The sequence below is a fragment of the Manis javanica genome, chromosome 15, assembly GCF_040802235.1.
Source record: "Manis javanica isolate MJ-LG chromosome 15, MJ_LKY, whole genome shotgun sequence".
Classification (NCBI taxonomy): Eukaryota; Metazoa; Chordata; class Mammalia; order Pholidota; family Manidae; genus Manis; species Manis javanica.
Window position 1 is genome coordinate 76913889 of NC_133170.1, and position 72089 is coordinate 76985977.

Consider the following 72089-nt stretch of genomic DNA (forward strand, 5'->3'; position numbering starts at 1 on the left):
TGCCTATCAGCGTAGTAAGATGCTGCAGAGTCATTACTTCTCTTCTAATGAGTCTTTGACACATGAAAACCTGGACTAGACAGTTGCTAAGCCTCAGTTCAGTCCTAAATCAGGCCATGATTCTGATGTCGCCTGTCAATCTGGAGAGTTGTGTTCCAGTACCTGGACTGCTCATGACAGGGGTAAGGAGGACTCTGAGAGCTTTCACCTGTTGAGAATTGGAGCCAAATTAGGGGCCTCAGCCACTGAGCACAGCAAGTTTGTGTTTGTGTGTGGGCTTCTATCAGGGGGAGAAGATATCTGTTCATTAATTGATTCCACAAATATTTATTGAGTCCGCCTGTGCACTAAACCCTCCGCTGCCCCCTGCCCTTCTGGAACTCACAGTCTAGGAGGCAGACAGTGGGAAGATGATCACAGATAACTCTGACTACAAAGTATGGCAATTGCTTTGAAGGGTCACTAAAAGTTTTGGTGAGAGCCTATAAGAAGGGACCTGCTTTTTCCTTACTGCCATGTCCCAAACAGCCAATTAATGGTGGACACAAAAATTGAGACCTCTGCCCACTGCAACCACCTTTGTCCAAGCTCCCACCATCTCACACCTGAAGCCCTGTGTGCCTCTTTGTTTGCATTCTTGCACATCCACTGAAATGGGGATCCCAGGAGGGGAGGCAGGGTGAGCAGGATCCTACGCTATGGGTAACGGTGTCAAATCAGACAGCACAGTGCATGTGCTGGAAGAACCCTCGGGCTTTCAGGAAGGCAGTAGGAGGAGGGCTGCTGCAGGGGTGCTCCAGGCACACCAGGCAGAGTGGTGGGAAAGGCATTCACCTTCTCAAGGTGGGAACTTTGAAGGGCAATGCTCGCTGGGATGTGTAACTAGCATTGGAAGAAAAACAATAGCATCGTTCATTTGGCACCATGCCTGGCATTGCACAAAGTAAAACACGATGGAGCCAGCGCACTTGTGGCTGTGAGCCTTCTGGGTCTCAGCCCACACCAGTATTTGAAACAGTCTAAATAAATCATGCAAGCCAATCCAAACCCACAAAGTAGGCAAATTAGGGGTGATTACATCCATTCGGGTTTCAGAAGTACTTTTGATTTACAAAGGGCCGTCTTTAAATAGCGTCCTTGGAGTGTTTACAGATCTGTAACTGCTTGTGGGAAGGGCTGATGTTAGTCAGGGAAACCTACAAGGGTTGTAGAATCCCCGGCCAGTTGAAAGCCATTCTAAGGAGGGGGGTGACTTGATTTAAAGCTGTATGTATGGGAAATCTATCCATGGTGATGCTGGGAGCAGGGTGGGAGCTGGGTTGTCATCTGAGAAAGTGCACGGGAAAGATGTCATACGCACGTGGTCCATTATATAAACACCCAGTAAATGCCCGCCGTCGGCATCATTCTGTAAGTTCCAGCACCATCTCTCCAACATCATCTAGATGTCCTACAACTCAATTCAGTTCTGACCCTAAAACCCCAGGTTAGTGCAGACCCCTTAGGTGAAGGCACTCAGTGATACAAGACTGTCCTAATTCAGAGACCAGCTTCAAGTTCCTAGATGTCCCCCTAGCCACTCCTGCTTCTGCTACAAATTGGGAGTTTCCCATGATTCTGTTTCAGGTTCAGCAATTCACTAGAACAACTCATGGAACTCACTAAGGGCAGTCACAGACTTGCATTTACAGTTTTATTCTAAAGGATGTAACTCAAGAACAGCCAAATAGCCAAATGGAGAAGATGGGGGACAGAAACTCCATGTTCTCTCCCCAGAATCAGGGTTTGTCACCTTCCTAGTAAAGCAACGTGTTCTCCAACCTGGAGGCTCCCCCAGGCCTTGATGTCCAAGAGTTTTAATGGAGGTTTCATTCTGTAGGCATGATTAATTAAGTCATTAATTTAATTTAAACCATGTGACTGAGCTCCATCTCCAGCCCCTGTCCCTGCTCCAGAGGTGGGGTGTGGGGCTCAAAGGGCCAACCTTCAAAGCACCCTGTTGGTTCCTGTGGCAAAGGGAGACCCCAGCCTGCTCGGTATGAATAACAAAAAACACTCTCACTCAGGAAATTCCAAGGGTTTTGGAAGGAATGAGGCAGGAACCTGGAACAAAGCAGATATATTCTTTATTATATCACATGCCCTCTGCCATGCTGTGTTCTGCAATCCAGGCTTAAGGAAGGTCTTGAGAAGTTAGACTGTCCATCCCTTGGCTTCCATGTGACCTGTATTTGAATCATTGAGGAAAGTTGATTACCATTTTCAGAAAGAAAGACAACAAAACATCACAGGTCAGAAGAGCCTCTGTGAGCCCAGTCCACTGTGGCCACGTATCTCCAGGCTCTCCCAATGCGCAGGGTGACACAGCAGTAGGCACACCTTTCATGGCTGCTGGCCTCCTCTCTCGCCTAGCTCTTCCCATTTGCTTTTACTAAACTTCTCGAGTCTCCTCCGTAGCCAGATGGTGGACTGGCCACCCGACAGTTAACTCTTTGGAAAGATCCAAGATGAGGGGGGAGGTTCCCAGGTTCCACGGCATTAGGATGCTCTGCTCCATTGTACGTGATTTTGACTGTTCTAAGGTACTTCACACCCATAAAGGTCTGTGTCTGGAAGGGTTTTCAGATTTATTACTTCTGTTGAAGGTGTCTTCCTGTACTTGAATGCACTTCATTTTCTTCCCCTGCAATTACTCTGAGGTTACACAGTCAGCAGCGCATATAATCCCAGGCACTACAACCCACAGACTTTTGACATTATCAAAGGACTTACTGGTTAGGGTTTCACAAAGCTGACAGTGCCTTTCTTACCAGGCATGTTTTTCCTTGAAGAACATCTCATCTTGTCTTTTTCATTCATTCGTTCTCTTCTCCCTTTCCCTGTACTACTCTCTCCACATTGTCTAAATGGTGAGCTCTTCCTCAGCCTTCAGGGTCCAGCTTAAATACCACCTCCTCTGAGAAACCTTCCTTGATTGCCCCCAAATCTCTCTTCCATGCTCTTATCCATGCTTCCATATATAGCCTAGACATTGATCTGTGCATCTATCACAATCTGTGGTGATGATTTAATTGCATGTCTGACCAATTCTACTGGAGTGAAAATCCATTGAGCGTAAGGGCTATATCTAGTTCCTTTCTATTCCAGAGTGCCTATAATGACAGTTGACACTGAGCAGTCACTCAAGAAACATTTGGGTGAATATATAGATGAATCCTGACCTATGGAAAGCATTCCTATTCTATCTGTAGATGACTTTTGATTTCTCACTTGACAACCACTTCTCCCTCCCTTCTTGCTAACAAAACCCCAATTTGGACTAGGAACTGGGTACTCATGAGCCTCATGGCTGCTTTCCCAACTGCAGAGTGATGAATAGTGATCATTTCATTACAGGCATGGGACTTTCACCGCTCTGGCCAGGGACTGGTTCAGGTCTATGAATGTGCGCATCCTTGGCCAGTGAGATGTAAGGCAAGTGTGAGGGTTAAGGGGATTCTGGGAAAAGGTGTCCTTTCTTGGTAAAAGAAAGGACCACGAGACATGCCTCTTCCTGCCTTTGGATGAAATTCTGGGAGTCCAAAACATCTTAAGCAGGAGTAGCTATCCTGAGGCAGTGCAAAGGGCAGTATAAAAGGATGGAAATGACCTGGGGCTGTGAAGACACTGCTGGGGCTGTGGGCTAACCAGCCTTGACCCCCCAGTACAGGGGTTTGTGCTCTGAATTTGGTCTCTCCCTAGAGCGGGGAGGTCTAAGTGCTTGCAGGAGGGCGCTGGCAAAGGGATCGTTGAGAATTTCCCAAGACCACTTATGTTACAAGATCCAGCTGTGTATATGAATGGGTTCTCTGTAGAGACATCACACAATTTCCCTCATAAGTAAATTCTAATGGGATAGCATTCCCTACCCTGGTGAGTGCATTGAAACTAGTATTCACTGGAGAGGGTGGGAAGGATTACCAGTGTCCTAAAGTCCATTAGACTTTCTGGTACAAGTGGATTATGCTTCTCAGTTGCTTTGCATGTGACTAATTCTAACCAGTGAAGTGTAAGCTGAAATGATGCATACCTCTTTTGTCCTAAGGCATATATTTAGGTGTGCCACCTCTGTGGTCTCTCTTTACCTGCTGCCTCAACCTTCAGACCTGTGTGTCCTACATGGCATAGTTACAAGATGGCATCAGTATTTTAGTTTGGAAAAAAAAAGTTCTTGTGCTAAGCTACTGATTTTAGGGGTTATTTTGTTACCCTATAGCCTGTCATGACTAATACACAGAGTAACACATTTGGAAAATGTAAACAAGCACAAAGACAGAAAAAACTCTCCTACACTGCCATCTGCACTTTTGGACCCCGAATGGCCATGGTCCTCTGAAGGATGATCTTGGAGAAGGCTCCACCTCTTGACCCAGTATGTCAGTGAACTCTCAGTAATGTGCTGGGCTCGCCTGCCTCAGTGACTCTCACCTGATGTCAAGCAGAGAGGTCGTCAGAGTCTCCAGAATGGGCAGACGAGGGGAGCAGTTGGGAGAACAGTGCATGGGAGAGCCTTCAATCCACAGAACCATCTTCTTGAAAGCTGTCACTCTCAGGAGAACTGCGAATCTATAGCTGTCTGTGAGGGGCTGTGTTATTTTCTGCTTCGTGTCTCCAAAAGTTTCCATATTTTCCATATTCTTTCCCAGTAAAGACAATTTCCATTTTTCAACTGGGCTGGTGGTATCTTTCCATCAATGACATAATGTATTATGACTCAAAGATAATCTTGCTTTTGACTTTTGTCCCAAGGATTCCATGTATTTTTCATAGCTTGAGTTTCTACAATTAAATATCAAACCACAGAATTTGTCCCACATTTATAAAAATGGGTTTATATTGCCCACGCTATCACAAAAAAGTCCACCTTTTCATTTACTATGTTATGAACATCCTCCCATGACGTTATACATTCTGCTACACGACCCATTTTAATGGCTGCCTACAATCCCAACATCCGGATATATCCTCACTTACTGGGCAGATCCCTTGCTGCTGGACGTTTAGTGTATTTCCAATTTTTCAGCAGTGGTAAAAGAAATTCTTGTAGCTTACTCTGCTTATATCCATTATGATTACTTTAGAATAAATTCCGAAAAGTGGATTCTCCAAAATGTGTGCAAAAAAATTAAGGCTTCTGATCCGTATTCATAACTTGCCTTTACTAGAAAGTCTGGAAAGACGGTATCAGCCTGCGTAGGCATCAGAATGTCCTTCTCTCATTCCCCCGTATCACATTCTTAAAGCCAACAGGCAGAACCTGAATAGGCAGTAGTCTAGTGCTCACCCTGTGAATCTCCTTCATGCAGGCTTAGTGTGTTGTGATCAATGATCTGTAGCTGCTGTTGGCTGTTTTCTTTCCTTTTATTTTATCGAACATATACTCAAATAACCTCTACGAGACGGAGAAACAGGGCTCGTGAATATAGTTTCCATGACTTGAATTCCTCCATTAGTTGCATCATCTGACTCTCATGGGGCTTTTTCTTTATGTGCTTTATAATTTTTAACTGTGAGCTCATCTTAGTGGGAATTTTTTCTGTGGGGTTCCCAGGGGCCAAGACTGGAGAGGCTCATGGCACAGCTTTGGTATTCCAATTTCTTCCAGTGAATCTTTTACGGCCTGTCATCTGGGGTGGCCCACGCGTCTGCAAGCCATGTGCTTAAACCAATGGGTAGGGCTTTCTAGTGCCCCTTTCATGGATGGGAACCTCTTATGGTTCCCTGCTTTGGAATTCACTAGCTGCCATCCTGTGGATGCACTCTGTTCTCCAGGCACTAATATTACGACTTTCTAGGTATTTGCAATTCTGATACCACATAGACCATTCAGCTCATTTACTTTGCTTGTGCTTTCTGAAACTTGGGATTCTCTTTCTTTATGTTTATTTTTGATCCAAGCTATGTCTTTGAAGCCTTTGATGTTAGATTTTCTCCTGCATTTCTGTTTGGAGTGTTGAGAGGGGTCTGATGTCAGCTCAGCGGCTGTATTGGCTGGATGTCTCTGAGCTCTTCCCGTACCTGTAGGGCTGATCTGACACTCTTTGATGGTAGCCAGAGGCAGGAGAGCAGTAAAGCAACAATCACTGCCATTGTTAACAGGTCCTCACGGGGGACATGGAGGCTTCGTGGATTCGTGTGCACGCGGCTTACTTGCAAGAGTCACAGCTGTGTTAGTAGGGAAAGAAAAGAACCATGCTCCATGCCGAGGAATCCTCAAGCTCCTGGTTCCGTGCATTTTACAATAAATATAAAAGAAAACGGCAACTATAAATAAAAGCAACAACTAATACAGCAACCCACTGTTGAATGCCAGGCACTGCTATAAACACATTGCTTAGATTAACCCATTTAATCATCAGCAAATACCCAGGAGATGGAAATTTTTGTCACCACCCATTTTACAAATGAAGAGACTGGTCCAGAGAGGTTCAGCAACATCCCCGAGGTCACATAGCCATGAAATGGCAGAGATGGGACCGGAACCCTGGCAGTCCAACTCTAGGTCTTAGAGTCCTGACTGCTATGACATAAGTATGACCTTTCCTTGTCTTCTGCATAATGTCCTCCCAAACTCCACTCTAAAACTTTTCTTTTGAGACATCCTTTGGTGCTGTCTTTTCTTTATCATCAAGCCTTTTTGTTTAATTCTACTGATCCAGCACATTCTATTTCTAGCAGTAAGAGGTAACTGAAACAAGCACACCAACGCTACCTCTCTTCCCCCTCCTCCCGTCACTCTCTCTCCTCACAGAACTACTGATGAGGCACACTTACCATCCTTTTAAGTCAATGCATTCTTCCCTCTGTGATACATTAATTCCCTCTCCTGAGCAGGCCCACCATCAGCCTCTGTAGCAGCTGGGTGAAAACCCCAGCAGGGTCAATTTTGGGGCAGAGTTTCCAGGTGTGCTGGGTCCTGGCTGCCCTTACCACCCATGTACAGTAAAGTGCAGACACCTTGTTTCTCAACGATGTCTGTAGAGTAGAACTGCACAGAGAGGTTTATAAACACATGGACTCCTTGGTCACATCCCTAGCGATTTTCGTTTCATTGCTATGCATGTGGCCTGGGCATTGGGAGTTTGAAAAGCTCTGTAGGTGATTCAAATGTGCAGCCAGGGTTAAGACGCTTCATTAAGATGAAGCAGGTTATCCCCCGGACTTCTGTCATGACTGCCTTCTAGTTTGGATTTTGCCCTGCTTGCCTAACCCTTATTGCCTTGGAGCTTGAGAGTGAATGGAAACGTCTGAAGGACTTGTTAAAATACAGATTTCTGTGACCCCTCCATCCCCACTGTTTCTGGTTCAGAAAGTCTAGGGTGGAGCCTGAGCACCTGCATTCCTAACGAATTCCAGGCCATGCTGTGCTGTTGATGCAGGGACCATCCTTTGAGACCAGTGTCCTAGACCTGTTCTTGCTTTTTTAACGCTCCCCCACCAGGTACTGCTCGTGGCCATGGCTCAGAATGCCATGCCTCCCTGTTCTTGTTGTCCCAACTTGTCCTTCAAGGTCTGGCTCAGGTCCTCCTTCCCCTGGCCCCCAGGACCAGCCAGCTGTGTGGCATCTCTTCCCTCCCCCGCACCGCTGGGGAGTGCTTCTCTGCGACACTCACTGGGGTTGTTATGGGTCAGAGACTTTGCAGCTGGAAAGGTGCTCAGAGCCCAATAGTTTGAAACTTTAAACTGAAGAATGCTTTTTCATCCAAATGAAATCTTATTCCAAGGGGCAGTATTTAAAACACACAGAGGGGGTGGGGCTGGGAGACCAGGAACATCACTATGTATACTTTCTTTCCCTGGGTGGCCTTGGGGCACCCTGGGGAGGCATATGGGACCTGGGGGGCATAGTTTGGAAACCACGCATTGTCTAAGCTTTCACTTTATAGGTGAGGAAACTGAGACTCAGAGATGGTAAGTGATGCGCCCATTCATCTAGGTGACATTGTGGATCACCAACTCTGTGCCAGGCATAGTGCCAGGTCCTGGGGATGGTGGACGCGGGGACAAGCCCCCATCCTCGTGAGCTTATATTCTAGCTGGGAGACAGACAATGAGGAAGCTAACACACAGACAAAATGGACACAGACTGTGATAAGAGCTAAGAGGGATCCCAACTTATGCTAGAATCCCATGAACTTTGAAAGGGTCTTGATGAAGGGAACTTTGTTCTCCATCCTGAAGACTGAGAGAAGCCAGCTTTGGGAGAAGCTGTGGCGCAGAGGGGATTCCTGTTGAGCCTTGTTTGTGGGCCATGGTGAAAGTCTGGATTCTAGCCTCAGTGGGATGGAAAACCAGTGGAGACGTTTAAGTAGGTTTAAATGACAAGACCTAAGCTTGTTCTTCCAATTGTTCGTCTTTTTGAAGACATGGATGGGTATTTATCTTTGTATTTTTCATAGTATCCGATGCAGAGTAAGTAGTGAAACTGTGTGTGTTAATGGCTGATTGGCTGAACTCAACAAGGATTTATTTATTAGCTGCCTTCTGTGTAGCTTCTCATTTCTAGATCGGTATCCATTAACCTATTTTGGGTTTAGAACCCCTGCAGGTGTCTGATCAGAGCTATAGAGTTCTCAGAAAATGTTCCCATGCATACATGCACATCGTGTTTCACATAAGAATTCTTGAAAACCCTGAAGGCCATCTCAGCACTTTGCACCAGGACCTCCTGCTCTAGAAGCCAGTGCTGTTCCCATGACAACCCCTCATCTGGCTCTCCTAGATTTAGAGTCAGATTACCTTAATATTCTTGAGCCCCAGCTTTCCTGCCTATGAAATGGGTTAATGCATATGTCACGGGGGACTTGAGGATGCAATGAGACAATGTGGAAAAGTGCCAGCATACAGGGGCTTGGTAGGTATTAATTACCTTCCCCCCATTCTTGGCAAGAAAGACAGTAGCTCCTCATGAGGCAGACCCATACAGTTGTTAAGAACCTGGTTCTGGTGGTGGATAAATGGGAGTTGAATCTTAGTTCTGTCTCTTACTCAGTGTTCTCATCTATAGGATGGGAATAAATATGTAAAACATTTAGTATAGTGCCTGGCACCTGGCAAGAACATTGATAATTAGTTTCTGATAATCTTGATAATGATCATGATACTAATACTACCTGCTCTGTGCCATCCCTTGCTTGCTCCTGTAAGGAATAGCAGGGCTTACAGGATGAATTGAAAGCACAGATCTGATTCTGAGAAGGTTAGAATTTGGGGAGCACTGACTGTTAATCTCCGGAAAGCCCTTCCAGGGTGTTGCTCCATGAGGGTCACCTTGGCTAAAGACAATCTGCTGCCTGTGAAATCCATGACCCTTGGACAGCTCTGCCAACTTTCTGAACCCAAGCAAATCAGAGTATGGACAAAATTCCTCAGGCATTCAAGATGAAACTGTGCTTTCCTCTGGGACCGCATGGTAACATGCAAAAGCTGCAACCCCAAGAGAGAACATAAAGACCAATGAAATGAGGCCAATGCATAATGCAAGAGCCCCTTGCTCCCCAACTTAATTCTATTTTGTTAAGTAATGATGGAATAAAAATTCAGGATGGTGCAAGATGAGATTTGCAGCTTTATTTGATCGAATGCCTATTGCTGTTGCTTCAAACCAAATGGGTTGCTTCATAAACAGATAAATAAATCAGACATCAATGGGAAATGACAAGTCACGGGCAAGGATGAAACGAGACAGGAAATCATTCCCAGCCATCATGTTCATTTGGGGTGTCACACCTAGGCTGCAGCTGGAGCCCCCAAACGGCTCTTGGAAGATTCTTCTGGAGTGGAGCTTCAACCCCTGGATTTAAGGCAAACAACCTCTTATTAGGGGCCACCATCTGCCTAAGCCAAGGTCATTCCAGGGAATTGCGAAAGGCCTGCAATTGACTGTCTCCCATTAATGCTCCATTTGTGGGATTAACTGGGCTGTGTGGGTAATAATTTATGGGGAATCATTAACCTAATGATATTGGTTCTCTATAAACTGCTTAGTCTGTCTCAGGGAAAATGGATTTCATAAATCTAGGTGGAAAATTCTGGGTGACTCATGGAAGGCCCATCAGCAGGGAGGGGATGGGTCACCATAGTAAAGCTCTGCACTCTTCTTGGCTTGGCTGAAGGGTCTTGAAGGTCACCCCTTCATTTTCTCCTATCTGTCAGCCCAGACAGTCACTCTAATTGAAGGAGGAAGGGCCCAGAGTTGAAAAGCACAGGCAGATAAAAGATGTGCTGATTCTCCCTGTGTTGAGTTTAGATCCCACAAGTGATCGGTTCTAATGATTCTGGGGAGGGGGAGAAGGCAGGATTCCCAGTGCAGAGAATTCCTGGGTTGCAAAAATCCTATCTCTCCTCATCTAGAAAAGAATCGACACCCTGTAAACAAGTCAACTTCTGCATCCGCTGTGTGCCCGGCCGGGAGGTTCACTGCTTTGGACAGGGATGCCAGAGAAGCTTTTGAGAAGGTGACTTAAGAAACTGAGTAATGAGATGGGGCCAGCAGGCAAGAGCTGGAAGAAAAAGCTTTGGGGAGCAGAGAAAAGAGTGAGGCAAGTGCAAAGGCCCTGATGTCAGAGCAAGCTTGGACTGCTTGGAGAACAGAGGATTTATCACCACAATCACAGGTACATTTATTCCCATTTGAGAAATGAGAAAACCGAGGCCCAGGGAGACTGGGCAGGTAATTCCCATCCATCCTAGAAGACGGATTCTCAGGAAATGTTGATGGATGCCAGTCTGTACATGTAGCCTCTAGGCCAGGGGTCAGCCAGCTACAGTTTGTGGGTCAAATCAGGCTTTCACCCATTTCTGTAAGTGAAATTTTATCAGAACACAGCCATTCATTGACCTGTTCTCATGGCTGCTTCGTGCTACACTGGCAGAGTCGAACAGTCCTAACAGAATCCTTATGGCTGATTCTTTACAAATGACGTTTGCACAAACCTGCCAATGTAGCTAGGCAATGATGCCTCTCTTCTCTGTCTCTCTTTTTGCCCATATTCCTATCAGGAATATGCATCATCTGGCCGATTGTATGCATTGAAGAAGGAGAAAGATAAGGAAAAAAACTGAAAATTTCTTTCATAATGAACAAACAGGGTTATGTGAGGGAAAGAACATTCCTTTCAGTGAGCAGAAGGTATTGATATCCACGGAGAAGCATTAGATTCTTTGGCTTCTGGGATCATCTCTGTCACAGACAATATAGGGACGGCCACTTTAGATCATACCAGATGAGAAACAGTGCTTGGGTTGAGACAGTCAGAGGTTGTTTCCATCAACAGCAGCCAGGCCTGTGTGTCCTCGCAATGTGCCAGATGCACCAGCATCTTGACGTTTCCCCAGTTATTGTCAGGGGTCGGGACCCATTGCAGAACCTGCCCTCCTCATCTACATCTTGAACCTGGGTGATAGCTAAGCTGTGATGCTTTTCCCCAAATGCATGGATTCAGACTGGATGAGAGATATCTTTCCCATGGTGAAGCCTTGTTCAAACGAGCTTCTCCCTCCTGTCTTCTGAGGGGCCACAGCATCATGCAGGGAAGGGGAAATCATAGAATTCAGAGTAAACCCACCTGGGTTTAAATCCTAAGTGTGCCATGGAGTAGTCGTCTGATTTGAGCAGTTTACTTAATGCGGCCGGGTCTCAGTTTCTTCATCTGCAATGCAGAGAAAATACTAGCATCTGTCTCATTGGATGTTTCTAAGATTAAGATGAGAAATATAAAATAGAGCCACTTGGTAGTTTACATTCCTATATTCAATTTTGGAATTGGAAGTAGGACTCTATTTCCCAGTCTCCCCGGACGTAGCCATCTAAGTTATGGTCAATGAGATGCAAAGGCCCTGGTGCCTAAACCTTCTAGTAAGCACCTTTTTTTCCCTTCTTCCTGGAAGGTAGAAGGTGGGCATGGTAACTGCAACTGCAGCACCCATTTTTTCTGTTTGTTTGTTAGGAGAGCAAGGTAGAGGCTTTTACTTAGAGAGAAAGCGAGAGGACAGAGCTCCTGGCTCAGGCCAGGAGGGGACAAGAGAGCCCCCGCAGCACCCATTTTGAACCATGAGGAGGAAGCCTTGGGTTGATGCAGCAGCAGAGCAACAAGCTGGGAGAAACCTGGGCCCCTGTACTCCTTAACTGCAGTTTTTGATTCTGTGAGAGAGAAATAAACTACCACCATGTTTAAGCCATCTTTAAATGCTGAGTTTTCTCCTGCAGAGTAGAATGAATCCGGATGTATACTTGTGTGGCCTGGAGCAAATTCTTCTGCACCTCTCTGAGCCTCACTGACTTCCTCAACAAGATAGGTTTAAAAATCCCAACCCCTTGGACACTTTGTGAGGATTCTAAGAATCAACACGTTGGTTTTCTGTTGCCTCAGGAACAGTTTGGGATGATGCCTTTGAAATACAATTCTTGGGGTCCCGTCTGAATCACCAGTTCTGATGATGGGGCCAAACTATATGCATCTTTGTTGAGTCCCCAGGTGACAGGACACCTGGTCAGGTTGAGAAGTGTGAAGCTACGACGTTCATCCTTTCTTCCCCGCTTTCAAAGTCAGAGGTGTGGTCTGCACAAATCTGCCACGGGGCCCACCTGCTTGGAGGGGGCCTTCCAAGACCTCCAGCCTGGTCCGACCGCCCTTCCGCAAATGCTCCTCAGCCCTCACTGTCCTCAGAAGGAGGAATGAGGGGCTGGGCCCTCGGTAGCCACCAGCAGCTCAGTAGCATCTGAACCACTTGCTCTGTATTTCTTTTTAAAATGCAGTGGCATCTGTGGATTACAGCTTGCTGACTTATGTGCTCATGATGGATCTTTTGATCTAATTAAGGGAAGGCAGAGACTTTCCCCTGGCGCTTTCAGCTGCAGAGAGCCTCTGATATTTAAGTATAACATACTGGCTGAGAGCACTTGTTTCAGGGCCAGGAAACTTGGGCCCTATTGCTGGCTGTGTGTCCCTGAACAAATCTCCTAACCTCTCTGAAGAGTCAGTTTCCACCTGTATGAGCCAGGCTTTGGGCCAAGCCCTTTGCATGCACAGAAATATCCCCCAACAGCCCCATGCGGCAGGTGGCTTCATTATCCTCATTTTACAGATGGGGAAACCAAGGTTCAGAGAGGCTAACTAAATTGCCCAGAGCACACAGTGAATACATGGTGTGATTTGATAGAATAACATATGGCTGATGGACTGTTCAGAGGATGAAATAGTTGGGTGTCTCTTGAGAGATTAGGATGGCTGTTACCCAGTACATGCGCCGCTTAGTGTCATAACAATTAGCTACTATCCTGATTGTCATTATGTGTACCAGGAATCCCAGAACCATCTTCTCGTCTGAGCTTGGGATTCTGAAGAGTAGGGTTTGAAAGTCACTGCTGTTACTTTATGGAAGAGGAAGCTAAGGCTCAGTTGGGGGCGGTGCCACCTATCCCAAGTTATTCACTCATTTGTGAAGAACTGTTCGGCACTGACTCCGGGATTCTTACATAGTCCCCTTTGATAATTTGAGAAATGCAGTGGACCTTTCCCGAGAGAAATGTACACGGAGTACAGAGAGTGGGCTTTACAGATCCCTGAATCTATTTGTGATTGCTCACGTCACAGGGGACCGGGACTGGACCCTTCAGCCATGCGGCCTCTTCCAGGCTGTTGGGCCACATAATACAACCTTGCCAAAGAGAATGTGAGGTTGGGGAGATGGTAAGGGCAGAGGGAGTGGTCAAGGGGGGATCCGAGACGTGAGGGGCAGAGCAGCGTGGAGAGACGCCCAGACAGTGTCAGGGAAGAAAGAATTTCTTTCTACCTTTCTAGGTTTTTGCCTGAGACATCCCTTTTTATTAAAAGAGAGATTAATAGGAGAAAAACAGAAGTTTAGTAATGTTTAAACATTCTGTATTCATGGGAAAGACCCAGGAAAACCAAGTAACTCCCGAAATGGCTCAAGCTACCTCCTTAGATGGCATCTCCAGCTAAAGACCCAAGACGCTGCGGGGAGGGGCAATTATGGGGGGTGACCGGGAAAAGGACAGTGAACAGGGGAAGCTTGTTATGCAGACTTAAGTCTTTGCTCCTCACTGATGCAGAGTCTCTACAGATTTAAAGTCATCCTTCTCTTCCTGGTACAGATAGGGAGACAGTCTTGCAAATGGAGCTTTCCTTTGTAAATGTACATTTCTCCAGCCTAAAATAATACTCAACACCAAAGGGGCATATTTAGGGTAGTATAATCCGCCCTTTTCCAGAGCAAAAGAGCTGCTCCCTGGGGAGACGCTGGGCTGGCAGGGAGGAGCTGGAATCACTTAGGAAATGCCTGTTGTCCCTGCCCCCGGGGCAGCCTTCAGAACTGCTCTTCCGCACCCACGCCCGTTTCCTGCAGATGCCAAACCAAATCGTCGCAGAAGAGTGCTTGCAGCCTGGAAGGAAGGAAGGGAATGCCATTTCCAGTATCCGCCCACCCATGGCTGAGGTTTCAAAAGCAGCCTCAGCTTCACTACCATCCCCTTCTTGGGTGAATTTAGAGGGCCCAGTGGGTGAGCCGGCTCCTCAGTGGGACAGACACCAGCCTGATACTTGGGGAACTGCAGGAGCTCCTGGGTAGCCTTGGATGGACACATGGAGTGACGGGTTCAGGGCACAGTGATCCATGATCCCAGGAAGTGGGATCTGAACTAAAACCCAGAGGAGTGAATAAGAGCATGGGCCAAGAACAGGAATCTGGTCTGAACTCTTCCGCCCAACCTGCAGAGCACAGGGGCGGTGGGAGAAGAGGATCGAGTTACAAGAGACAGGAAAGAGCATGAGAAAAGGAAATAAGGTCAGGGAGATGGTTAAGAACTTGACCTATGGAGTCTCTCCCTCTTTCCAGCCATCCATCTGTTGGGGAGGAAAAATTTTCCTCTACCCATCATGGATTCTTCTGGCTGGTCTAGGAATTAAATTCACATGAGACAGATTAACAGGAGAAAATAAAGTTTAATTTCATATGTATGGGACCCCCTCCACACATGACAAGTTCAAAATCAGAGGGAAGAAATGAGGTATACAGGCCACTCCAAGCTAAGGAATGGATGGGAGCCTGGACCTTCAGGGGGAGAAGGGCAGTTCGCAGGATAGCAGTGGGAAGAGCAGGCGGCTGGTAACTAGATGTCTGCCTCCCATACAGATGCGGGACGCAGATAAAATTTATCTCTGGCAGTAATAACTCTTATTCCGGGAAAGACCCCAAATCAGACTTTTCTAGGTAGTTAAGTGATGGCCAAAATTTCTTTTGAGCCTGGAGGATTTCAACTGCCTTTAGTTCAAAATAGTCCACATGCCAAAATGGCCCATTTAGGGGAACCTTGTTCTGAACTTCTTCCCATTCATCCGTCTGTCCGTCCATCCATCCATCCATCCATCCATCCATCTCTCTCTCTATATACATATATTCCACAAATACTTGTGGACCATCTGTCATGTGCCAGGTGTGTGCTAGGTACTGGGGATGTGGAAGATAACATGACTCAGTAGGACCCTGCCCTCAAAGAGCCGATAGTCTAGAGTGAAGAGCCTCAATAATGAAGTAGATAATTTAAAAATCAGGTAGTAATAAGGTCGTTAATGAGAATGAATAGGCTGATTTGATGGGGAAGCTGCTTGGTTTTTTAAATTAATTTTTAATGCATAATACAAATACATGGTTCAGACTTTTAAGTACACATTTAAATTTTATTTTCATCAAGATAATTCATGAACATACTTCAAAAATCCAAATAGGTCAGGAGGTGTGGGCGCAAAGGTGCTTGGATTACTAGACCTTGTTTCAGATTGCCAAAGCAATTTTACATGTTAGATCCTTACAGCAACACTGTGACACAGGAATTAACAGCCCTGTTTTACAGATGAGGAAACAGAGGCTCCGAGAGGTTAAATAGATTTCATAAAGTCACATTCTTAGGAAATATTGGGGCTGAGTCTCTTGGGTCTTGCCTTTTTTGTGGGTCACATGGACAAACTGTGGACCCGTGACTAATCATAAGGAAATCATTTTGGTTGGTCCAGAGACTTAGTTACAAGGATGTTCATTACAGTGTTGTTTATAATATCAACAAATGGAAAAGAACCTAAATTTCTACCAATAGAGAACTGGTAAATAGATAAATATACATGTATACACATCTCAAAAGCACTATGAATCTTTATTGAAGCCTCACAAAAAACATCAAAGGGGCCTCATCTGCATTCCTCAGCTCTTCTCAAGGGGCCACCCCTTTGGTCTCACCTCTGAATGGTCTATGGGCCGTTGAGAATTTATTGCCCCTTCCCCCAACACCTCTTGTAATCAGTCCTGCCTCTTCCAATCGAGCCCCTATAACCGGAAAAAAGCTCAAGTTTTCAAAGGAGCCAGAATGAGGAAACAAGGCCCCAGAGTAGGGAACAGTGGGGACTGTGGCAAAATGGAGAGTCCACGCCTGTATAAGAGCAGCAGCTGCTGCTCAGCTCACACTGATGCTGTCACAGGAGAAAAGGTGGACTTGCTTTCACCAGATCTTTCATTTTCTAAGAGAATCCAGAAATGGAGATTTTGGATTACAATGTACTGTTTAGACAAATGACATGTGCTGAGAGAGTTGGCCCTCAGTGTACAGCTCATAGTGATACTGCCCCACAGACAAAATGGGGAAAATGGAGCCAATCAGGGGCCTCTGCATGAAGTCAGCAGCTGAGAAGAGGCCTTGTCAAAGTTGCTGAGTCTCTGAAATCCCAGGCGCTCTGTGGTGTGATTTTTTTCCTGCCGCAGAGAACCCCCTTCTGCGGGGCTCCTGGATGCTGACAGCCCAAGATGTGGAATTTACTTTGAAATGCTAATCGCAGGAGAAAGTGATATTGATGTTGCTGACTAATTAAGGGCTGGCCTGGTTTAAACTTCGGAGGGCTCCTGCCTGTCTCCGGTCTTGGAGGGAGCCCTGGAGGACGCCATTTCTGTTAAATCAGAGAGGTGAATCAAATGGCCTGGTGGATAGGGGAGGCTCAGGGTGGAATCGCAGTGGCGTGGAGACCCCTGAGTTCTTCACAACTCATTTACGGAGGCGTCAGGGACATGCGTCTCAGAACATTAGCCCTGCAGCCATCTCCCTTCCAGTGTCGCTAATCACTGCGAGAGGATGGCGTAATGGGTCCGGCGCCAGGGCCTGGCTTTATTGGAACTGAAAGCGGCACAAGGCATCTGATTAGAGTGGTCAGCTGTGATTTACGGGAGGCCTCGTTTGCAGATGCTCTCTGCGGGGTCTGAGTAGCACTTGGAGACTCTCCAGAATTAGTAGCTGCCAAGACAGCTGGCATTCATAGCCTCTGAAGGCCAGCGCCCTGGTGGGCAGGAAAAGAGGGGCTCAGGGCCACCTCTGCACTGCCCTGTGCAGGACGTACCAGTCTCTGGATTCCTAATGACAGCTGACACTTGCTGCAGGCTGGGCAGATGGTGCCCTCACTGTTTTCATTTTACAGATGGGGAAACTGAGGCCCAGAGAGGTTCCCACAGCAAGTGAAGGGCAGAGTGGGGATTCAGACCTAGGCAGTCTGACTCCAGGGTTCAGAGGCTTAGCCCCTCAATTTTATAACCCCTTGGTCTCTGTCCAATGCTTGGCACATAAAAAATGCTGGATGTGTTCATTCATTCACCACCTTGTATTAATGCTTCCATATGTTGTCGTATTGGTGTCTGTAAGACCCCGACCAAGAAGCATCATTCCCCTTTGCAGACGGTTGCTTGGAGGCTGGCCGACCTGTTGCTGCTCACAGGGCTGTAGGCAGTGTGGGTAGGATTTGCAGTTCAATCTTCTGACCCTGATTCTCCTATTTGTACTACTCTAGAGCTTTGCATTAACTTCCTTGGAGGCCAGGAAGCTGAGTTTTCATTCTTGGGGGTGCCTCGAGTACAGCTGAGCATGCTCATTCATCCAGCGGATGTGTCAATGAATGCCCTTCGTGGCTGTGCTGGGAGACAGGCATAGAGCTGTGGGCCAGGTAGACACGGTCCTGCCCTTTGGAGCCCAGGTCCTGGTGGGATCCCAGACCAGGGACTAGGCAATGACCACATCAAGGGACGGAGGTGGGAGGGGGCTCTGCGACCCTGAAGAAGGGGCTTTTCAAGGAGGGCTTATGCCTCTCGTGCCCGGTGTCAAGGCTAGTGAGAGGGACGACTCAGGCGGTGGAACCTGGGTGGAGGGGTGGGTGAAGGGCAGAGAGATCCCCTGGCATTCTGGAGTGCTCACTGATGCAGCCTTTGGGTCTGGACAGGCTCGAGCTGGGATCCTATCTGCTTGATTTAAACGCCCTGTGTCCTGGGGAAAGCTCTCTCACCTCTCTGGGTCGGTTTTCTCCTCCGTGAATGGGCTTCATGACTCCTCCCTCCCAGGACCAAATGAGGGAAGGGGTAAGATACACCACGGCCGGAGCCTGGTGTGTGGGAAGACCCGCAGAGCCACAGCTCTCGCTCCCGTTGTCACACCGTTGCTGTTGCTGTAACTGGGTCCTCAACAGGCCCCACTGTTGGACCTCAGCCCCTCCTGTTTCCTCCTGAGCACTCCCTGAGCACAGAGACACTGCTCTGTGCCTGCTGTGGCCTTGGGCCCAGTGGGGGCCAGGCAGAGTAAGGTGAGGGTGCAGGTCTTGACAAGACTTCTAGGGTCAGGCCTTACGCTTTCTGGGCCCAGCACAAAGTAGGCCTGAGCTGAAGGTGTGTTACTTAAAAGAATATATGAAACAAATGAAATATATGTTTTTAAAAACTTGCAAGGAAGCTCTCTGACCCTGTGGTAAAGCGGTAGTTCAGACTCTAGAACACACTGGATGTCATCAGCCCCCAGTGATCTCTGCCCTCCAATATTTACCCGCTTTTGTCCCCCCGTTCAATCCGGGCTGGCCCTGGAACTCGCTTTAACATAAGGCAGAGGGGATGTGCCATTTTCAGACCTAAGTCTTAAACAAAAGGGAGTTACTGAATTCTGGGTCTTCCCTGGGGCTTGATGGTTCTTGTTTAAGGCAGGACAGATTAGCAGATATTAGGTGTTAAATGAAGATCTATTATCCCCAAGGAGAGACTTTCTCCTTGACTTAATCAGAAGGATGAGTGGGAATCAAAAAGGGAATGATTCTCCCTATTGGGTAAGACCCAGAAAAGAATGGCTTTCTCTCACTGTGATTCACTGGCCCGGCCCTGACCTGAGCACTGCCCTTTGAGAAACCCATGGTTTCCTGGCCATTTTGTCTGGCCGTGGAGTGACGCATGCCTTCAGTAGTGGCTCCCCTGTACGTCCCAGACTCCCAGGGCCCTGAGACGGACCGAGTGTGTCCCCCGTCTGACCTCTCCATCTGAAACACCATGCCTTCTGCAGGACTCATGATCAGGTGGCAGAGAACAGTATTTACGGCTTAGCGCCAGGTGGAGCTGCAATGTCCTGTAGCGGAACAGAGAGGTGAGTGAAAAGTCCGTGAGGCTCAGGCTGACGTCAGGCAAGGGCTGTGGAGTTGTAGTTTTGCTCTTATCCCAGAAAAGATATTTTAATTTTGGGAAAATCACCCCAGTTTCCTGTTAATGCACCCCCTGGCTCCTGCAGGCAGGAAGAGAGTTCATTGCACTAGAGTGGGGTGTCCTTGGGACCCTTTCAAACCAGCGACGTAACTCACCAACCACAGCCATTTGCCAAGGACGTGGACCTTTTGGTTTGTGTGGCCCCCTCCTTCCTCATCCCCAATTCCTGACCATTTTCTCTTGAAATTGCATGCAGGATATCAATAATGGTGCTGATTATTTCCCTGTCTTCCTGCTGCTTGCACCAGAGGCTCTTTAAGATCTCAGCGGCTGGAAAGATGTTCAGTCCAAATGGAAATCTAATCACAAGGCATTGAAAGATTGGCTTCTCGGTGCCACTGGGGCCAATGTGCTGGGGGTCTGGCTGGGGCAAAAGTGCTTTTCTTTCTCAAAATTCCCTGACACCCTCTCCCCTTGGTCATGCTTTGGATTGATTTGTAACTTATTTTCCTGTAAAAATTATTTCATGCAAACACTGACTTTAATTTAATTGACAGGTAGGATTGGGGTTGAGCCTGGACTGTAACCCCTGCCATCACTCAGAGAATCCCCAAGGGGAGAGTTCCCCCCGAGGGAAAAGGTGGCCTGGCAGGATAACACTATTCTGAGAGCATAGCCTGGCTTGCAGTAGGAGTGTGGGGATTCTGAGTGGGAAGATGATGGCACTGTGACTGTTGCTCAAACCCATCCCCAGCCTAGGCCAGCTGCCTGGGTACGTGTGTCACAGGGAGAAACAAAGGATCAGCTTCTCAAAGCATGACACCCAAGAGCAGCATGAGACCCCGCTGACATGATGGCCCACAAGGGGAAGAAGGCCGTCTGTGCCCCACTCTTCATCCTGGACTGATGGGCGACATCAGCACCGGGGATGTTCAGCTCATTAGGATGGGCTCCTAGTGGGGCATGGGGAGGGAGGAGGGTGCCCATGGAAGGCTGGAAATAGTGTCCAGCTTCTGCTGTGCCCAATGGAGCCGTCTAGGGGAGGTGCCATGCTTGGAGGGAAACGCTGGAGCCCATGAATATCTCCCGCAGTCACCCTGGATTGCTGGGAGGGCCCGCGTGAAGGACCAACACCTGGATATTTGAACTAAGCTCAGGGGAGAAGAAAAAACAATGATGAAGAAGCTTTTGATAAAAAGCCTATGTGCTCGCAGATCGGGAAACAGGGCGGGTCGCTCAAAGTCCCAGGGCCACAGCGGCGGCCAGAGAGAAGCACACAAAAGGCCCTGTGAATGGCCAAGAAGACAACTTACCTGCAGGGAGTAGCCAATTAAGGGGGATTTTGTAAGCCAGCAGGCTGAGGCCCAGCGAGTCCTCAGTGCCTCTCCTGGAGGTTGTCCCAGACCACAAGCTAGAGAGAAAGAGCCCAGCTCAAAGGGGTCAGTGGTGGCGAGGCTCCCGGCGGGAAAGGCTCTTGAGTCCACATCAGGGGTGGCGACTGTCACCTGGTCCTCAGGGGATACACCTGTGGGTGAGCAGCCAGGAGAGAGCATCAGTTCCCCAGAAAGGAAGACTCCTTAGTAAGAAAAGGGGATTCCCATTCAGATATGGGGCGCTACAGGTATAGAATTCAGAGGAGCAACTCAGCTTATAGCTGGAGGTGACAGACCAAAGTTCGCAAATGCAAATGAAATCACACACCGATAATTTGGGTGCCTTGACCTGGTCTCTGCTAGGCACACGGGTTCTGTCCTATCAATGGCCAGATGATCACAGGTATTCAAAAGGAGGAAATCCCATGAGGAAGATACAGGGTCACTGTGCAGCGAATATTCACCCCCTCGCTCATCTGCAAGGAAGATGGTGGGTCCCACCCCTTGACTTGCACTTGGCCACGTCACTTTCTTCAGCCAGCAGGGCGTTGGAGAACACGATGCGAGCAGGTACTCGAAATGCGTTTGTGCCATCACGTTTGTTGTTTCATGCTCTGTCTTTAGCATGACTTGAACATACCTCTCAAGTCAGACTGCTTGTCCAAGGAGGATTGAGGGGCGCCCGGAGCAGCTGCAGCTCCAACCTGACCTAAGCCAGACCCAGCAGAGCCCAGCCTAGATCAGTCAAACCCCAACTGACTCACAGACATGTGAGTGAGAAATAAATGCTGAGGTGGTAGACAGAGAACTTTACCATCTTCAGGCCACAAATTGGAACCCTTTCAAACCCATTCCTGAAGAATGTCCCCAGATAACCACACTGGACTCTTAGTAGACACCTTTCCAGCCTTATCTTGTGTCACTCCCCACTCCCCAGGAATCTTGGATGAAGAGCCACTGCTGCCTGGCTTCGAATCCTCATTCCAACTCTTTCTAGCTTTGTGATTTTGAGCCTCAGTTTTCTTATCTGTAAAATGGAACTTATGATTTTCTGCCTAAAAGGGTGTGAGTTTCAAATGAGGTAATGCCTGTAAAATCTGTTGAACATTGTCTGGCACGTAAGAAATTTCCAACAGGTACTGGTTGATCATTATACTTGCTCATGGTGGGAATTCATTACTCCAGACTTACTACTTTTGGATTTTACTCATGGTTCATTCAGATGTGGCGACTAGGATGTTTCGATTTGCATCTCTTTGCTGGTGAGCCAGGCCTACACCCTCCATCCCTGCTTCTGGACACAGGGGAGGACACGGTTCTGAAATGGCCACACACTTCGATTTCCTGTTGGAGAGGCCTCAGCAGATTCTGGGAGGTTGTGTCAAGTGTTGAGAAGGAAGGCGTGAATCGCTGCTTTCCAGGGAGGTGAAAATCCAGACCCTGGGCAGTTGCCAAAGAGAGTGAGGGCCGGTTCTGAGTATCTTGTAACGCTGGATTCTTTTCTTCTGTGACACAGTCTGAATTCTGTAAAATGAATACTGAAACCTCAGTCAGCCAGCCAGGTTTGTAAACATCCACACTGGGTGGCTGGAGGATTACATCAGCCTGAGTCAGAGAAGGTTTACCCTCTGCACTGCGGCATCAGCCCCTGTGAGGGAGCAGAGGGCAGCCTCCTCTGCTGGGTGACCTTGGCCGTCTCTAAGGTGAGAAGCTAATGGAGGTTCTGTTGGCAGTCTGTGCTCTATAGATGGAGGCCTGCTTGACAAGGACTTCCAGAGGCACAAAATTGTCCCAGAAAGTGTAATTGAGAGATGAAGTTTATCTTTATACCATTGTTCATTGATTCTAAGATGCACCTGCACCCCGTGATAACATGTCTGAAGTCAGGATTTCTCAACTGACATGAAAACGTTGTGTCACAGGGTAAATGGCACCATTTTCTCATTTCTAGTGGTTCATGAAATAATGTGTGTCTTAAAATGACATCTTAGATTTGGTGGAATAGATTGTTTTTTTAACAGGTCATATGTACATAGATTTACTCTGCTATATCCTGATTAATACTTTATGTGGATGAGTTCATCAGAAAGACTCTGTGGTGTGATCGTCATTTTACAAATGAGAAAACCAAGATCAGAAAGGTGAAGTCACTTGCCTAAGGTTGCACAGCAATGCAAAGCCCCCCACCTGCATTTCTCATGTTCTTATGCCTGAATTCATTTCTCTTCAGTCTACCCTCTCTGAACATTCATTTGATAAATTAGATCAGGGTTTACTTTGAAGACCTGACTACGATCTATCTGTTTGTCCATCTATCTATCTAATCTGTCATCTGTCCATCCATCTATTATCTATATCATCTATCTCATCTATTTCTCCCTCTTTCTCTCTACCTCTTTTCCCCACTCCACTTTCCCTCTCTTTTTCTCTCCTTCCACAAATGCATACACATCTCATGCATTCTTCCACAAATGCACACATCAGATATCTGGTCCCCAATCTTTCTCTTACTCTCATGCACTTGAGGTTATATAGATGGTGTAGTCAAAAATATGCAAATGCCACAAGAGCTAAAAGAAAATCACAAAACAGTCTATTAACTTGTCATGCAAAAGAATGTCAGTGGGCAATTTCACTAAGCAGATCATGTCCAGAGGGGATGAAGTCAGGAATCTGAAGTGATAGAAAGGGATTTTTGTGCCATGATACTTATAGATGGGAAGCAGCCCTGTGAACGGGATGCCTGGGTCCATCTGTGCACAGATCTGTAGGTCAGCAGTCTTCAGTTACTTTCAGTGAGGCCTGGTGTTCAGGGTTACTAAGATTTTGTGGTCCTTTATCAGCCTCAGCTGCTTACAGCCATTTGGGATAAGACCCAACGATTTGGAAATCTCCCAGGCAACTGCTGATGGCAGTAGAAGTTTTCCTCGTACAGTGCATCTGACAACTGAATTACTCAGGCTGCAGGACAGGCACTGATAGTGGACAGGTTTATTCTGATGCTGTTGCCTTGTGTTGAGGCCAGAGGCCCAGGCCTTCCCTCGTTGGTATCAGTGGGGCTTCTCATAAGGGGTTTCAACAATTCTGAGAGTGAATATACAAACGGATGATGGCCAGACTATCGATGACAACAGACCTCTGACCCACGACCTCTGCAGCCAGCTGCCCAGGAAGGCAAGCTGTAACCTCTGCAGCCGTCAGCCCAGATGGTAAGCACTTGGTCGGTGGCTGCCAGCTTCCCTAATTTTGCCCCACTTCCAACTGAGGACAGACCAGAGAGAGCCAAGTAAGCTGCCTAACCAATCACATAGGATTCCCTGTGCCTAGTTAGCCTGCCTCCAGCCTCCCTGTGCCAATAGCCTCCTGTTAGGGTGGACCTGAAGCCTTCCCTTTTGCCACTAGAAATCTTGCCCACCCTACTGTCTGCTTTTGAGTCTCTGCCAAATGCAAGTGCTGGCTGAGTCCTTTGCTTTCAGCCAACTCTGAGTAAGCAGCCTTTGTTGATCCTCATTTGGGGGGTCTTCATTTATCTCTGTAATTCCCACTGTCAAATTGTGGGCAGGAAAGGAGGACAGTGGAGGTGGCATTTCAGACAAGGGGAGCTTTACCCCAGGGATGTAAATGTGCTCCTGGACACCCCTGGTGGGGTGGGGTGAGCTGTCCCTTGTTCTTGAAGCCAGGACAGCAGCCAAGCAGAGGGGAAGCTGGTAAAGGCCCAGAGGATGGGCTCAGAGCCTTGGGCTTCTTAGAGAAACCACCTCTAGCAGCAGAAAGAAGTCACACCCCTGGCTGTAAATCCCTCCTGGACATTCTGCAACTTCTTGGCAAACTTGATGGTCTAGACTTGGCCCTGCCAAGGGAGTTAAAATAAGGGTTTGCTCCCAGATGGTAACAGATCAGTAAAGGGCAAGGTAGAGGTCAGGGTGGGAATTACCAAAGACCAAAATGCCAGGAGGCATGGGACAGTGGCAGAGACCCAGATCACTGCCCCCCTCCAGGGAACGTGGGCTCCACTCTCACCAGTGCTGAAGGAGGGGCACCCATGTCCTCTTGTAAGGAGATGTCACCCTTGAAAAGTAGACTGTATTCCCTCCACTGTGACAGGCATCAACTATGGTGTGGTCACCCTTGAAAAACTCAGAAATATCTGGGGGAAGAGAAAGCTCTTGAAAAGACTATAATTCTTGCCAGTAGTACAATTTGTAATAATAAAAGGGAACAACGTAAACAGCCAACAAGAGAAGGTGGTTGAATCAGCTAAGTCACAGCCGTCCCACAGACTATCAGGCAGTGGTGAGAAGTCATGGATGTCTATTTGGAAGACAGGAGGTGACTCTCGCAGGACATCAAGCGGAAAAAAGTGGGCCACAGAAGTTTGCAAAAAATGATGCCATTTCTGTGATGAAAAATGGCTACATGGGTAGAAGAAAGACCATGAGATGATTGACCAAAATGTTAAGAGTTGTAATCTCTGTATGAGCAGCTGGGTGACTTTGTTCTTTCTTCTAGTTATTTATTGGTGTTTTCTGAAGTTACCATAATAAGCATAACTTATCGATGGACACTGGAAAAAAGTGAATGCTGGTTTGCAGTTTGCATGCTGTCTTAACAATGGAGCTGCTTTGGCTCTGAATGTGGGGTTCGACTCTCTTGATGCTCCCCCATGCTCCTCCCTGGGATCTGCCTGGTTGGCAAAAATTCCAGGAAATAAACACAAACTGCAGTTTAAGATCTGTTCAGGAACAAGCAGGGAGGAGAGCCAAGTTCTTCGTCCAATCTCTCAGCCAGCTGTGTCCTTGGAAGAATAAAGATGCAAAGCTTTGAGAAAGGAGGGTTTGGAGCTCTAGGAGAGAAAATTGAGCAGAAAAACAGTACATGTCGGGGTGGGGGCTTGCTGACAAAGGCTGGGATGGGGGTGGGCTTTACCTTCCCACTCATTTCAAAGCCACATCCCAAATTGTGATATTATTCTTAGATATGAACAATGAATATTTTCTCCATTTTAGGTAGGATGTGCATAAAAGCATCTTTAGACAACTTGGCTATTTTAAGTGATTTATAATTTAAAGTTGAAGCACAAACAGTGTACTGAAACCCCTTACTGAAATCCTAACAATGTCACTGCAGGCTTCAGAGTGGGTGTCAGCTCTGTTCTCATAAACCGGCAGCAGAGTAGCTGACAATGGCCAGCCCAGCACGTTTCAGGAACCTGACCAGCCCTGGTCCATGTTGACATAGCTATTGTGAGTACCCTTCCTCCATCCAGGCATGGCTGAACTCCCTCCTGCCACTCCCAGAGAGCACAGGAGATGCTATGAGAGTTTATAATGAAGGAAATCTACCTGGCATCATTAATTTCTATTTCCTATTTATTTATTTACTTTGGGTCTTGGTCCCCTCAAGAATGATACTTGGGGTAATTCATGTACTCATCCATCCACTCGTGTACTCATCCATCCATCCATCCATCCATCCATCCATCCATCCATCCATCCACCACCCACCAGTCCATCCATCTACCCATCCATTCATTCACCTTTCAACCCATCCAGATATTTATGGAGCCCTTACTAGGCACCAGGTTTTCTCCAAAAGGGTTGCTGTCACAAGAAGCCCAAAGTACAGAAGGGAAGAAGGACAAGTAAGTTGCTGGTCATTACAGAGCAGGATATTCACGTTCACTGCTGTGGAATTTAAATAGGTGCAGGCCCCATGCAGGGCAGCATGGCAACATTTTATATACACAAATCCCCTTTAATCTAGCAATTCCACTTCTAGAAAGTTAACCTACAGATGTGCTCATTCATATCCAAACGACTCGTGTGCCAGGTTATGCATTTCAGCATTATTTGAGATAGCAAAAGCTTGGACATCATCCCAGTGACCAAGGATAGGGGGCTGATTAGACAAATGGCAGTAGATCTGTACAAGAATATCACATAGCTCTTCCGGTATGGATATGGGAAGAGCAACAAGATTCATCAATAGATTAAAGGAAGATACAGAACAGTGTGTGTATTATGTTACCTTTTGTATTGAAAGAGAAAATAATACCTGTGTGTATAGCATTTGTCTGCAGACTGTCCCAGTGCACACGAAAGTCTTTTCTAGAGCGTTAAGACCTCGTAGTGACCTGCAACCAGTAAGGGATGGGTGTTGGTGGGTAAACACCCCAGCTCCCTCACTCCTCAGTGGAGACAATTGAGAGATCGGACTGGGCTTCAATTACCCACAATGGTAAACATGCTCATTCACATCCACTTGGATTTCCTCCCTTTCCTGTCTCATTTCTCCAGCCGTTCACCATGCTGCCTGGGATAATCTCCCAAATAAACTACTTGCACCCAAATAGTTATCTTGAGGTTTGCTTTTGAGGAAACAGCTTGTTTATTGAAAAATGATTTCCCAGTGATACCAACTGATACACAACACAATCGGGGAAGCACGAAGGGCTCTGGGAGCAGAGAGGGGTCTTGTAGAAAAACCCAAACTCAGATAGTGAACACAAACAGTGAAGCACGGACTCTGGAACCTGGCTACATAGGTTCAAATCCTGGCTCTGCCACGTACAAGTTGTGTGACAGGCCATTTTTTGAACTCTCCTTGCCTCCGTTTGCTTGTCTATACAAAATGAGATTATAATGATGATACTTACTCCCTAGGGCTGTTGCAAGAAATAGTACACATTAAGATATGTCTCTTAATCTGTTCCAGTTGCTGTAACAGAATACCACAGGCTGAGAAGCTTATAAACAGCAGAAATATGAGGCTCACGGATCTGGAGGCTGCAAGTCCAAGATTAGAGCGCCAAAATGGTTGGGGGTGAGGGCTCTTTTCTGGGTCACAGACTTCTCACTGCGTCTTCGCATGCTGGGAGGGGCTGGAGGTCTCTCTGGAGTCTCTTTTATAAGGTCACTAATCTGACTCATGATTACTTCCCAAAAGCAACACCCTCATGACCTAATTACTTCCCAAAGGCCCCACCTCCAGAAACCATCATGTTTGGGGGTTAGGATTTCAACATATGAATTCTGGGGGTAACATAGCACTCCGACCACAGCAGTATGTAAAGTGTGAGTAGAGCTCACTGGCAGTGCTCTGTACACGGTAGCTGTTGTTAGTCTAGCTGTGTAGCTTGGTCTTGGCCAAAGCCATGCTCCTACTAGGGAAACTTTCATATTAGCCATCAGCCTCCCAAATTTCTGCATTCTGTGCAGTTGCTACTTCTACAAGGAGAAAGCAGACATCCCTTTGGAAACTTCCAGATGTGTTGGCACCATCATCAGATCTGTAAGATGGTTGGGCAGAGAGACTCACAGACCCCATCAAGGACAGTAAAAGCCCCAAGAACCAACGAGCAGCTAGGCAAGTCGAGAAGAATCCACATTTGGGCCCAGGTGGCAGTTTTAATAAGAAGCTAAGGATGTACAGTGGAGAGAAAAACACAGTTGGCTTTGGTTTATGTCATCTTACAATTTCTCTGTTTGCTTTGGGATTTCCTTCCTTTTCCCCTTTCTCTCACTTGAAGACAATGGAATTCTTATAATAAGCTCAAAATGAGCTGGACAGTGCCTGTCCTGTCACGTAAGTACATTTCCAGTTTTTGGTTCTTTATTTAAAGTAGTGTGATTATTTATTGTACATGGTAATAGGTTTCTTTGTTCTCTGGTGCCTCCTAGACCCTAAAGCAGAAAAAATGCTTTAATAACAATTCACATATTGCTTCTTTGAAGCTGGGAGGCTTTTTTATTAGGGACTGTAGAGTGGTTTGGGTTTGTGATGTTTGAATGAATCACTGCCTAATATTTCTTTTCTTGTGACACATATATGATTAGTAAATGTTGTCTACTCGGTGATTAACTTTGTTTATCTCCTAATTAGGTTTAGGATCAACTGTGTTATGGTTATAGAAATAATTGTTTGATTAACATGTGGGAATTTACATTTTCATTACGCTCCTGAAAAAGTTGTGTCCCAATTAGCTACAAGGCCCCATGCCAACCTGGGGCACCAGAATTGCAATTTTCACCCATTTAGTTATGACTGTTACATTGATTGGTGATAATTAGGTGCAGAAAGTAAATACGCATTAGCAGAATTTAAATTATATAAGAACTGGTTCTTTCCCTTTGCTTCCAGAGTAGCAAAGTTGTAGGGATGGGCCCCACGGGTTGGGCAGAGTAGGGCCTCACATATTTGCTGATGCTCTTTTTGATGGGCAAAGTCCATGAAGTTTCAAGAAGAGCCGTAGAACTCAGCCATCTGCTGGAACTTGATACCTGAGCCTTCAAGTGAGTCTCCCCTTAAATTCCTCCCTAGGCACCTCACACTGGGTCTTCCCTGTTTCTCTGTCAACAATCCTCAGTGGCTCCACATTGCCTGCCATGGTGGTTTAATGTGCTGGCTGGTGCCCAGTAAACTTCAAAATGCAGTTCCTTCTTATCCATCCATTTACATTAGGCTTCTCAACCCATTCCATGAATCAAGCAGGATTCACTGCAAGGACACGTGTGGAGGGGAGGTAGACCAGGAAGTCCATGGAAGTAGGTATAACTCAGGACATTTCTACCTGTCTGTCTCTGTCCTGCCGTCTTTCATTTCAACCTTCTCTCTCCACCTCTAGCTTTGACTCCATGATTTCTGTCTCTCTCTCTCCCTTATGCATATTCATTCACATCTCCTATCCTACACCAAGTGGTCTCCCCCACCCTCCTGGTTGTCCCCTCTCCCTTGCGGCTGCAGCCTGCACACGGCTTTGGTTTGCTGTGGTTCCAGCTTACCCCGCTGAAGCCCATCCCCAGCCACCGCTGCCTCCCATTTCCAGTTGCTGTGGGAGGAATGTGGCCTTGGGACGTTGCCATGTGTCAATCATTTACCTTCCTCTCTTGCATTGTTTTTGCTGTAGGTATCTACCAGCTGGACTAAAATTTACTTCGTACATTTAAAAAGTCAATTATTTATGAATTTAATATCATATATCATAAAGAGAACTTTTTATCATAAGTGGGGAGCCAGCATTTTCCTTATATAAATTAAAAGCGTAACAATTAACAATGTTTTAAAATCATACAGGTGCTGAGAGTCGTCATTTCCTATAGCATCCTTTGGGCACATCCTACAGCTCCGAAGCATTGGACTAGCAGCTCATCCCTTTGAAAGCCAACACGCAGGTCATTTGCCAGTAGCTCTCCTTGGACCAGTCACAGCTCCAGCAAGAGCTGTGGCTCTTTGTCCCAGGAGCCAAGGTCAGTTCCAATGGCTGTTGAAAATGGGACTCCTCATCTCCAAATTCCCGAAAGGCGGAACTGCCAGGCCAGTAGCAGTCTGCCAGTGAGGCTTTTTGCTGAGCCCAGAGGAAAAGCGTTTCAGGCATGCAGAACACACCGGGAGAATGGCCTGGCGCAGAGAGAAGCCACCGCTCCTGGTGGCCGCTGACCACACCTGGCTGCTGCCCAGCTCTGAGAAAGCAGGTGGGAGGACGCCCTGGTGGCAGGAACTTGCTGTGTCCACTCCTTCTGAGGCTGGGCTGCTGACCCCACGGTAGCTCTCTGTTCGCTGCATCTAATCCAGCCTCACTAGGGGTGTGTTTCCCACTCAGCCTTTGCTTCCCCTCGCTCAGCGCAGCTCCCCAGTTAAAAAAAAAGTGATTCTTGGTGAAGAGAGCTGAAAATAACAGCAGCCACCTTCTAGATCATAGACCCTGGGGCCCGGGGGCGAGGAGAAGGGGGAGAACTGTAGCTGTGACACTGGCTGTGGCATCGCCAGTGCCTGACACAGTGGGTGATGCACGGGAAGCCCTCAGCTCTGACTTGTGAATGAATGAGACAGAATGATAGGCGTGTGGCGGAACTGAGGGCAGCTTCTAGAGTGAACAGGCGAAGAGGGAGTGCGGAGCCTTCATGTTTAGGAAGGATATGACCAGAATAGAAGAAATCCAAAATGGAACAGAGCTACACTGAGTATATTTTCTGATGGGACCAAAAATATCAGCTTCCCCTGAAGGAAACCAGAATCACTTTTAGTGCCAGCAGAATTCTCTCCTGGAGGCTCAGCCCAGAAACATATTGCATAATGGAGTTTTCCAAGAAGAAGAATCTCCTGCCTTCTTGAGTGTAGCTCACAATGGTCCCCAGACCATACTCCCCAAGGGGGCAGGTGCTCAGCCCTGCCTAGTATGGAGTACAGGGTGCTAGAGAGGAGGGGAGTCACGAACCAGGAGGTAAGGCTTCGGTAGGGTTCTCAGTGCCAGCTGGAGCCACGGCTAATTGTTATGGGAAGTTGTTTTGGGAAGCGCCCAAGTTCCCTGTCTGTTCCAGGCTCCCCACGCCTGAGACAAGAGTCTGTGCCGGCTGCTGTCCCTGGGAACACACCCGCTGAGGACATGGCCCAGCTTCTAGCAGGAGGCCCCCTAGAACAGCCTTCCATGTTGGGTGGGCATGTAGGCAGCCCCCAGGGGCTCCGGGGGCCTCCAAGTGAAGGGGTTGAAGCATCTCGACTACCCCTGGGTCTGGCCTTCTTATGTTCTACCAGGTGCTGGCTGGTGCTGGGGGTGGGGGTGGGGAAGCTATTTTCCTCTTTGGTCTAAATTTGTTTGTTTCCCAATGTGAAAGTATATTTGAAAGAAAGACAAGGTTTTCAGCCAGCTGCTCTCCCACTAAGGAAGAAAGGGCAGGGAACTGGAGACAAGAAAACTAGGATGTGGTCCTTTATCTGCTGCCAGTCACTTGGTCTTTCTGGTGGGCAATTTCCTTACCTTTTAAGAATGATGGGATTGGAGGGAGTGGCTGATCTTGAAAAAAAGCCCTGACCAATAGAAATATTTCACAAGCCACAAAATCGAGCCACATGTGCAATCTTAAATTTTCTCATAGCCACATTAAAAAAGAGAGAGGGAGAAAAGAAACAGGTGAGATTAATTTTGATAATATATTTTATGAAACCCAATATACCAAAAGTACTATAATTTCAACAGGTAATCAACATAAAAGCATTATTGATGTGATATTTTATATTCTTCTTTTTCTACTGACTCTTCAAAATTGGGTGTGCATTTTACATTTACAGCACACCTCAGTTTGGACTGGCTACATTTCAAGTATCATTGGTCACATGTGGCTACTATATTGGGCAGCACAACTCCAGGGCCTCTTAGATCTTGAATGCAGATTGTGGGATTCTGAGATGGATTGTACTTATACTGCAGCAAGAGGGAGAGAGGGTAAGTGGAGGAGAGAGCTTCATAATTGGTGGGCAGGGGCTAGATGCAGATGCTGGGTGCTAAAGGAGACTGTGGGATCTTTGTTCCACTGGATTCCCACAGAGCTAAGTTCAAATCCTGGTTCTGCCACTTCCTAGTTGAGAGTCCTTGGGCAAGTCACTTAAAGTTTTAAGCCTGAGATTCCTTATCTGTCATAATTATGATAGTGCCTTAGGATAGTAATACAGATTGAGTAAGATAATGTTTGTAAAGCACTTAGCAGAGTGTCTGGTATATGTTAAGCACTTAATTATGGTAGATGTTCTTATTATTCTACCAAGGCAAGATTAAAACCAAAATTACATGTCTTGGAGAAAAATGTTTTTCCCCTTTTTCTCTCTGCGGGACTAAATACTTTAGGTTCTAGGCTTTAGAACAAGGATGGAGAGTTTGTGGTACTAGACCCTTATCCCCAGTATGTCCTGACAGACATCACTAGTCAATCACAGCTTCTCTTCATCTGATGACACCTAAGGAGACTTCCCAACACAGGCAGTCACTACACATCAATCTGAACTGGCAAGCCGATGAAGCATATGTGCCATCCCTGCCTTAGATCATTAGTATCGTATGATAGAAGGCAGATGTCAGAACCCCAGGAGGCATTACCAAGAAATGACAGAATGCAGGAAAGAGAGAGACAGCACAAGAACATGAGAAGATGTTTTAGCAGAGGGTTAAAGTGATAGGTCAGAGATGGGACGTTTTCCTCTCTGGGTGTTTCTTTCATCCTGGAATTGGGGTGTTGGAACCTGCACGTGGCTGTCCTCTGAATCGTGCGTTGGCTGGATCATCGGTACCAGCTGTCTCTCTGGAATGCCTTCCAGGGCCACGCATCTGGGCTGGGTTGAGCCCTGACTAATTCATCCAGGAAGGCAGGTTCATTTAGAACCAGGTCCTTCCAAAGGCCTGATTTCTCTTGAGCCAAGCTGCCAGCTGGTAATGAATGGCCGGCCATTTCACCAGCCGCCCTGCTTCCCCATCATCGCTCTCGCTAAGCCCCCTGGTCAGGGAGGATCTCGCGGGAGCGTAGCGGAGCTCCCCATCAGTCACCCGCTGGAGGGAAAGCCTCCTGCGCCAGCCCCAGGGCTTCTCTCACGAAGATGAGAGAACAGAGAGCCAAGCTGACACGCCTTCCCCAGGAGATGGTACTGCAGAACCGAGAGGAAGTTCAAGACAAATGCAAAGAAAACAGATCCATCCATCTTTGCTTTGTTTCTTTGTTCATTCAACAAATATTTGCTGGGGCCCTGGGCAGTTTCTTAGGGCATGGAGGGCGTGGGTTGTAAAGACATGAAGCATGGTTTCTGCCTTCATTCTATAGGACACAGGGGAGGCTATGGCAAGCTGATCCATCAGTAACTGAAATACCTGATAAATGGGATGAAACCTAAGGGAGATCACAGCATATCACCCTCCACTGGAAATCCTACATAGCCTTCCTGAGACCTTTGAACAAAGTTCTGTCTCCTGACCTTGACTGATATATTGGGCCCCACCTACTTCTGGGACCTCACCTTGACCTACTGCCCCTGACATCCACTCTGCTCTGGCTACAACAGCCAGCACATCCCTAGTTCCTTCAAGCTCCACCACAGGGCCTTTGCACAGCCATTCCCACCCCCTGCCTGCGATGCCCTCCCCTGACCTCTTTGTCAGCTCTTCCTTTTCATTCACATCTCAGCCCCTTCCCAGAACAGCCCTCTCTGACCACACTGACAGTTACTATCACACTGTCTTATATCAATTCTCAAAACACTTCTTTCAAGCTATTTCTCTTTGATTTTTTAGTGCCTGTGTGCCCTCCAGAATGGAAGCTCTGGAGAGCAGGGGCTTTTCTTTTTGTTTTCAGTTGTGCCACATGCACCTGAATGCTGATGATCCATAATATTTGTTTATTTAATGAATGCATAAGGCTAACAGTTAATATTTCTGAGCACCTACCAGACATTGAGAAGAACACTTACGGTGAATTATCTCCTTGTCCTCATCATTGTACTACAAGGTGGTGTTATTATCCCCATTTTTTACAGTAAGAAAACTCTTCATTTTGGAGAGGTTGGCCCACTTGCTTGAGCTCTAAACTGAAAGTGGTGGAACTGGGATTTGAAGCGAGGTCTGGGTGATTTAGGAACCCAAGGGCTTAACCCCCTACCCTGCACTTCCACTTCATGTAAGCATTCATCCGGCTCAGTTCTTCATCATTGTCATGTTGCTTGGTCAGGGAGTTTCTTCATACTTGTGGCCTCAGCTACCTGGAGACCTGGGTTCAAGTCCTGAATCTTGGCTGTGAGGTATGAGAATAGCTGCTTCACCTCTCAAAGCCTCCCTGTACCCATATGTAAAATGAATGGGGTGTGGATGAGGTTGGCTTGTACCACCAGGATCTTCAGTATAGACAACTCTGCCTATCTGGCTTCTAGGCAGGCAATCCTTTGCAGAAGGGGCTCCACTGCCAACCTGCAATAGAAACCTCTAGATAAGCCAACCTCTGAGGTTCCTTCCATCTTACTTGCCCACATCTTGATTCTATTTTGTGTTGAAACATACAAGTGGAGTAATAATAACGCCAAACTGTACTTTAAAGTTTAAAATATTTTTATCCCAATTCTCATAAGAAGGGAGGCAATACATAATTTTTCTCTCATATAGTTTCAACTAAAAGAAAATACTTTCACACACTTAGAGAGTGGATCAAGATGGAAAAAAATTATTACATAGATTCCTTCCCTTTTGACTCAAATTCTATAAAACTAAGCGAAAAAAATTAACCACACTTTGTCTACAGCCTTGTGGGGGGGGAATAGCAGTGTTGTTCCTGGACCAGGAACTTTAAATAACTTCAGAAAGATTTAAATTAGTCATTATCTGGTCTATTGAGAAAGAACTCGAGAAAGGCATAGTCCCTAACCCAGCTCCAAGCTCAGAGTGAACAGACAGAAGGAGTAAGATAGGAGATTATCTGTGGCCATGTTCTGTGTCCTCCTTACTCTGGGGGCAGTGAAAGTGTAGACACTGCAATTCAGGTGCAGGCTGGGTCCCAGGGAACTACGGACCCCAGGAGTGATGGGACCTCCCACACTAGAAGTCAAATTGCTAAACATTCCCCCCACCCCCTGAAGCACATGTCACACCATCCCCCATCTTCCCCAAGGGCAGGCAACAAGAAATAGAAATACGACTCACGGGCAGGCAAACAGCACCTAGATGTGAACATGAACATAAGACAAGAATCTCTGAGTATTTGAAAAAAGGAACCACTCCTAAAAGAGAAAAATGAATGCCCATGTAAGTAGAGCTAATAGAGCAAACAGAAGATGACAATCTAAATATAACTAATTGATTTAGAAAGGTAAGATAGGATATTGCATTCCTGAAACAAGAGCAAGGAAGGGATTGTGAGATAAGTTAGAGTATGTAGAAATTAAAACCATAATAATGAATACCTGTTTCTTTTTCTCATTACAGAAGAATACATGCTGATTGTAGAAAATATGGAAAGTACAGAATTAAAATCTTTAATAATCTCAACATTGAGAGAGAACTTTTGGTGTCTTTTCAGTTTTCAAATATATATATGAACATATGTGAATGTACATAGGCACTTTTATATGATTTCCAAATCATTTTTACCCAAAAGGTATTACGCTATTGGTAACTTGCTTTAAAAGAACTCCCAAACCTAACAATATATTCTAAACATCTTTCCATGTCATTAGTCATTAATCTACATATGACTTTTAACCCAAATGCTATTATACTGTATGGATCCACCATAGCTTATTTCAACCAATCTGTTATCTTGAGACATCAATAGTGGCTCTAACTTTTCACAATTAATGAATAAATTTCACAAAGATAAACACCCTTGAACATGAATCTTGACCCACATCTCTGCATGTTTGAGATGATAGTCCTCTCAATTCCAGTATAAGTATGGAGATCATCAGAATAATAGTCATAGCCAACTTTCATGCAGCATGTTGTACGTGGGCAGGTGACACCAACTTCTTTCTGTCTCTGGATTCCATGTTTTGGCTTATTCTTGGTAAGTGCTTCTTTTACCCATTATTGCTGGCTTTGTCTCTTACTAGTGGTGTGACCTTAAGCAAGTGAGTTTAACTCACTGAGCTTCAGTTTCATCATCTGTAAAATGGGGATAATAATACTATGTTATTTAAATGCGATAGTACAAGAAGAAAACAAATTCTACCATTTGCAACAACATGGATGGAGCTAGAGGGTATTATGCTCAATGAAATAAGTTAGGCAGAGAAAGACAAGTACCAAATGATTTCCCTCATCTGTGGAGTATAAGAGCAAAGACAAACCTGAAGGAACAAAACAGCAGCAGAATCACAGAACCCAAGAATGGACTAACAGTTACCAAAGGGAAAGGGACTGGGGAGGGTGGGTGGGAAGGAAGGGATAAGGGGGAAAAAGGGGCATTGCGATTAGCACACCCATAATGTGGGAGGGGGGAGCACAGGGAGGGCTGTACAACACAGAGAAGACAAGAAGTGATTCTACAGCATCTTACTATGCTGATGGACAGTGAGTGTAATGGGGTATGTGGGGGGGACTTGGTGATGGGGGGAGTCTAGTAACCATAATGTTGCTCATGTAATTGTACATTAATGATACCAAAAAAAAAAAGGGATAGTACAGGCAAAGAGCACAGTGCTTGGCTCACAGACAGAATGCCGTCAGGGTTAGCCACGCTTATCGGTCCATCCATGGAGCTAATCGGGAATATCACTCTGTTGCTCTCACAGTGGGGAGTGCTCAACCAGCCTGTCTCAATAGTCTCTTTGTCAATGTCTCTACATCTGGGATTTTTCTTTTGCTCTCCAAATGCATCTAAACTGAGGAGAGAGTGGAAGGGGAGTGAAAAGTCCCCAGGATTCCCTCCAGCCTCCCGCTGGCTGCACAAATCCAATAGGAATCTGCTTCTGGAGGAGCTGGCTTCCCATCTGGCTGTAATCACCCGCCTGCCACCCGAAGCGTGAGCACCTCACAAATTAGGGAAATGAGAGGCAGCCACTTCAGACAGCGCTCCGGCAGCAGGACGCCGAGTGGCGGCAGAACCACTTGCTGAAGCTAAAATTAACAAGCTTCTTGGGTTGAAAGTTTTAATTTAAAAATGCTAGAGAATTATTTCCTTAATTCACGTACTTGTTAGTAATCATTTCCCCTGTGCTACCATGTGACTTTATCGACAGCTGGTTTAATGGATGTTCTTGGTGGTCTGAGCTGCACAGGACCAGTGGCTGGAGTTTTGGGATGTGGGTGTCAGATGGGGTGCGTGCCTGTCCCAGCTCCATCGCGGAGTCAGGTCTCTTTGTGCTACACATTCCCTCTGGGCCATGGCACCCTCTTTGGGTACCAGCCGTGTACTGTTGACTTCATTTGCTTCATAGCCTCCATGATCTCCAGACTCACATCCCAGATGCCCACTTCAGACCATCCTTGGGCAGCAATGGATCTAAAATAACCTCCTTTTTCTCCTCCTCCTCTTCCATTTCTCCATTCAGTGCGGTCCTGGACCTGGGTACCCAAGCCGGAATGCTGGGACCGCTTAGACTCCTGGGCAGGCTCTATGCCCGGACCGTATCTCTCATCCTTACCACTTAAGGATATACCAGACAGACTTAATCTGCCGGCACCTGTGGCCTGACTGCTTCTCTTGGCACTGGAGCCCACTCTGTCACCTGCATGGTGGCTCAGATGTGCTGGGAAATTAATACCACCCCCCAGAAGCAGGCCCTCAGCTCATATTGGCAGAAGCTGGTGCATCGGTGTCCCAGCTCTCTTGCCGCCTGAGTGGGGGTCCTCTGCGGTCATGCTCTACACCGCCTCCGGAGCCCTCTAGCAGGATTGGGCTCCGTTTGCCCTCTGTGACAGCTGATTACAGCTTTCAGGGGCTGTTTTCTCTTCCTCTCTCACCTGCCCACTCCTCCACCCTCACCTCCTAATTAGTCTGACTCTTGAATCCTTGCCTTGGGGTCTACTACTCAACCAAAGTGAGGATTCTCCTTTCTCCCTTTGAACCACCCTGTCCATCCATCTCCTGTCTCCTTAAATATTTCCCCAATCTGAGCTCTTCTCTTCCTTCCTGATGCTACTGCCTTAGTCCAAGCTGCCAGCGTCTCTGACATGGACCACCAGCCCCTCAACCTGCCACCCAGCCTCCCATCTTGCCCCTGAAATCCGTCATATGGATGCATTCCAGGTGATCTTTGTAGAATGAAACCCTGCTTAATTCCCCCCAGTGGCTCCCCATCACCTCCAGGAAACAGCACGTTCTCCAGTTTGACTTACCGCTTCCTCCCTGACCTAATCTTAGGTCTTTCACATGATGCCCCCTGTGTCTGGAATCCACATCCTGCCATGGCCACCCCCTCTGTTAGGCTTCCTCCTCTGTATGTTCTGCCTCAACACCCCACCCACCACCCTCAGAAGCCTTCTCTGATTTTCCTCCCACTCCAAAGTTAATTAGGTGACTGTCTTAGTTGACCCAGGCTGCTGTAACAATACCACAGACAGGGTGGCTTAAACAACAGGTATCTATCGTCTCCTGGTTCTGGAGGCCATAAGGCCAAGATCAAGGTGTCAGCGTGTCTGGTTTCTTCTGAGCTCTCTCTCCTTGACTTGCAGACACCCTCCTTGCTGTGTCCTCACCCCCACACCCTCTTCCAGCTCAGAAATGATCACACTGTACGGTAATGGCCTGCATATGTCCCTTTCTCCCTAACCAGACTGGACATCGGGGGGGCAGGGACCATGTGTTTTTCCCTGCTGTATTCCCACAGTGCTTAGGACACTGCCTGGTACACAGGAAGTCCCTGCCAGGTAGTTATAACAGCGCAAATATATTTGCCATTGTGGCCGTCCTTAGGATTAAGTGAGAGGGAAGAGAAGGAAGACCCACCTGGATATTCCGCTTGAGGCCTTCCAGCCGCTGGGCACGGTAGGCTGTTGTCGGACAGCCACAGTTTCGCCTTCGGACATCACCATAGGTTTTCACTTCTTTGACTGGTCATCCTGTCCTCCTCGTTTACCTCCCCAGCTAGACCAGTGTAGTGAATACATCCAGCAGGGCCTGTCAACTCTGCTGCTGTGGATCGCCAGGCCTCCAACCATAACCAGCCTAGACAGGTCAGTATGACTCCCTCGATTAGCAGTTGCAAAGAAAGAAGCAGTTAATCTTGTCCAGAGTGGGTTACCCTGTTGTAAAGGTTTGAGGGGAGGTGAAGACATCTATCTTTTCACGTCTAACATTGGCAAATCAAATGTTATTTTCTTAATGACTTTGTGTGAACATTCCAGAGATGACTCCCTCTTGCTGGCTGCCGTCACCCTTTAATTATGTCTCTGTTCCCCTCCCCTCTCTTACCCTCTCTGACAAATAGATAATAATGATCTGTAAACAAACATGTACGTGCACAAGGGGAGCAGCTCTTGAAGAGAACTCTGCATGGCAGGAGGTACGCAGACAAGCCAAGTATTCCAGTTGCACAGACCATGGTTGCCATCGCGTTATGTGCTTTCTAGACCAGTGCCACTGGAATAGAGCATTCCACGATGGAGGAATGGCCTATCTCTATGCTGTCCAGCATGGTGGCCACTAGCACATGTGGCCATTGATGTGGTTAGTGTGACTGAGAAACTGGATTTTTAATTAATTTAAATCTAAATAATGACACGTGGCTAGTGGCTACTGTCCTGAACAGGACAATTTTAGAGGCCAGTCATATTACCTTCTGAGCCTCTACATCTTTCCCAGTAAAATGGAGATAGTAACCACTGTGGTATTAGAGCAACACTAGCTGCTGTGACAAACAGGCTCCATTGCTCAGACTTGCCTGTGTAACAGCCTCAGGCATGTCTCTCTTCCAAGGGGCGTTCAGGAATTCAGGATGATGGGCCTGCTGCTTCCAACACAGTCACTCTAGTTATCCTTGGCCTCGTCAGCAGGAAAGGGACAAGAGAATTCCAAGGCTAGGGATTTTATCTTAAGCAGTCAGGCAGAAGCTACAATATCATTTCCACTCCTCCAGTTCTTGGCAAGACCTCCCAAACATTACCACACATAACTGCAAGAGAAGCCGAGAAAGTTAGGCCCCAGCTGGGTGGCTATGTCCTAGCTAAAATTCTCTTGCTTTGGGATAAGGAAAAAATACATCATGGAAGATGGATAACTCTATTCATCGTACCTGCTTTGGAGAGTTCTTATAAAGTTAAATGATATTATGTATGAAACACAGCGCTTGTGTACCAGTCAGCTTTTACAGTGAAAACAAGAAACAACTCTAATATTTAGTGTCTTACAATAACATCTGGGTCCTAGGGCAACCACCAAATTAGCCCTGGGCTAGGTTCACTTGAGTGTGTTCTAGTCTCAGCTGATCTTGGCCTAATCATGCTGTTTCAGTCAATTGCTGGGTTGGGTTGGGTTGGATTGGGTTGGGTTGGGTTGGGTTGGGTTGGACTGGATTGGGTTGGGTTGGATTGGGTTGGGTTGGGTTGGGTTGGATTGGATTGGGTTGGGTTGGGTTGGGTTGGGTTGGGTTGGGTTGGGTTGGATAGGATTGAGTTGGGTTGGGTAGGATTGAGTTGGGTTGGGTAGGATTGAGTTGGGTTGGGTTGGATTGGGTTGGGTTGAGTTGGGTTTGGGTTGGGTTGGGTTGGGTTATATTGGGTTGTGTTGAGTTGGGTTCAGTTGGCAGGGCTGCTGGCTAATCCAGGATGGTCCCAACTGGACTATCTTGTCTCTCTTCTACTTAATTTCTTATCCTCCAGCTGGCTAGGGACAGGGTTCCAAAATAGTGAGGTAACATGCAGAAGTCTTTTGGGGTTTAGGATTGGAACTGGCACCCCATCACTTCTGCCACATCCTGTTGACCAAAACAAGGCACAAGGGATTCAGGGGCAGGAAAATAGACTCCATCTCTTGATGGAATGCAGTCACATTCCAAGGGCTATAGATAAAGGGAGAGGAATAATTACAGATATTTTTGCGAACAATCTTTCATAATTTGTCACACCACCCAATAAATTGTACCTCATATTATATTACTAATCCCTGAAGGCGAGTATATTTTTCTATGTTATCCACTCATTTATTCATTCAAACATTTATTGAGTATTTACTATGGGTTAGGCTCCATGCGAAAGGTAGTGGCTGGGTTTGGGGTGTTGGGCATTGAACTGCTACCAAAAAGTCGAGTGAATTTTTATATAATGAAAAGAGAGCAAAGAAACTTCAGAATAAAAGCTGGTTCTCTACCTTTCAATTCTTGACTAATGCCCAGAGTCCTCTTGTCATTTCCTGGGTACCTGCGATGGAAAGGTGCCTTGTTAACTGTGACCCCTGTTGTTCTGACTATGTGTGGTCAACTCTGTGAGCGTGGGTGAATTACCAATGAGGTTTGTAGCCGCCTGTGGCTTTGTCTGCTGAAGGGAGGCCCTTTAGGATGAACCTAGAGATCCAGCATGAACCGACAAAAGCCTTTGGAGAGAGAGAATAAACAGCCCACTGATTCAGAAGGCTCTAAAAGGAATCCTTCTTGCTTCAGCGTAAAACGACTTCTCTTACCTGCAAGATGAATCAGAAGCATAAAGGCTGATGAATGGGAATGATCTCCAAAGCACTGGGAAATATCGTGGGCCCCACAGTGAAGTCACATCTGGTGACTGCAAGATACATCCTGCACCCAATGACATCCGTCTCTGTCCTTCCGCAGGTTCCTGTAGCCCTACTCCCACTCTCACTGACAAAGCCAGGATTCGTTTGCAGCTGAGAACTTTGATGCGGACACACTTCCTTGACCTGACAACTTCCAAACAAAAAGAAAATGCAAATTGATCCTGGAAATTTAAGCTTGCTGGGCCCTTGCCTTCTGCCTTAGCTCTTTCTTGCTTTGGGCATCAAAGTGACTTGTTACAGAAACAGACATGGACCTTTTGCATCAAAAAAGAATCACTCCTTGGGAATTTCAAGCCTATAGCAAAGTTGAAAGGATTTTTTCCACTGCTAAGGTTCTACCACTGAGATTGTATTTCTCTTGCTTTACCACTCATCTAACCACCCACCCTACTTATTTTTCTAATACATTTCAACGGAAATCACAACTGCCTGTGTAGAGGGGCTCGGGGCACCTCAGCTTGGTGTCTGTATCTCTGACTTCCCTCAGTGCTGTTGCTCAGACGGGGAGACTTCAGTCAGACCCAGGGGTGGAGTCTGTGGTTTGGGCAGGGCTCCACCTTAGCTTGGAGCCCTTGAATGGAGAGTCATTGAACTTCTTAGAATCTGTAAAATGGGCATAACAGCTTGTGACTCATGAGTTTAATGAGATCATTCCTGGAAATGTGTAAGTGCTGAAAAGAAGTAGCTTTTATAATGATATAAATATAGTCTTACAAATCTCAGTCTATGAACTCAGGCAGGCATAAAAATACAACTTAGGTTTTTTTCCTCTATGGCTAAGCTCATTTTTATTTTGAGCTTGTGTTTTACATCTGATTCCTCAGAAACAGACCCTCAGATGAGGATTCACATAAAAGTGACTTAAAAGGAAGTGGTCCCTGGAGAGTCTGATGACAGAGTAGGAGAATGAGACCCCCAGGGGAAGGGGTCAAGCCAGGAGGGTAACCCATGGAGGGTGACCTTTGCCTAGTCCTGCAAGGCACTGGGGATAGTGATGGTCTCACGCGTCAGTGTTCCAGACTGCGGGCACGTAAACTGAAGAATTTGTATCTCCTCCCTGCACCAGTCAGGGATTAGTTAAGAGCTGTCCTGAGAGATGTGAATCCCCAGGCACTTCGGGGTCTCTAGGTGGCAGAACCAGGGGGTTCTGGAAGCCTGAGGGCAACCCTGCCACAAAGAGACATAGGTGCTCACCAGAAATAATCTAATACATGGGAAGACCGTGTGCACGAAAATGGTAGAGTCTGTCGGAGGGGTTGAGGGGGGGCACTATTAGCATCTGCTACAGCCTCCCTCCTGCCTCAGAGCAGAAACCCAGATGAGGTCTAGTTGGGATTTCCCTGGGGGGCATCCATAGTACCAAAGCATGGCTGTCAGATGGGAACTGGATACTCCTGTTCTGGTCTCTTCCCATTGGCAACAGCTGCACCCTCCTGCCCTGTCTGCCCTTCACGCATCTGCCCATCTAGGTCATTGCCAAATGAGTCTTTCTGATTCAGCCCCCAGCTTGGCCTGTGGAGCTGCTTCAACCCCACTCTGGGATTTTTGGAAACTGTCTCCAGGACCTGAGTCGGCACCTGGATTCCTCTTCTGTTCCCACGCCATGCTCCCTGCCAGCACAGGAGTCTCAGAAGACAAGCCTCAGGTAAGTCAGACCTACCCCGTGCTGGGCACTAACCATCCTGGGGGAAGCAGGTGCCTGCTGCTCTCACATGCTCCGACCTACCTGGGGACTCTTCAGTGCTCCCCAACATCGGCCTGGGATCAGGGAGCAGGGGCGAGGAGTAGAGTTCATTCTCGGGGTCCTGATACTATCTGAGCACTTCCGTTCTCTCTTCTTTCTTGATGCCAAGGCGTTTTTCAAAGAATAGGACATCTTGTCCTCACTGGACAGTTTTCCAAATATTTTATCAGCAGCGTAGGAGTATTTCTCAAACTTTAGTGTACGTCAGATCACCGGTGCAACTTAATAATGCAGCTTTGTGCTGGTTGGACCTCCAGAGATTCTGATTCAGGAGAAAGACTTTGAAACTCTCAAGCCAGGAAACCTACTGCTTCCTTCTGTCCACGCTTCTGTGCCGGCTCCTCCTCAGGCGTAGATGTATTGCCCTCCACTTGCTGCCTGAACGGGGGAGGAAAGGGCAGGCAGCGTGGAAGACAGTTCAGTTCATGCTCTAGAACATCATGCTGCATCACAAGGCTTTATCTTAACGTAAGAAGCAATTAAAAAAACCTTAAAACCTCTTTGATGGGAAGGTCTTCAAGGTGCCTTCCTTCTTTCCATTTACACGTCCTCACACACACATCCTTCTGTGACTTTTGTAACTTAGGGTAGGTCTTTCTCCCCTTTCTGTGGCAACCTCTTTGCCAATCCCACCCCACTGGATTTTTCTTTCTTTATGAGAGACATGGGGTTAAGAAGTCCACTTGGCTGGAGTGCCGTTTTGATCCCCATCTGAGAGACGAGGAGCCCGACTTAGGGAGGGTAATTAACTCCCCCAAGTGCTCGTCGCTGTTGGGTGACAATGCCAGCATTTGAACCCAGGTCTGGCTCCAGATCCCGCATCTCTTCACTACTTTTTTCAATGCTGTCCACTGAAAGGTGAGCCCCTCTTCGTCCTCCAAACAACCCTTAGATTTTTTGAGACTCCATTGAAACACATGGATCCTCTCATCTGAAAGCACCTGAAATGTCCCAACTACTGAAACTGTGTGGGTCAGAAATGCCCCGTTCAAGGTCAGGTTCTTGCATCTCAAATTTCACTCTTGGAATGTCACCTCCCTCTTACCATCCCTGGGGTGGATGGGGCAGGGAACCAGAAATAAACCAGATGCACAGGTAAACATCGTGGTGGGCTCACCCATCCACTCACTGGAGTTACACTATCCTTTCCTTGGCCAAGACATTTTACCTCTCCAAGCCTCAGTTTCCTCTTCTGTAAAATAAGGTGGTAATAGTACCTATTTCTAGGGTTTTGTAGAGCTCTAATGAGATATGGTATGTAAAGCTCTTACAACAAAGAGTCTGGTGTGTTGTAAATTTTCCAATAAGTATTTGCTATAATACTATTACTATTATTAGTCCAGGAACAAGTGTCCTTATTGCTTTCCCTCTTCTATTACTCACTGCATTGATTTTTGGGCATTTATCCTGCCTCTTCAAGGAGGCAGTGAGCTCTTGAGGTCAGCCAGACTGCTTGGAATTTGATCCCAATTTCATGCCTCCCCAGCTGTGTGACCTTGGGAAAGTTCCTTCACCGTCCTGAGCCTCAGTTTCTACTCCTGTAGAATGGGAATAATAATAGCACCTACCCTGCAATATTGTCCGTATATGTGCAGCATGCTTGAACAGTACCTGGAACATAGTAAGGGCTAAATAAATGTCAGCTATTCTTGTCGTTATAGTGACTGGTGCTGTTATCAGCAACAATTCCACTGAGAGCTGAGCTCACAGACTGTACTCAGTAAGTGCTGGTTGGTTGACAGGTGACCCCTTCCAGGTCAATCAATTACACTCCAATCAGTGGGTTTCCTCCACCAGCGCGGGCTCTGCTGTAATACATACAGCAGCAGACCCAACATCCATGCTGGCTGATCCAGGAATAAGAATCCTGGGTGGAAACAGACACTGAAATGGAATGCTCCCGGCCCAATGAAAGTGTCAGATGGGCTGCTCTGAGCGAGTGCCTGATGAAGCGAATCTAACTGCAGCCGTAGGTTACTCCTCAGCACCATTACCGAGCGGGGAATCAATCGATCATCTGGGCTGGAAGCAGAGGTGGTGTGGGGAGGTGAGGGCGTCCAGGCAGGCTCCACTGGCAGAAACAAATTAATTACGTCTCCAGGACTGCCTGGCAGAAAGGCCATAAATCATGGTGGTGATCAATGGTTTGGGGGTGGACAACCCTGGGGTAGGCAGTGGGGGTCCCAGGGTGGTGGAAGGACCCAGGTCCTATAGGGGTTCTACTGAAACAGGCCAGATGGCCCCAGATCCAGCTCTGCTTCCTAACGTATGACCTTGGGTAAGTCCCTTAACCTCACAGGGACCATTTCCTCATCTACAGAATGGGATTCCTCACAGGGCTACTGGGAGGACTAAATAGATGAAGATGGTCACCCGTCGCCCTGCCCACGCTGGCAGCCATGTGTGGCTGTTGAGTACTGGAAATGCAGGAGGTCCAAACTGGAATGTGCCATCAGTGTAAGAGGACACACCAGATCTCGAAGGCTCAGTATGATAAAAGGAGTGGAAAATATCTCATTAACACTTTTCGGTATTGATTGCATGTTGAAAGAATAACATTTTCGATGTATCAGGTTAAATAAATATTATTAAAATTAAGTTTACATGAAAATGTGTGCATTTTATTGTATGTACCTCAATTTAAAAAAGGGGGGAAAAAGAAGCCACAAAGAAAAATATAATAAAATAACCAAATACTATTAAAATTAATTTCACCTGCTTCTTTTTATTCTTTAATATGGTTACTAGAGAAAAAAACGAATGTAAAAGATCTTAGTAACTTCTTATATGGATTGCATGTTAAAGTGATATGATTGGACTGTGAATTTATTAAAATTAATTTCACCGATTTCTTTTTACTTCTTTTAAAAAAGGTGGCTACAAAAATAACTGAAGTTTAATATGTGGCTCTTGCTATATTTCTGTTGAATGACACTGGTCTAGCCCTTTATTTCTCTCCTATGTTTTTGATGAAATTTGATGAACTCCTGTGCCATCCCAGAGAAACCACTCTTCCTGCTTGGATCTCAATTTCCTCCCCTGTCAGAAAGAGAGAACAATCATAGTTAGTATTTGCTGAGCATTTACTATCATTTACTGTCTGCTGAGTAGCAGGTACTCTTCTAAATATGTTACATGCACTAGCTCAATTTACTCCTCAGAACAACCCTGTGAAACATACATGAACCCATCTGTGGATAAAATGAGAGTCCCTGTGGCCAGGATTCTCACCTGGCCCTGGTTGACTAGCCCACTGCACGCCTGTGGGCAATTTGACTATAAAAAGAGCTCCGCCCATTGCTCTGGGCGTGACACGGTGGCAGGGCTGCAAGGCTGCAGGAGAGCAGAGCAGAGGCTGGAGTGGTGGCAGCGCCGAGGACAGAGGCCCAGAGGATGGCTGTGCGGGACGACTGTACAGACAGAGGGGCCCAGAGGCAGAGACTGGCTTGCTGCATGCAGACTCACTCTGAGTGAACAGGATTCTAGTGACTGACCTGCCACCTGGAAATAAAGTTGGGTGTAACCCTTTCACCCCAAGAACGTTTTACTGTCAATTTCTTTAGTCACACTGAATCCATAGTGAACTTGCCTAGGGCTAAAACCCATTGGCAAGACACTATCTCACAGTTGAGGAAACCGAGGCTCCAAACGGTAGCAAATGGTAGCAACCTCACGGAAATTGTGAAACCAGTAAGAAGAGCTAGGATTTGAACCTAGTCCTACCTGCTAGTACTCTGTGCTTGTACTTATTCACTTGCTTAGTTGAGGGCCTCATGCATGTCAGGACACATGGGACATAGGAGTTTGCAAGCTCAGGTACCAGTGTCTCATTGGGCCAGTGAGCGCCACGTGCCCCGTGATAGTGCCCTCCAAGGTCTGGACAAAGTCCGGTCGGGTGGTGTCACTTCCTTTCTCATGTAGCCGCGATGAGAGCCAAGCATTGAGGAGCAAGGGGCCCGTCTAAGGGGCCTGAGTGGCCCCCGCCTGCCCTGGGGGAGCCTCTCTCCTTGCTGGGGGGCAGTGGGCTCTGCTAACCTGGGCGCCATCCCCCAGCCTTCTTCCACTCACTTCCTACCTGACATGCTCACGACTTTCTGGAGTTGTTCCTCTTATTCCCAGAAGTGATATTTCCAGATAAATGGGCTGCTTTATTTGCCCTTTCAAATCAAGGAGGGGTGTGTGTGTTTGTGGTTGTATTTGGGATAATTACATTACATGATGTGGGTCAGTTTTTAAATTTGTATGTATGGGAAGATGGGTGGGTGCTGGCCAGGCAATGGGTGGAATGTAATGGGCATCTGTATGTGTGTGTGCACACACGTGTCCACACGCGTGCCCACGAACCCAGTATCCTTCCTTATTCTGGGAACAACAATGTCCCTTTTCTTTATGGAGCTGTCTGTCCCTCTGTCCCTCCGTGCCATGTCCCTGCGGCCGCATCTCTCTGACAAGCTAGGCCCCTCAGAGTCCCTTTCCTAGGGATTTGAAATTCAAGCAGCAACCACAGTTACAAAAATAATTTACACAGGGGTCTGTGCAATGCCGGGCATCTGCCTCTCTCTGAGCCTCAGTTTCCCCATCTGAGAGGCAGAATTATTATGAATTCTGTGGCTGAGACCACAATGTCCACCCTTTTCCCAGGTCCCTGACATTGCTCCGATTACGGGCCTTTTTGGAGCCTATTATTTAGCTGCTTTGATTCTATGCCCTTCAGTGACTTTCCAATTTATGCTCCCTTTGCTTTTAAGCTGGATTCAATCCATTTTTATTTTTTTCATAGAAAAACTCTGAAATGATACAGAGCTGGCACTGACAGAGAAGGGCGCTTGCTCTCTGGACTGTCTGCTTTACAGGAGGATTTGGGGAGGAGGTGTTGAAGTAGCAGGAAGTCTTAACACAATGCCAGCTCAGCTGTGGCCTGAGAAGTTCAGAGCCCTCCTCAAGATTTCTGCCAGTTCTCAGGAGGGTTCGGGGTTCCATGGTTCTTGCTTCCATATTTTGTGGCCGCCACATCACCCCAGATATGAAACTAGGCTTCCTGTTTGAGTTCCATTTAAAAAAAAATAGAAATCCAGTTGCACAAATTATTTTTGGAGATATAATTTTCTGCCATTTTCAGGGGTGAGGTGAAAGACAGGATTTTCTAATCTCACTTTTGAGACAGGGACTGTGGGTTTAGACAGAGTAGGGTGAGAGCCTCCAGGAAAAAAACAAAGCAGGTTAATCCCAGTCAGAACAATGTAACGATGTGCAAAGAAACCCCTACCAAAACTCTGTGTTAAATTTAAGCAAAGTCAGCGTCACATTGATTCTCTAGGGTAAAAATATCAAACTAGGAATATAGGCAATCTTCGGTGAAATTAGTTAAAATTAAAAAGCCAGATATTACTTGGCCTGGAATATTTGAATATCCCCCAGAAAATACCTCAGCATAGCCTGTGTCGCCTGTGTCTTCATTCTATCTATTTGAATCATGCTTCTCTGGGATTTGCTTTGGCCTGCTGGGGGGAGGGGTGGGCGGGGCTAGGTTTTTTGTTTTTTTTTTTTTACTTATCCAGGTGCTGCTTTTCCTCCTCCAGCCCTAATGAAGTGATTTGCAACCTGGGTACTTGATTTTGCAAGCAAGCCCAGTCATAAACAATGTGGTAAAAACAGGAAGGATTCCATCTTAAGGAAAGATTGCGTTAAAACCCAATTAGTTAAAGAGTAAATTTCTTAACATACTCTTTAACAAGCAGACAGTAACTCAGCCCACCTTGGGAGGGAAGCAGGCAGTCTTGACTGATACGCTCCCAGACCAGGAAGCTGCTATCCTGGGAGGAAATCAGAGCAGTAAATTTCTTGTAAATAACCCGGATGACTAATAGGAAACTTAATGTCTCTTGGAAGATAAACATTTTGGGACCACTTCGCAGGTTTGCATCCCTAGCCCTTTGTCTCTCAACCACCCCGGGGCTCTCTTGTCCCCTCCTGGCTCGAGCCAGGAGCTCTATCTTCTCACTTTATCGCTAAATAAAAGCCTCTCTCTTGCTCTCCTACCTTGAGTGTTTGGGAAGTTCATTCTTTGACTCCATGAACAAGAACCCTGGCATCACTTTCTTACTCTCTGCCTGGAAAAAAAAAACGTAAAATGATTCTTGTTGTCTAGTACAGAAGCACTTCAGACTTGCCCCTGAAACCTTTAGGGGATCTGACACCGGTCCTCTAGCTTCTACTCCCCACACTTGGTGGCCGCTGTTAGTATAATACTTTCCCATTTCACTGCAACAATTATTTTTAGCCATGACCATAGCTCAGCAGAGGACCTCTTATCTTAGCCCCTCTCTCTACTTGCCTTGCTGTCTTCCAAGGGCATCAGCCTTAGAACCAGGGGTCTGTGCAATGCCAGGCATCTGTGGAGAACATGAGAATTGGTGACATTCAATGTCACCATGGGGGGAGGAGGTAAAAAGAAAAGAATGGCTCTCGTTTAAACGCGCACTTACCCTGTGCCAGGCTCTGAGCCAAGCACTTTACCTACATTACCTTCATTCAGTCTCATGAGGACCTAGCAAGTGGGGTACCAGGATGACCCCCTGTTCCCAGATGTGGAAACCGAGGTTTGGAGGAGTCAGGTGGGCCCCTATTCCCTGTGACCTTGCCTGTTGCCTGACTGCAAATGGGACAGGACCCTTTCTGTCCCTTAGTTCAAGTCCCCACTTCCACACCCACATGGGCTGGCCTGCCCTGGTTTTTAAATCCCCTTCTGGATCATTTTTGCCCTCCCATCGGCTGGGTAGCAGCGAGGGCCTAGAGTCCTGCTCTTCCTGCTCCAAATTGAATTACATCCATCAGCCTGGCACCAGCACTATTGTTCCCAAGGCCTTCCCAGCTTTAATTAGAATATTTTTATTTTCCCTAAGAGAGGAAGAACAGCCAATCTCAGCTTCAATAAGCTTGCCAGGGGCCAGAACCTGGAACTGCAGGGCTTGTGGGCTATCAGATGGAGCTGCCCGCAGGGCAGGGCGTGAGGGGATATGACTCTGTGCTTGCGTGGGGGGCCCCCCGCCTTCTCTCACCCTCAGTGAGCGGGCGTGATGCTAAAAATGGTGAAGAGGAAGCCCAGCAGGAAATGACTTTGTAGAGGACACATACATGCACGCACGCACCCAAGCGCACACACGCTCTCCGTAAGGCCTGAGGAACAAGGGAGTCATCTCATCTGCACATGTGCTGAAGTTCAAGTGCAACTACAACAGAGGGACCCGTGTGGAGAGGCTGGGAGGCGAACGTAACAGTTTACCATCCCCTCCCCCACCACCCCCAGTGGGAGCAAAGTAGTGCAGTGGTAAGAGCAGCATTGCCCAAAAGAAATACAATTTACACTTCATATGTGATTTTAAATTTCTAGTAGCCAGGTTAGAAAAAAGTAAAAAGAAACAGGTGAAATAAATCTTAACCATCTCTTTTATAGAACCCAGTACATCCAAATATTATCAGGTCAATGTGCAATCTGAAAATGTGCAAAACTATGAAAAATTATTGACGAGCTATTTCAAACAGTCTTCAATATCTGGGGTGTATTTTACACTCACAGCACATGTCAATTCAGACTGGACTGTCTCCGTGCTCAGGAGCCACGTGTGGCCGCAGTCCTGGAGGGCAGAGGGTTTGCATTGTGGAGAATGTTCCTCTGGGCTCAACCCTGCACTGGTATCTGTTGAATGGCATCATCTTGGACAAGTTGCAAATCTCTCTTCCCTCACCTCCTTTGTCTGTGGGAAATGTGATGATATAACATCCATCTCACAGGCTGCTATCAGCGTTAAAGGAGGTAATTGACACAAACCCCTTTGTAGAGGGTCTGCACATAGTAGGTACTGGCGTGTCAGCTATTCAATGACTGCTGCCATAGGATGAGTTACTACACAGGGTGCGTGGCAAGCCAGGCCTTTTGCTGGTTGCCATACACTCTTCATCTCTGTTAAGCCCCATCACTGATACAAACTATTAACATCTATATTTTACAGACTCAGAAACTGAAGCTCAGAGATAAGCTGAGTAACTCCCACTGGCCGCAGGATGAAGCCCTCAAATAGCTGATTAGAGGCTCGATCATCTGTCCTCTCCCCCCTTGGAGAGCTGGGCAGCAGAATGGCTGAGTACAGATCCCAGACCCAGCTGACCTGGGTTCAGATCTCGTCTCCACCGCTTACCATTTGTGTGATTCTAGGTGGCTAAATTCCCACTCTGAGCCTCAATTTCATCATCTGTGAAATGGGGGCAGATGGACCACATTCTCTTTCCACATTACAGGTCTTTGCCAAACCTGTTTCTTATACCTGCATTACGTCCCTTCCTTTTTTTGTTCTTTCCTACTTTTGCTGCCCCTTTCTCTAGGAAATCTGGATACAGTCCCTCCAGGGCATCCACTGTCCCCACTCCCACCTCCCCATGTGGCTCTGGGATGTGTGTTTCTCTGTCCCCAGATGAAGGCTTCATCAGGACAGGATGGCGGCTGTCATGTCCATCTCTACTCCAGCCTCACGGTTAGGGAGAACTCTCAGGAGCCCGTGTGACTTGGACCAAGATCTTCCCAGCTGTGGATAAACGAAGGTTCCTGTGGCCAGGACTCTCACCTGGTCCTGGTTGGCTTGCTCACTACACACGTGTGGACAATACGTTGTTACTGACTCTCTATAAAGAGCCCCGCCCAGTGCTCCGGGCAAGACAGTGGCATGGCTGCAGGGCTGCAGGAGAGCAGAGGCCGGGGACTGAGACGGCTGCAGGGGTAGAGAGGCCCAGAGGCAGTGACCAGCTTGCTGCATGCAGACTCGCTCTGAGTGGACAGGATTCTAGTGATCGACCTGCCACGGTGGGAATGAAGTTGGATATAAACCCTTTCAGCCCAAGAACATATATTGTCATTTTTTTGGTCTCATTGAAACCATAGTGAACTTTCCTGGGGCTGAAACCCAGTGGTAAGACACCAATCCATGGAAGAGGTGGCAACCATCCATTCATTGCTCAGTTCAGCCTTGCTGTTGGTTTGTGGCACAATTCAGTCATTTTCTAGCTGGGTAACGGTGAGTCAATGCACCTCTTTATGTATTCTTTTCCCCATATGCTATCAAGACATAATCAACACATGTAAAATACCCAAATCTTAATTCTAGAGCTTGACTGATTTTTCCCAATGCAACACTCTTGTATCACCCAGATGAAATGATATACAACCACTGCAGAAGCTTCCCTGAGCCCCTATGCTCTCAGTACCTTTCCCCCCAGAGGGAACACTGTTCTGATTTCTGTCACTGGAGGTAACTGCCTGCCCTTGAACTTCAGGCACGTGAACTCCTGTAGTGTTTACTATTTTGTGCCCAGCTTCTTTCACTCAGACCGATTTCGGTGAGACTGCTCCGTGCCGGTCAAACATCAGTAGTTCAAGCCTTGTCATTGCTGAGTGATATTCTCTTGTATGGATACATAATTTTAAAAAATTCCTTCTCCTGTTTGTGGGCATTTGGGTTTTTCCCTGTACATGTCTTCTTGTTTTCACTTCTCTTTGGTAAATACCTGAGTAGAATTGGTCCTACGATTATTAGACTATGTATTTCTTTATTAGAAACTGACAAACAGATTCCCAAAGTGCTTGCATCCCAAAGAAGCTTGTCTTCTCTGCTGTAACTTGGGGGTAGTGTGTGTCCCTCTGTCATGGAGGATCGTGAGAAGGAAGCCGGGTACCTGCACACTTAGGTATAAACATTGTTTTTGCATTACTTCTGCTCTCGGGTGAGTTGCACCAGTGGTTGGTGGAGACAAAGACTCAGTTCCACAGTCAGGGCGTCATGGTCCCTGCATGTCAGCACAGAGCAGGAGGTGGTTCACCTTGGAGGTGTCCTTCCTCGCTGACTCCGCAGGGGGATTTCATTATCTCCCAGCTCTGCAAGGCAATTCAAATATCTGCAACTATTTGCACATCTTCTAAGTCAGAGAGGCCAGAAGACAGACAGTCCCCACAGAACACCCCTGCCGCCACCTTGCAGAGGGACCTCCACCGGTGTTCCTGCGCAGTGTAAGCCTTCTTCCCCCCTGGGTTAATGTGGCTGGGAAGGAACATTCTAAACGGAACTCACAGCCTGTTCCTTGAGTCCTGCAGAGGTGGCATTCTTTAGGCTGCTGTAATTAAAGCTCTGCCACAGCCTCACTAGAAACAACTGTTCCCTGGGAATTTGGATTCAGTTGTCGAAATGGCTCCATTTTGAAACTCTGCATATAAAATCCAAGCCCTGAGTGGTGTCATTTTGAAGGTGTGTCTCTATGGGTTTCTCCTTTGTGGAATTTTCCATCTATCTCTTTTTGTATAGATTTCAAAAGGCCCACTGGCTCAGAGGCAGACGGACATTGGTTCAACTCCTGGCTCAGCCACATACTATCTGGGTGGCTCTTAACAATTCAATGCCTCTCTCTGAGCCTCCGTTTCCCCACCTGAGAGGCAGAATTATTATGAATTCTGTGGCTGAGACCACAATGTCCACCATTTTCCCAGTAGCCTTGTAGCTGGACTCATGGTCACCTGGAGTGACCACTTCATTTCCCATCACACCCTGCTGCTAGAGGTAGTCATGTGACAAATTCTGTCCAGGAATATGTGAACATAAATGTCATGTGCAACCATTTGGAGGACCCTACAAGAGAAAAGTGGGTCTGTCTTTGTTCCTTCTTCCTTGGCTTGCTGGCTGGAATATGACTGTGATGCAGAAGCTCGAGCAGTGATGTTGGACCATGAGGAGGAAGCCACATGCTAGAGATGATAAAGCCTTAAAAATGAAGGAATTCTAGTCATTGGCACATGTTCTAGACCAACTGTTTTTGATCTCATTTAACATGAGAGAGAAATAAACTTCTTTCTTCCTTAAGCCATGGTTATTTTATTTCTTGTCCTTGAAAGCCATCTGAATCCTAATTGCCACCTGCCGTTGGGATTAAATGAGCTAATTGCTATGAAGATATTAGCACAGGGCCCAGCTAGTAATCACTCAGGATGTTATAGGCATTTGTATTATTTTAAAGGCATGAACGAAAGAGAGGGGTAGCTTGTGGTTGGGCAACCTAGTGTGTCATTTCTGAATTCTGATTTAGGTGAAAGAAAAAAAATCTAAACAGAGCTCCCTGAGCTGATGTGTGTGTGTGCTCCTAGGGCACATACTTCTACCAGCACCTTATGGGTGTTTGGGGTGGAGAGGGGCCTGTTAATTCCCAGTCTTTGGTTAGGGTAGAGCTGGCTCCCACCTTCAAGCGACACCCCCTGTTCCCACATCTGGCATCCCATGTTTTCATTTCTGACCACCCAATGTGTAGCTATGGCCTGGAGGCCAGGGGCTATGCTATATTTCCTCATCTTTTCCCCAGCGCATGGAGCCCTCCATTGATGATATTGGCCCAAATGATCCTTTATTGCTTTTTTAAGGAGGAATTAATGCTCTCCCGGCACAGCTCTGCAGGAGGCTGGGGCAGGACAAGGAACCAGCCACCCCAGCTCTGATTCCTTAAAAGCAGAATCTGAAAACAAGTGCCTGACAGGATCTGGCACAGTCCATGCTCTGGACCTTTGTCCCTGCTGTTCCTGCCGGCTGGGGTGCTTCCTTGGTCCCCATCACAGGGACAAGATTATTATGCATTGAGCCCCTGCTCCATGGTAGGCTTGATGCTCAACTCCTTCCCCATGCTCTCATTTAATTCTGATGCCAGGGCTGGTATCGTGGCCATTTTACAGGTGTGGAAGCAAAGAGATCAAAGAACTTGCCCAGCATCACATGCTAGGCTCTGGGCCAGCCACCATCCCTCCTTCCCAGAGGGGCCCCTTCCCTCTGGAGCCCTCTCCCCTGATGGTGCTCCGAGTGGGTGCTAAAGGCATATATACTCATGGAGTCCCTGAAATAGACACATAGTCATCATCGCATGAGGTGGGAATCAAACAGGGCTGGCCTCAGAATCCCTCTACTGATTCTTAGTAAACAAAGATTTTCCTTCCGAACAGAAAATTCTCTATTGTTTCTAGCTTTTGTGCTCTTCTGAAACATGCAACTGATACTAAAAGATGTAGAGAAAACTGTGCATTTTGCACCCGGAGATTTACGTGTATGATGGTATATTGAGCCCCTCTGTGGGTCAGCCTGACCAGCGCAGACTCATCTCTGCTCCCAGACACAGGGATGGCACCAGGACACAGATCCTGCCTGTTTTTTACACAAAGACACACGACACACATTTTTTTAAAAAAAGAATGGGGCCATCCTATAAAATTGTCACAATTTTTCTCTAATGTTTTTCTACTCCCTTCCCAGAAAATGGAACTCACAGAGTGTGGACTCCCCGGGGCCTTCTGAAAGCAAATGGCTTTGTGTTCAGACAACCCAGGTGAGAACCATATTCCCCCAGGGAACGGCCCAAACAAGTTGCCTACCCTGTCTGCTCCTCTTTCCCCATCTATAAGATATACAAACAATACATCTCCCCCATATTCTGTTGTTGAAGGGTAAATGAGATAACACATTCTGCTTGTGATCATTTCTGAAAAGCCAAAGGTTCAATACTTAGGTGTAATCATGTACAGGTCCTAAAAGCTATTCAGCATCTTCTCCCATTTCAGAACTATGGTGGCTGCTTAGAGTCTCATTGTCCTCATTTGCACAATGAAGGGGGTTGATTAGATCATGTAAAAAACTCCACAGAGCAGAATGGGTCAGAAGACCCTGGGTTTGAGTCTTGGCTCTGCCACTTATTAACTATGTGCCCTTGAGCAAGTGGCTTCACCTCTCTGAGCCTCAGCTTCACCACCTGTAAAATGGGTACCTAATAGTACCTATCCCATAGGACATTGTAAGAGATATGAGATAATTCATGAGAACCTCTTAGCATTTTGTTTGGCAGTACCCACCAGCCACTGTCACTGCTGTGGGTGTGAATACTGATGATGGTCACAATACCAACAGCACCAGTAACAACAGGACAACAGGAGAACACATCTCCATGTTCTGATAACTGGTAAACCTATAATGACTGTAGTGGCATGATTAACTGCTTGCTTGCTTGCCTTTCATTTCTGCCCCTGCATTTTGCCCCTGCTACCTAGAGGAGGCAGTAAATGAGTCATGGGCTTGTGGTCTGAGCAATGAACACTAAAATATTTTTTCATTAAAAAACCCTCTGCTGCCCTCTATCTATGAGTTTCAAACCACGAATCTTGTTGGATTTCTTTTCTGTGCTCACCCCATCCTGGCCCCATGCCAACTTTTTAAAAAGGCTGATGAGTTGAACTACATATTTTCCTTAGCAAGTGCCAGTTTTCTATCTAACCTGACAGGTTTAGCTTGCTTCCCATTCATACTTTAATGCAGGTGCTAGTTTTTCATTGTTTGCTGTGAATCTGGGCCCTACTGTAATGGGACAGTAGATCTCACTTTTATGGAGTAGCTGTGTGTCTGGCTGCAGACTGACTTGTCCCTAAATCATTCACTCACACTGGATTCTGTTTTTTAGTATTAATATGTATTGATACAGACAACAGATATTTATTGAGCACCTATTTAGGGAACTTACACTGTATTTGGCTAGAATAAAAAATTGTTCTCCTGAAGCTTTCAGTCCATAGGGGAAGGCAGATATTGAACAACTAATTACACAGATAATGAATTAAAATAAAATGTCATAAATTACTATATTATATTACAGTATACTATATTATACAAACATATACCCACAGAGAAATAAGTATGGGAGGAGAGAGATGAAAATGTGAATGGTGATTTTCTTTGGAGGTGTATTATCTCAGTTGCAAGAGTCAAAAACTCAAGTATTTAAATAGGAAAGGGAATTTGTCTCATGTATTAAGTTGGATGATATGAAATGGTTATTTTTAGGTAAAAAATTATCAAATACTGGCAATTGTATATGGTTCAACTTAGTAACTAAAAGGCCTATTAAAGTACAAGCTTCAGGTGTGGTTGGATCCAGGTGCTCAATCAGAAATCTCTCTCTCCACATGGCTCAGCTCTTCTTTCCTCTGTGGAATTAGCTTTATTCTCAGGCAAGCTCTTCACAGACTGGGGCAAGAATGGCTACCTGCTCTCAAGCTTCTTTGCAGCTTAATGGGGAGAAAAGGCCTCTTTTATCAATGACTCCAGGGAAAATTCTGGGCAGAGCTCTTATTGGCTGGGCTTGGATATGCTCACTTCCATGAACCAATGACTATGACCAGGGCTAGAATGCTCTGAATGGCCATTTCTGGGCCACATGGTCCTCCCCCCACCAGATTGGCGTGGAGTCAGCCCCTCATTTGCTGGGTGGGGATTGAGGCATGTATAGTTCCTCTGAGCAAAATCCCAGAGTACTGCCACTAGATGTAATGGGAAGAAATGGCTGCCTCGGGGAGATGTCGGCCACTTCCTTCCTTCCTTCCTTCCTCCTCCCCCGCTTCCCTCGCTTCCCTCCCTCCCTTTCTCCCTTTCTTTTCCTTTCTTTCTTTCCTTTCTGTATTTCCTAAATTTCTATGATGAGCATGAATCACTTGCAGAAAAGACATTTTGAAAAAGAAACCCAAAGGTATTGAGAATGGAATTCAGACATGACCATGGCCTGGCTTTATTCCAGGCTGATAATGGCTTTCTGTGTTATCCCTCCAGGTACGATTTTGCATTTTAACCAGAGTCAAAACTCTGTGACTCCAAGGAGAGCATAATGAAGGAATTTAGGGCAATGAGCAAACCTCTGAGGCCCCAAGTCCATTGTCTGCCTTTACTGAGAGAATATTGCCATAAAATCCAGTTGACCTTGAAAAGCTTTTGTGAGGACTACGTCAGCATCTCTGAAGTGGCATTGAGCCCTGGCACTCAGTTTCCTCACCTGCCAAGTGGGGACAACAGTTTCTTCTTTACAGGAGTGCCGTGAGATGAATGAACTAATACAGGTAAGCACAAGCCTTAAACAAGGGTCACCCCATTCCTTTCCTTCTGTGAGACCCTCATTCTGGGCAGGCCTTGCAGGGAATGCCAACCACACAGTTTAGGGCAAAGCAAAGCTGAATTCAAAGCATCTCTGCCACTTACTAGTGATGAGGCCTCAGGCGGGACATGTAACCTCACTGCATCCGAGTTCCCTCACCTGAAAAACAGGCATATCACCCTCCACGTAGAGTTGAGAGGATCTAACAGGGTAACATTTTGATAAAACAGCTTAATGCTTAATGGACACTCAATAAATTTGCTCTCATTTTCTTTCTGGTGATTTTTGACCCAATTTTTTCCCAGAAGCATCAACAGAAATTACATCCATGTAAAGACTGTCTTTTATAAATATGTTTATATGGGTCACACACACATAATAATGAATCACATTATTATGATCATTAATGCAATGTAGAGATGGCAAATTCATGTGGACAGCAAGTTCCTGGACTTTGATTTTTAATATGTTGTTTTAGTTTTTCTATTTAAAAGAGATAATATATCTAGCTCTTCTAAAATACTAAATTACGAAAGGTGTTCACTTACAAAATTTTCTTAACCATGACTTGGGGCTGGTATTTCACCATGATTTTTCTGTCCATCCATTCATCCTTCCTTTCCTTTCTTCCTTCCTTTTATAACGCTTCTCTTCTTTCTTCTTTCCTACCTGCCATCCTCCCACCCATCCATCCATTCATCCAGCCATCTATCCATCTTTTATTAATCACCTATTCATCGATCCATCCATCTCTATCCATCCATCCATATAGCCATCTGTCTATTTATCCATCCATCCATCCATCCATCCATCCATCCATCAAACATATAATGGCTGCTGCATTCCAGGCCCTTGTTCTGGATGCCAGCCACACAGTGACAGACAAGACAAACGTGGCTCCTGACCTCATGGAATTTTAGATTCTTGGGAAGTGGAACATGACTGAACAAGCTGAGGCTGAGCTCTGGGATATGCTCAGCTTGGTACCTGGGTGGGGAGATCCTTCCTGATCAGGGGAGGGGTGTGTGAAGGAGTGTGGCCGCGCAGCACCACTGCCGCGTCAGAACTGTCTTCACGGCAGCCGGCAGGGCCCTGTCGGCACCCAGCCTGCACACTCGGCTGTGAATCCGCTCCCTGTGGGTGTCTTGCTCCACACACCACTCACGAAGGGTCAGCATGGGGTGAGGGCTTTTCAGAGAAAGATGGTGGATGTCCTGCGTGTAGGGATCTTGAGGACTCAACTGGAATGTAAATGTGATGTCACGTTTTTGCCCCCCAGTTTAAGATTGGGTTTATACCTACTTTGGGTAAATGCTCACCCTCCTTTGTTCAGCTTCTGCCAGTCTGAGTGGGGTTTTGTTATAGCCAAAATGTCCTTGACCTCAGCCCATGACGATTATTTTGCTTAATTTTTGCAGTCACCCTGGGAGGCTGTATGTATTACTGACACCACTTTAGAGATGAGGCAATACATCATGAGACAGGTGAAGTGGTTTGCCTTGAGTCAGAGAGTTGGAAAAACTGAGAGATGAGATTTGTACCCATAGTCCTCAGCTGGCCTTAGAGTTGAAAGGAGGAATCCCAGCAGCATAAACGGCACGTGCCATGGCTTGGAGAGAGTCTCAGGGCGCTGCCTGCATTTCTGCTTAGGGAGGAGATGTAGCAGGTGGAATAGGTGCACATACCCGATCGCCGCTCTCCTGGAACATCTCAGACCCTCATGTCCTAGACAACACAGTCAATGGAACGTTGTTCTGCATGAAATCGTCATGAGCGCTCCCTACCCCAGCTGTGGTCCCATGGGTTGACAGCTTTCGTGACAGCCTGGACCAGGGAGCTTTTTCGGAAAACAGATTACATCAGGGGACTTTTTCGGCAAACAGATTACATCATTACCCTGAGAGAAGCTTGAGTTGTGAGGATGACAGTTTTATGGCCTGTAGGTCCCCATCACTGGGGCCATCTGGACTTTTAAAGCTTGGTAATGCAACATCGTAAAAAACCCCCTGCGTGATACACACAGCACGCTGAGATTTGGAACCCAGGGTTTGCTGTTGGTGAGGCAGCCTGATGGGGACTCAGTGTCATAAGACTTTTAGGCAGGGTGATTTGCTGTGTGACCCTGGGCAGATGTCTCTCCTTCTCTGTGCTTCTTTTCCTCCTTAAAGTGCCTGATTCACTCAACTCATAGGGAGGCTTGGAACTGGAAATTGTACACATGATCTGTGTTAAACCACCCCAACCCCCTTCTTTCAAGATCCCAGAGCTCTCCACCATCCTGCCATCCCCACTTATGGAAACACTGGCTCACAAATGGCTGGTATGTGGTGTGTGCCCAGAGCGAGGGGATGCTTGTCATAGAGCTCCATCTTAGAGCCATAGATGATCTGCTCAGTGGGGAAATGCAGATGTGCACATGGCTGCAGAAATGCTGGTATGCACCAGAGGCCTGTGCTGGAAGGAGGAATCCTGGCAGCATGGATGTTCCTAAAGGCCAGGTCTTCCCTCCATCGTGATGCAGGCTTCCCCACCTCCAGTCCAGGTTTTAAGTACCTGACCTGAGACGTTGCTTTTAGGCTGAACTGATAAGCCATCTGCTTTCAAGTGGTCACCAGTCAAGACAGAAAGAGAGTCCAGGGACATTTCCAGGGGTAGCGTGCAGGGGATTTTGGAGGTTTTCATCTGAGCCCTAGAGCTCAGTGAAGGGAGGGAAACAAAGAAAAATGGTGACAGACGAGTTTACATCATGCAGCTCATGAGGTTCTATGCATCATCCCCACAGAGCAAGCAGATGAAAAAATTATAATATGTAATTAGGAAATGTGGACACATGGCCACTCTCATGTCTTAGAGTATAAATTGGTTCATGTAGGGAAATCTTGCAGTATATATTAAAAACCCTGAAATGCCCATACTCTTTTATCCAACTATTTCACTACCAGGTATTTATCCTAAAGCAAAAATTAGACAAGTGTAAATATATATGTTCATTACAGGGTCAGTTATAATAGTGCAAGCTTGAAAATAACCCAAATGTCCAACTAATGAGACTGAGTGAATTACACTTGAACCCCACACTAGAATATATGCAGCTATTTTTTTTATGGGTATGATATCCTTTTCTAGTCATTAAATGATAAGGTTATTTCTATTTTAAAAACTGGAATAAAATGATGTCAGAAAACTAGTCTGACATTCACCGAATTGTTTCTTATTTTTCTCCATCCCTGTGTTTTTCCCTTCTGAGTAGGTACTTCCTGTTCAGTTTTCTGGACATCATTTTGCATTAAGTTCCCAGGTTTTCCCTGGAGTTCTAAGCCCTGCTGGAAGCAAATGCTGTGTTTTCTGATGCCCTTTTGGGTTGTGTTTTGTTGTCTGCCTGGTACTAAGGTGAGATGTACTTGTGACTTACACCCCTGAACTCGGCTAGATCTGTGTCCGATTTGTCTTTGGTCCTCAGGGAATGGGTGATGGTGGGGAAGGAATGAAGTGACGCCTCGTGAAGTCTCTAGCATCAGAGAGGAGTCTGGAGGAGGCACTGCAGTGTCTATAGAAATGCATCGGTCTCACTTGACGTTCTGGATGCTGCGGCCTTGTACTCATTCTGTGTCCTCATCAAGGTCCGCACCACTCCTGCTCACTTGCAGCAGATACCTTCCTAATGCCAGGTCTTGAGCTGGAAGAAATAGTCACTGTGGTGGTCCTAAGTCCAGAGAGCAGGTATGAGAGGCTCAGAGGTGTTCCTGGTAAGTGGGAGAAGCCACTCTCCATTTGTCTTAATAAAATTCTTGAATCTAGGTTGAGAAGTCACCTCCCATGCCTACTCCCCCTTGCAAATTCCCACAGAGCTCCAGGGAAATCCACGGAAGTTTTCAGAGAAGCAAATGTGGCATCTCAGGATCAGAGAGCATGTGTCCCTTCTTCTCCAGCTAGAAGAGCAGACAGAGGTACAAGGTACCCTGTCTAGGTTAGCTCGGGACTGATCTCCGGGGTCACTATCCTTGGGGAGAGACGTGATTTCTCTCTCCAAACACCATAGTTAATTCTTACGCATCAGAAGCAATTCCTAAATCCATTGCTGCATCTTTTTCAATTGTACTCATGTTTTCCCCCTTATTATTACAAAAGCAATACCCCTTGACTATAGAAACTTAAGAAAACACAGATAAGTAAAAAGATGGAAAATTTTAAAGCATAATCCTATTACCCAGAGACAACATCCTATTTTGTTTTCTCTGCATGTTTATAGACAGGGAAGTATTTGTATTTCATGTAACCCAAACATCCCCAGATTGTATATACAGTCTTTAGTGCTTTTTAGTCACTAAAAATATATTATTAATGTCTTTTTGTGTCGTCAAGTACCTGTTGACATGTTTTTAATGCCTGGATGGTCTTTCCTGCACCAAGAGGAACCCCCAGAGCAATGTGTGCTCTACATAAGGCACCCCACCCTCTGCTCCAGCCACCACTGGCAGGAGTGCGGAGGGAGCCTCAGCACTCTGGATGCACCTGGTAAAGACCCAACTCCTTGCTGTTGTCCACCCCTTGCCCCCCCAACCAAATGCTTCCAGCCACACCTCCACTTTGCCATGAGACCCTCCAAGATCATTTTACTTTACCTTTACCTGTTTTCACATTGGCTGGTCCATGTAGCCTTAGTCATCCCTCATGCCTGACTCTGATCCCAAAGGACTCTGGGTAGTGAAGCAAACCCCGCCCCCCACCCCCACCCCCGCACAGTGGCATTGCCTGATGACCTGCTTTATGTTCTTCGTACTCCCCTCTCCATCTGCATATATGTTTTTGTGTAATATGAGAGTGTATATGTGCCTATATGATGTATAGGTATATATCTTTCTTCAAACACTAGGATATAAGCCCCATGCGGGCAGGAGTTTTTGGCTGCTCTGTTTCATTCTGTATCTCCAGTACCAAAAACAGTGCCAAGGACACACTAAGTGCTACGTGTATACATTGAATGCATGCGTGGATGACTTCACTATCATAAAAAATGCTACCATAAACATCCTTATAGCAAATCATTGCACTCATTTAGAATTTCCTTTTGATAAACTTTCAGAATTTGCTGGGTCAAAAGATAAAAGATTGGCAAACTTTTTCCCTTTTTGTTCTTAAAGGCATTTGGGCCATGGATGGGCAAACTTCAACATGAAGTGTATAAAAGGCTTATTTATTCACACCCTCAACAATACTAAATATTAGCACTTAAAACTAAAACGTAGCGTATATTTAGATAGTATATATCTAAAAACAGTACACATAGGTGTACTGACATCTGTTTCTTTGCTTTGTCAGCTGAGAGAGTCTAGAAGTAATGATACCCCAATAGCTACAAGAACACCTAATGCCCAGATCTTGGTTTATAATGTCATTCTCCAATAAAAGGAACCAGGGATCATTAGAGAAATATCTGACTCATGATTGAGGCAGTAAATATACAAGGTGAGCCTGGAGCATACTCTATTGTCAAACTGTAAGAATGTGCTCCAAAAACAGAATTGATGGGAGTATGTCAAAGGGGGCAGGAGTCAACTGAAAGAGCTCCCAGTGGCCAAAGCCTAGAGCAATTTGAACAAGATAAAGAAGTACTGGCTTGTAACTCAAAGTATGAAATAAATAACCATGAGTCCATGCTGATATAAATACGTGATTGAATAACTTAAGAAATGGGGGAAGAGGAAAATCTCCCCTGCAGAAGAATTTGAAACAATTTGTATAAATACTCTGCCCTTAAGGAGAGTGAGTATGAATGCCCCACTCTTTAGGGGTGGGCTCTGCGTGTAATTCCCTGCAAAGTGTACCGTGTGGAAAGGCGGGAAAAAGAGTAACTCGACAGTGGAGAAACCTGGCAAACACTATCTCAGCCAGGTGACCAAGGCTAAGATCAACAGTTATATGTATTCTTCATAAGATGTGATGAAAAATCACATTTTATCTCTCTGGCCTTCCTCTCCAAAACCTGTAACTCCAGTCAGTTCATAAAAAAAAAAAAAAAAAAAAAAAGGACAAATACCAATAGAAACAGTCTATAAAACAGCTGACCAGACTCCTCAAAACTGTCAAGGTCATCAGAAAGGAGGAAAGACTGTGAACCCCAAGACATGACAACTGTATGTGATATGCTATCTCAGATGGGATTCTGAAACCAAAAAAGGACATTAGGTAAAAACGGAGAAAATTTGAGTAGAATATGGGCTCTCATTAATAATAATGTATTGATATTGGTTCATCAGTTGTAATAAACGTACCGTATATTAAGGTAAGATGGTGCTAATAGACAAAACTGGGTGGGAGGTATATGGGAACTCTCTGCGCTATCTTCTCAGTCTTTCTGTCAATCTAAAAACTGTTCTAAAGAGTAAGTCTATCTTTTTGAACATTGCCAATTAGGTATGGGGAAAAATGGTATCAGGTTTTCTGTAATTTTGCTTTCTTTGTTTGCTAATACAATGAAGCTTTTTTATGTGGGTGTTGACTGGTTATATTTCTTCTGTGGGCTGCTGATTCTCATGTGACACTAAGGCTTTACAGTTACTTGTTATACAGCATTATTGTAGTCATAGCTAAAGGATACAGTCTCACAGCCCCATGGAGTATTATGTGTCCACTTCCCATTATCCACATGTCCACTTAATAGATGATAAATGGGGACTCAGAAACGCTAAATAATTTACCTAAATTCACAGAATCAGTAAGTGTCACACTGAGATGTTGAAGCCAGAAATTCCTAAATGCCACACTATAGTGTCAAGTACCAAGTGTGACATTAGCAGGGGAAGGGGAGGAAATCCTGGCAGCTAACTGGGTGTCCAGGGACAAACTTGGTGCATCTGTACTTTCACATAGCGGTGACAGCACTAAAGAGAGGCACCATGCACCCGACCTAGGAACTACATAGGTAGTTGCTGAGCGGCCACTGTGAGAAATGGCTTGTGAGGATACCACACTCCCTGCCCAGGCAGAAGGACCAGAGCAGGTCACTCCAGACTTGCTGAGAAGAGAAAAATGGGCTCTCTGGACTCATGCCCAGAAGTGCGATTGCTGGGGTCTAGCAGGCTGCACACTTCCAACTCATACATTATCATAATTTACTGTTTAGACTCTGAAAACCGAGGCCAGAAAGGTAAGCCTCCTCTCCCCAGAACTGTGGGGGTCTCCCCCACTTACCGGCACCTGCCTTCTCAGGATCTGACCTTGCTGAATGAAGCTGAAATCCACCGGCTCTCGACTCAAGGAACAGATTTGTCCTGTGTAACCCTGAGCAAATCAACTCACTGCTCAATCCTTGCTTTGTTCCTATCATGGACTTCACGGAGTTTTTCAGCAGATAAATAATAGTATTGATGGCTCGTGGTTACTGCACACTCTCTTCAGACCAGCATTTTACAGCAGCATCTGGTTAAATACTCAGAGAAACCTTAGTGGGCATGTGCTTATATTATCTTGATTTTATAGACAGGAAAACAGGTCCAGAGGGATGATGCAGCTTGTCGGAGGTCACCCAGCTTGTAAAGATTAAGTCAGAACCTAGAGCCTATCTTGTTCACCAAAGAGTTATGTCACTAAACACACTCATTACCCTACATGGTGCTACATGGAAGAAATGCTTGGGTACTTGGCCCACTCTCCTGCCCAGGGCTGCCTTGGGACCAAGGCTTTCCCAGGGAGTCTGCAGGTGGCTACTTCCAGTTCTAGCTTTGGGTCCACCGAGGACACCAGCTTTTTAAGGGTGATAGTTGTGCAAGGTATAGGATCCTAGTTGGATCCTGGCCGAGGTATCTTCTTGAATTTCAATGTTAAGTGATTTAAATCAGGCAAGAGCCGTCTTTCTCCCTCTTTCCCTTTCTTTCCATTTTTTTCTCTTTCCTTATTTCTCTCTGTCTCTCATTTTCTTCCTTTTTTTGTCTCTCACCTCCCGTCTTCCCTTCTTGCTCATCTAGCCCTCCTCCATCTTCTAAGATAGATCTTTCACCCCTGTGTGCAAGATACTGTGCTCTGCCCAGCGTGTAGGTGCGGGGCAGGCTTTCTTCTCTCTTACATTTAGTATGTGCCCTCCATACAGAATGGGAAATGGGGTCGGGAGCTGTCACAAGCACAGGTAGCGATATAAATATATATGTGTATATATATATAGTTAAAGGTGTATATATAAATATAGATATGGATATAGATACAGGCATATAAGATAATAGTTATAGATAGGTCTATCTAAACATCGATAAAAGATGTGTAAATATATAGGGATATATAGATACATAGCTGGGTATATGTGGATATGGATGTGGATGTATATATGGATATCTAGACATAGATCTATAGATATGGTCACAGATAGGGATTAAATGTCACAATCCTTGCTTTCCAGTGTCTAAACCCAGTGGGGAGACAGGCCTCTGGGCCAGTCACCAGGGCGCCCACCCTGTGGGCACTCCCGGACAACCAGATCCTTGGGTGATTTCTTTGATCCTCTTGTCGTTCTTCTCATTTGATCAAAGATGCTTTTCCACCTTCCACTCCCGGGGCTATTTTGTGAGCAGTTCTTCCATGTGGCTCTGCCTTCATCCCTATTACTTTAATGGCTGCATAATAAGCCACTAAGTAACCTAATTTACAAAGCCGACCCCCTGGTGCTGGTCATTAGGTCGGTTCTAGTTCGTGCACCTTTGCAAGCAGGAGAATTAGCTTCCTCAGGCCTGCCCCGTCCAGGGCTCGTGGGTCTGCGCCAATGGCAGCATGGGGGGCACATGGTGGGCAGTTTGCACAGTATGGTGGCTTGTCCTAGAGCATCTTTCTGCCCTTTGCTTGTCCCCAGTGTCCCTGGCACAGCTGGCAGCGCCCAGCAGTTGCTTTGTGAGTGCTGCCTGAGGATGCGCAGCCTGTCCCGATCAGATCTGGCACTGTCACACTGCCTTAGAACTCTGCATTGAGGTGTCCTCTGTCCCACCTGACCGTGACCCGGTGGCCTTTTCGTGTCTATGTCCCCAGTGCCTGGCACCAGGAAGCCCCTCAGAAATGGAAGGGAAAGAAACAGAGAGAGAAGAAATGAAGCGAAAGGAAGGGCCCCTCTCTTACCCTGGCCGCCCCTCACTACTGGGCCCTGGGACTGCTGGGGGGCACCAGCGGCAGAACACATTGACAGTGTGTAATGTATCGGCCTGAACTATACAAATCACATGCCCCCCCAGGACTCACCCACAACCACAGGCTGCTTTTCATAAGTTTATCCTGGGGGCCTGAATAAATAAACAGAGAAACAGAAACCTCATGACATTTTTAAACAGCTTATTGGAGTTGAGGGAAAACCTGAGTTCTGGCTACGGAAGTATCCAGTGGATCCACATTCATTTCTCTTTACCCTCTTAAATCCTTTTTAATCCTCTTGCTTGCCAGTATTAATCCATGCTTTTCCCCCTGAACTGCCTTCCCCTTCTGCTCATCAAGAGAACCTACTCTCCATGCAGGGGGCTTCCACCTGCACCTCCCGCCACACTGGGGGCATTGGGAATCCCATTCTCTGCCTGCACTTACTTAGGGTGAGATTAGAGGTGTGGGATTGCTGTGCTGAGACCCTCGGTGCCCTCTCAAAAAACGCTTGGCCATGAGTGACACCCAAGCTTATCATCCCACAACTGTCAGCCGTAACGGAAAGCTAAGTGGCTTACGAGGCCTCACGAGAAATTCCATGGACTAAAAGCATTTTCCATTTCAATTTTTTTTCTTCCTTCTGCCCAGGGCCTATGTGATGCACCCTGCGGCATTTTGAAGACATTCCTGCAAATTCTGGCAAGGCAGCTACAAGCACTTTCCCAAAGTCCAAGACATGAGGGCTGTTACTATTTCCATTTTATAAATGAGGAAATTGGGGATTGAACAGAAAGGGTGTCTTGCACAGTGGGTGATAGAGCTGGGCTCTGGACTCCCCCCTGTCGGAATCCAGAGCTCTTGCTTCGATGCAATGATTTCTTCTTCTACCTAACAAGTCAAGAAATTCCAATTATGAGGGGCCAACACTGCCCATTCGATTTCTTCTGATTGAAGTTTCTGGATATTCCACTGCTGAAAAACAAGTTAGTTATTTTGGACACCAACGACTGTTATTAACCATATCGACAAACAAGGCTTCCCAGTTCACCTTAATACCAGGAACAATTCATTTAAAACAAGAGTAGCAATAGCAAAACCCAACAACAAAGTTGGCAGGTCAGTTCTGTGGTGTCCACCCTCATCCAGGGGAGGCTGGAGATGAGCCGATGAGTGTTCTTGGACACAGGCAACTTGTCCACTCATCTCTTCAGTAGTGCTTTCCAGACAGTTTCAGTTGTTTCCTAATTTGTTCCAGATACATCATCTTTTGTGGCTTCATTTGGGCATTGAGGTCATCAAGGGATGATCTGAGTTGGGCAATGGAGAAAGTAGGGGGAGGAGAGAAATTCTTCATTTATTCGCTCACTCACAAGTTTCTGGGTGTCTACAGTGTCCCAGGGGCTGGACATTCCACACTGAAAGAAGCACAAGTTCCACTGTGCTGGCCATTTAGAACACCAGATCCTCATTTGATGTGTCTTCTCAAGTGAGGCAGTTAGCTTCCCATCAGCCACTGCACTACAGACGATTGGGTCACGCTCATCACAGCAACACTATTCCCTTGCCAATAATCGGTGTAGGAGTTAGCATGTGACCCAGTCCTGCCCAGTGAGAACTGAGGGAAGGTCAGTGGCTTCCAAGAAACTTTCCCCCTTACTAAGAAGCAGCTACAGGGAAGGATGAACACTCTTTTCCCACGCTTATAATATGTACAGGTATGACAAGTGCAACTTTGACAACCATCTTGTTATGTGTCAGAAGATAGAATATGATGCTAACTCTGACGATGGTAGAGTGGAAAGATGAGAGAAACTACATCCTTGCAGACATCATCGACCTGGTAAATCTCTAAGCCCAAAGACCACTCTGCCCTTGAACTTCCTGTTATGTAGGAGAATAGATTTCCTCTGTGTTTTAGCCAGGATAGGTGGAGTTTCTATTTTCTGCATCCCAAAGCATCCTAGCCAATGCAGCACTGTTATTACAGAACCCTGATTTATCTGTAAAGGGGCAGGCACTGAGAAGTGGGGTAAGTTGTCTAGGGTCACGCAGCTGGGAAATATCTGGGTGAGACTGTGAACCCCAAACTCTCTGCCTCCAGCCTCCTCTCCCCAGGGGTGACTTACAACTGGCCTCTGAGAATGATCAGTCGGCACATAACAAATCTGCAGCACCCACCTGGGTGGTGTTGGGTGTTGAATAAGTAGGGAGTTGAGATCCAAAGAAAAGATGGTGAAGATCCTGCCGGAAAAGCACAACAGGGCAGGTGGGGATGGGGGCCATGCACGCTGGCGTTGGACTAATGCCCCTCTTCTAGCCCCCACATCCTCCGTAGCCAGCCACTACTTACCTGTGGCAATTCGTACATTACAAAGCATTCTTATTTTGTTTTTATTAAATTGTCATTCATATACAGTCTCATGTTGATTTCAAATGTACATTGCAGTGGTTCAACAGTCCACTAATCAACTTATATTGTGATTTCTAATTATTGTACCCCTTTATCCCCCTCCCTCATCCCCCCTGCACCCATCCCAACCCCTCCCCTTGGTAACCACTAGTCACTCCTCAGAGTCTGTGAGTCTACTGCTGTTTTATTCCTTCTGTTTTGTTTTGTTTTGTTTTTATATTCCACAAATAAGTGAAATCATACGGTATTTGTCTTTCTCCGCCTGGCTTAGTTCATTGAATATAATACCCTCTGGATCCATCCATGTTGTTGCAAATGGCAGGATTTCTTTCCTTTTTATGGCTGAATAATATTCCATTGTGTATATGTACCATATCTTCTTTATCTATTGATAGACACAGGTTGCTTCCATATACTGGCTATTGCAAATAGTGTGGCAATAAGCATGTAGGTACGTATATCTTTTTGAATCAGGGATTTTGTTTTTTTCTGGTAAATTCCTAGGAGTGGAATTATTGGGTCAAACGGTATTTCTATTTTTAGGAAAACACTCCTATTTTGAATTTAGATAGACCTGGGTTCAAATCCTGTCTGTCCTACTTCCTAGCTATGTGACATTGCGTATGCCTTGTCACCTAAGTGTCATGTTGGCTGTTCTGAGAAGTAGACATGATGTATGCACATTGCTGGACACTAAGAAGACGCTCAGTGAAGATAACTATGAGGCTTATTATGGCAGTCTTATTATATGACAGCATTATTAAGGGCTTTGAGAGTCACATAGCAGAAAGAGTGCTGTTCTGATGGCAAGAAGTCCCAGGTCCCCTCCCAGCTGTGCCATGATGAACTGTGTGGCCTCAAGCAATTCTTGCCCTCTCTGGGCCATTTAGTTACTCCCGTCTATTGTTTTCAAACTCTGCTCCATAGAGCTCTAGAGAATCGTTGGCTCTATACGTAAGGAAAATGGGGCCACGGAGTAGGGACTGGATCCCTACCTCTAGCTCCCCTAAGCCCCAGCTTCAAGTACAGCTCTTTTGTTATTTCTTTCATGTGATTGGGGTTTTCTGTAAAATGTTTCTGGAAGAGAGGCTTCTGCTGCTTTAATTTAAAAAAAACCCTCAATACCTCTAGGTTAGATTACTCAGTTCCTTCCTTTTATTCAGTGGTTGATAGCATAAGCTTTGGAGCCCAGTCCACCCAGGTTTGAATAATGACTGGCCTTAACCATCTTCTTAGTTAACTCCGGGAAGCAGATAACTTCCTGTGTGTGTCTGGTCGTGTACTAGCCATTCACGAATTTCCTTTCCCCTCACCTCTGCCAGCAGGAGGTGTTACAGTCCTTTAAATTTTTTTCCCATTTAGTGGGTATAAAGTGGTATTTCACTTACTTCAATTTGCATTTCCTTAACTTCTAGAAATGTAAGCAACTCTTCCTATATTTATTTGTTGGCTACTCAGATTTCTTCCATGAATTCTTTCTTATCCTTTGCTCATTTTTCTACTGGGTCATTTGCCATTTTTCTTGTCAATTTGTGAGAGCTCTTTACTATATTATGGACATTTTCCCAAGAGAGTAGGGATTTTATCTTTTATCTGTATTACAGCTTTTTTCCTAGAACTATCTTTTGTTCTTTCTTATCTCATCACAGTGATTTCCTCTGCTTTGTCTCGTGAGGATTAAAGCACGGAGCAGATTCCTGGTATATAGTTCAATAAACTGTTTCTAACGTTACAAGCTTTGATATGGGTAGAGGGTTCTGGAGTTCTCTGAGTGCATATGTGCTAAAATCCCATTGGCCACAGCAAGTCACATGGAGTCGAGTCAGAGAGGATGAGTACTGTGGTCACATGGCCAAGGCCTCCAGCACAGGGATGGATGAAGAATTGGGGCCATCATTGCAGTTGGCCACAGAGTTCTGGCAGAGGGAGCAAGATTATAGGTTATGGACCCAGAAAGGCCTGGATTT

General features: G+C 46.3%; 2 long non-coding RNA genes across 3 annotated transcripts; both read left to right on the top strand.

Annotated features, from left to right (window-relative positions):
• Positions 1-22479: 22479 nt before the first annotated feature.
• Positions 22480-27735, top strand: LOC140846615 (uncharacterized). The gene is made up of 3 exons (XR_012125916.1): positions 22480-22615; positions 26040-26155; positions 27627-27735. It is a non-coding gene; the product is annotated as an uncharacterized lncRNA (long non-coding RNA).
• Positions 27736-27939: 204 nt separating this feature from the next.
• Positions 27940-46137, top strand: LOC140846484 (uncharacterized). 2 transcript variants are annotated; one of them, XR_012125609.1, is made up of 4 exons: positions 27940-28496; positions 29985-30382; positions 43378-43523; positions 45943-46137. It is a non-coding gene; the product is annotated as an uncharacterized lncRNA (long non-coding RNA). The 2 variants fall into 2 exon arrangements; XR_012125608.1 differs by lacking the exons at positions 43378-43523; positions 45943-46137 and adding an exon at positions 41916-43356 and having other exon boundaries at positions 29985-31131.
• The last annotated feature ends 25952 nt before the right edge of the window (positions 46138-72089 follow it).